The sequence below is a fragment of the Malus domestica genome, chromosome 04 (genome assembly GCF_042453785.1).
Source record: "Malus domestica chromosome 04, GDT2T_hap1".
NCBI lineage: Eukaryota > Viridiplantae > Streptophyta > Magnoliopsida > Rosales > Rosaceae > Malus > Malus domestica.
This window is the reverse complement of record NC_091664.1, coordinates 27,136,375-27,197,949: the sequence shown is the minus strand read 5'-3', so window position 1 is coordinate 27,197,949 and position 61,575 is coordinate 27,136,375. Positions and strand designations below refer to the sequence as shown.

The following is a 61,575-nucleotide window of genomic DNA, read 5'->3' as shown; positions in this document are numbered from 1 at the left end:
TTACGTGCCCTAGCCGGCCTCATTGGAACCCTCTCCGTCATATCTCTTTTCTAATTTTTTTAGTTTCAAGACTCAATCGACCCATTTTGAAGCCATGACATTGAACTACTGGCATCGTAATTGGTATTAATCTACATATGTTCTTCAAAATGGGGGTGGACTGAGTTTTGGAATTAATCTACATATGTTCTTCAATATATTTTTGAAGAAATAAAAATAATTAATTAACCTTAAAATATATACTGTTAAAATTAAAAAAAGTGGCCAAATTTTACAAAATAAAATTTTAGCAAAGTCATGAAATAATACACGTACGTATTTATTACATAATAAACCAGTTCCGATTTTACTTTGTATAGGGTTTCATGATTGCAATCATTTTGACAAGGTTAACCATTTATTATGAAATAGAAAACAGAGTATACGACGTCCGTTGATTAATGAGATATGTTTTTATTATATGTGAATGTGATTGTTTCCATGCACCAGTGTAAGACCGTAAGTGACGTCGATCTCTAAATTTAGTCAGCCACACGCAACCTGTGAAAGTGATTTATTTGTTTTGGTCTGATCGGATGATTGTGAAATTGCTCAGTACTATTCTACGTGTTTACATGCATTCATTGGCTCATATGTTTACACGCTCATATATTATTACATCAATATTAGGGTTTAGTTCTGAACTAGTTTTTGGCATTTTGTTTCCATTTCCATGCCGTGGATAAGGGCCAAGCACGACTTTTGACTTTGGAGTCCACCAAAAGGCCTTTTTGTAAATTCAAAAGTTAATAATTTTGTATAACCATGAATGTTAACATATTTGACCACTCCTACATATCATATGAATTGTTGCATATGCGCCATCACACATCACAAGGATTGTTTTTTTTTTTCTCTTTCCTCCAACCATTGCAAAAAAGCATGCACCTTTTGTCAACCATTTGGTCCATTGCTTAAGGTGTTTATGAAAATATATAGATTAAAGTTGAATTTGGGATTTTTCTTGGTTTTGATACAATAACAAAATTGGACTTGAAATTTTCCAACGAGGGAGAAATCTTGCTGGATGGTAATATTACAGTTACAAAATGTGAGTAGCTAGTTAATTGATGGTGTACAATATAATGAGTCAATTTACTAACTACTCACATTCCACAACTATTTCGTAAGATTTCTTACATTTTAGAAAACCCCTTATATACTCACATTAAGCATAAATTGGTGGCTTGTGTCCAACAAAAAGCCTTGAGCAGGAGGTGAACTTTTCTTTTGTCGTAATACAAAAGAAACATGATATCCAATGACACTACTACAAAATAAATTACCTATAACTGGCGGTTCTAAAATCGACAAGTAAACATAATTTATGTTGGATATTAGGTACAAATCCGACATAAACTCATGTAATGTCGGATAATAGAACTGACACCATTGCTAGCATCACGAAAAAGCTTTTGATGTCGGTTAGTCCCCTTATTCCACCACGAAGAAGGAAAGCAATAAAAAATAAAAAAAGGATACTAATGTCGCATAAAAGTGACATTGAAACTCACGTCAGATACAGGCAACATTAAAAAATGATAGTAGAGTTGTTCAATAAATAAAATAAACAACTCGACTATTGCCCATAAACGACACCACAAACCATTAATAAAAAATAAAAAATAAAAGTTTGTCTCAGTTCCTCGGTAGACGATTTCCACTACTATTCCTGGCCACCACTCAATTCTTCCTCCTCCATTTCGTGCTACCCACTGATCATCATGACTTAATTAGACCCACTCAACTCACTTCCACCCCATGACTTAATTACATACCATTTCAAAATTCCTAATACATTTCTATAGTTCAGGGTTCGAGTGCAGAAGGGTCCACATTGCTTAATCAGTTTGGTCCAAGAGTCCATTTCCATTTTTCTTTTACTGGGCACAGGCACATACATTAAGTCACTTTAGCTCAAAGTTCAAAAAAAAAAGGGAGACTTTGGATGCGGTCCCTAGTTATGAACAGTCTTTGACTGAAACCTTGTTAGTTTTCAATTTTTGATCCAAGTCCCTAAAATTAATTGATAATTTATTTCTATGTACGTTACTATATTTTTTAAATTAAAAATTAAAATTTATAGTTGTTTATAGTAATGAGATTTTAAATAAAAAACCATAATTTGTGGGATTAAAAATATTAAAATATAAATATACTATTGTGTGTGTGTGTGTGTGTGTAAACATGGGTACATTCATTAAAAAAAACCAAAAAATTATTGTATCAAAACATGGGTACATTCTTCAAAATGGGTACATTTAGCAAAAATAAAAATGGGTACAAATAAAAAAAATATATGGGTACAATACAAATAAAACTTTAAAAAATATGGGCACAAAAAGAAATTAATATATGGGTACAAATTAAAACTGAAAGGAAAATTGGTACAAATTAAAAAAGGGTTGCAAATTAAAAATGGGTACAAACTAAAAATAAAAATATATGATAAAAAATTTAGCCATAAATATAAATATACTAATTGTAACATTTTTAATATTAAATGAATATATTTAGAAATAAAAAATATTTTATTATTGAAATAATTAATGATATTATTAATACAAAGGACCTTGATCAAAAATTGAAAAGTAATAAGGTTTTAATCAATAGAGTAGTAAAAATAAGGATGAAAACCTAATTACTCCAAAAAAAAAATCACCAGCAGATTCATACATGTGCAAATGAGTTATTTACAGTGAAGGACATCGAAAATTTATTCCTTGCATGTAGTGGATCTGAGTCTCACAACTCAAGTTCGTTTGCCATTGATACATGCTAGATCTGAATATACAATGGGCTTGGAAACACAAATATGGTACATGAGATGCAAACTTCACAGATTCAATTTATTCAAGAATTCAACTGGGTCTTTAGGGCTCTATAGATTACATATTCAAAGAGGTTTTATACCTTTAAAAAATTATGGATCTACGATTTCCAGTGTCCTTACTTTTCAGATCCAAAATGAACATGCATGAATTTTTATATGGATTTTCAAACTGCTGATCTTACTGAACAAGAACATAAAATGGGAGCTCAGTGGGTTATACCTTTAAATGACGGATCTAGAACGGAGACAACTCCGTGGTGGTTTTTCCTTGAGATGCGATTTGGGGCTGTACCAGTGGTTCCATTTTTTTTTTTTACAGATCTCAGGTCCCTGCAAAAGAAACAACACAAGCATGAGGAGTTGAAGATTTTTTCTTGTATGGTATATTTCAATCCGTGAACCTGAGTGCATGAATAGGCAAGGAAGGGTGAGAAGTTTACCTTTAAGTGCGTCAGCACCAAGATCGGTGCTGCTACCCTTCTGGTGATGCAGTAAATCCATGGTTGCGAGGTCATATAGGTTGATGATGGAAGATTAAGGTTTGGTTTACAGAAACGGAGGTTAGGGTTTGAGAAAATGTGGAGAGATGAGTTGCGGTTTTAGGGTTTGCTTGGAAGAAGGTAGAAAGAAATGAGAGAGGTGAGCCTCTGGGCTTGAGGTGAAGACTCTTGAAAGAGGGAGACTGCGATATAACCGACATCCTCTTTTTCATCTAAAAAATGGTGGTAAATATCCTGCGCAATATTTCCGCCAAAAATTTTGTCACGCGAGATACGTATTTAAAAAAATAAAAACACCAATTTGTCGGCTACAACTGACAGGAAGTTTTAAAATATTTAAAAATAATTATTAGTGTCAGGTAAAAGCGACACGATTCTCTTTTTAACTGACACTAACTTTATATCGGTTGAAAGTGACATGGTTTTCTTTTTATACGACACCACCATTTAAAAAGATTAAAAGCTATGTCGGTTATAAGCGACATAGACAGTTTATGTCGCTTATACCTGACAGTAATTCCGACACTATGTAAGGAGGGTGTCGGAAATGACTTATCTGCCAATATTTTATACAAAACCGACACCAACCACTGACGCAATAAGCCACTTTTGTAGTAGTGTGAATTAGGGGTGGGTTCAAAAAACCGAAAACCAAACCGGACCGAGGCCGAAAAAAATCGAACCGAAACTGTCAAACCGAACCGAACCGAATCTGCCCAGTTCGGTTTCGATTTTTGAGGTTCGGAAACCGAACCGAACCGATATATATATATATATATTTAATTTTTTTTTCAATATTATAGATAGTTTAGTCATACAATCATAACAAAATATAACCTGTAGCCAAGTTGGTTTCTGTGAAGCTTTTCAAACTGCAGGGCATGGGTTCGAACCCTCATGCCTCCAAGATTTCAGAGAATTTTTTAAATTTTTTTTGAGAAATCAACAAAACCCTTTTAACCCTAGCCAGCCACAGCAGCCACACCTTTTATTTTTTTTCATTCTCCTCTTCTCTCTCGTGTTAAACTCTTTAACCCTAGGCAGCCACAGCCGCCGCAACACCCTTTAACCCAGTAACCCTCTCTCTCAGTCTTCAACTTCAATCACTCTCTGTGAGAAAATCTTCAAGACCAAGTGCGCTCAGTGCCATACCGTCGAGAAAGGCGCCGGTCACAAGCATGGTAATTTCATCTTCTCTCCCTTCACTGAACCTTGATTTTCCTTTTATTTTTTGGCTTGTGATTTCGATGATTTATTGATTTTTGTTTGGATCTGACAATTATAATCCCTTTTTTGCATTTGGTTTTTGGATTTGTGTATTTGGATATTTGTTTCGATTGTTATTTGGATTACTGATTCGATCTCTGCTGCGTGCCTCTTTCGAGGTCGTTCCCGTCATCTCACGTCGTCTCGCCCCCGGCTCCGTCTACCGCAGCCCCCAACTCTACGCCAAGCTCCGCCCCGAAATGGATGCCGATAACTCCTCCGCCGATGCGGTTCGTTTCATCTCTTCCTTCCTTCCTTCCTGGTTTGCAGTTTGACATCTTATTCAGAATACATGAATTTGAATTTCATTGAATCTGCTGTTTTGTTTATTATTCTACATAATTATTTAATGAGGAAATTTAAATCATTGATTACATTGGATATAGGATTGCTGGTCGTTCCAAATTGCTTAGTGATTAGTACTTAATCCGCCACACTGCTTATTATTTAGCCCAGGGATTTGCGTTCACAGCCTTCCTTTCTGATTTTTTTCCCTACTGGAGCATTAAAATTTGTTGTCTTTATGTTTTAGTTTGGCATTATATGTTTCTTTCCATCTTCCTATAAGTTCTGAACTTGTAATGGGTTTATGCTTGTAGGTTTGGCTGAGTCAAATGGTTATATATACATTGAGGCAAATGGTGGTCTAAATCAGCAGAGGACTTCAGTAAGTTTGACTCCCTTGTCTTGTTGATCAGTGGATGAATTTCTGTATGACACAGTTATACATACAAATGTCCTTAGCCTTTTGTTTAAGTTCTAAAAGGGTAGGTGGGGGTGAAGTTGGTCATGGGTTCAAATCTTGCTAAAGCATGTGTATATCTGTGTTGATTGGCTACTAGGTTTTGGTAATTTAATTGATGCTTCTATATTTTCTCTTCTTCAAGTTTCATTGTTTGAGCGTATTGAATCCATCAATTCTGGTTATGTCTTGTTAGCTGAGCCGGTTATTTTTGACGTGCAGTTCTAGAATGTTATACAAAGGTTACAGAGTCACAGTTTCCGGTAATTTTCTTTTCTTTTTCTGAATAATTATATATGAATATATGCTAAGTACATTCTTCTCCCTTAAAGATTGATATAGTTGCAGTACCTTTGTGAACTGTTATACAAAGGTTACAGAGTCAAAGTCTTTATTATTATTTTGTTTTTAAGTTTCAAATCTGTATGGTTTTATGCCTTTTCAGACTTGAAGTGTACTCCATGGACTCCTCATGATAAATTTGGGTTTTCCCGTGATGTTTCCTTTCAGCACCCAATAAAAATTTATTTTGGTATGCCCATGTTTTTAGTTTTATCATTTACTTTATGAATCTCTCATGTGGACCTACATGCTTTGTTGGTTGGTTCTATTATATGTTTCAGTCTGTTTGAACACTGGAAATAATGTTTTTATTGTCATAAAGGTGCAAAATTTGTGATTGTTAATTCATAAGCTGAAGGAAAATTATGTTTGTTTGTGCTCAGGGGTCGTCAAATGCAGGAAATCGTGATTGGATATCGTGATTCATGGTCTTCACCTCTGGTGTTTGTTGGATTGCTGGTTCATGGTCGCCGGAGCTTGCTTCGACGGCAGCAAAGGAACTAAGCAGCTAGGTTTTTAGTTTTTTTCTTTCTTTTTCGGGCTCAACCCTTGGGTTGGGTTGTTGTGCTGGCCCATTTTTTTGTTTGTGTTTAGTTGTGGCCTTTTGATATGTATGTAAGTTTAATGAAAGTTTACATTTTATAAAAATAAAATAAAATAAAAAATAATCGAACCGGGCCGAAACCGAATCGAAAAAAACCGAAAAAAAATTGAACCAAACCGAACCGAACCGAAATTTTGGTTCGGTTTCGGTTTTGGCAAAAAATCGAACCGTTTCAAACCGAACCCAGCCCTAGTGTGAATTAAGTTATTAAAGGTGCATTAAGACACTATGTTGATGCACAAAATCAGCGAGGACTTTGGTACAACAGAAAGTGTCAGGTTTGTGACCTTCGCTTGGTTGCTTCGATCACTAGTGAAGATAAGTATGTAAATGAATAGGGACAGGGAAGCAAACACAAGATGTACGTGGTTCACCCAGATCGGCTACGTCCACGGAGTAGAGGAGTTCTCATTAATTGTGAAGGGTTTACACAAATACATAGGTTCAAGCTTTCATTTTGTGAGTTCTAGTGAATAATTTAGTACAAAATGACATTAGAGATTATTATGGGAGAATGATCCTTATTTATAGAAGAGAGTTTCTAGTTTTGTTCTGACATTGACACGTGTCGTGTTGTGATTAGCTTCTGATGTTGACACGTGTCGCACTATGATTGGCTTTTGATGTCGACACGTGTCGCATTGTGATTGGCCTCCTGGTTGAAGGGAAGCTCTTCTGGGTCTTTGACGGTATAACGTTGACCGGTGCTCAGTAGTTTCGGGATTGGTCAAGTATGGTACAAACAGTGCTCCCCTAAGTTCCCGAGTGAGGGAAGCTCCTCAATTGGGGACTTGCAAGATCCAAGCCACTAAGTAATCACGAAACTTCTAAGTACCGAAGTGTGGTATCATTTTCACGTGCCTTATCTGTCTCATATGTAGATGTGGCATCTTCTCTGGAAGTACTTTTCATCCATCCAGGGGTGGTATCTTTAACCGATGAAGATGCACAAGGTAATGTATCAATTTCACTTAAAGCTTACTTGTAGTTTCGGGCTTGGTCAAGTGCGATACAAACCCTATAGTGGGAGTCCCCCAAGTCGCCGAGCTAGGAGATTTGTCGAATGAGGTAACAGACAAGGTAAGCAGTCAAACTTCCAAGCAAGCAACCCAGGATCGGAGGTTCGACTTCGGCTTCCGGTTGATTGTTCTCCTTCTCCTTGTCTCTCATTCAGCTGCCAGGATAAGGAGAAGCAAATGGAGAAGAGATGATATGAGATACTTTTGCTTTTGAAGAAGTAACTTTCCACAGGCTTATTCTTGAACTGTGTTGGAGGGTTTTTTGGTTCCCTTCAGAGTATAAGGCCGACTCAAGAATTTGAGGATCAAAACAAGTCCATCAAATCTAGAGTACGTTCGACCTTGATGATATGGGATACTTTTGCTGTTGACGGAATAGTGAATGTGGTATGGAAATGTGTCGTGCTGTAGTGATCTGTTTCAGCTCACCGTTGAACCTTCTGCTTCAATATTTTGCATGGCAGAAATGGTGTGCAACCTTTGCATTTAAATGGTCCTTCAGAACATTCCTTCATAGTGACTCATCCACGCTTGGCAGCTTCAGTGTAAAGAGCCAATATCTGATCAACTGTCATGAGGTATGTGCCGATGGAATTCATGACCTTGACAGCAGTTAAGCATGAGTTCTCGAGAGCAATGCTAAGTAAGCAACCAGGCAAAGGTCTCAGGCAGTCAGTTCCAGATTAGAGGTTTGATTTCAGGTTCCGACTGACTGCTCTCTTTCTCTTTGTCCTGCAGGTGTGGACAAGGACGAAGACAATGACAGGGAGAAAGCATGATATGGGATACTCTTGCTTTCGACCCTGATGATATGAGATACTCTTGTTCTTGGTGTGGCTTATTTGCTGAGGTATTATCGGGGGGAAATAAAGCTGAGTATTTCGAGAGGTTATGTTGAGGGTGCATTCTCGAATGCGAGAAAGGGTTGAACATTTTTGCAGGTTTGCCTGTCCGTTGAGGAGGGAGGTCGATATATATAGGGATTTCCCAATAACAAGTAGTAATGCTATTCCTTTACCCTTCTTGGTCACAGCAATGTAGTGGGAGCTGTCAGCTTCACGTGTTTTAACTTTGTCAGAGCACTTTGAAAAAGTGGTATGTGATATCTGGAAAGCTGATGTTGCGTGTAAAGATTACAGACAAGCTTTATCTAAGGAAATCTGGCTCTCGAAGTTCTGAGAGCTGTGCCTCTTCGGTTTTTGAACAAGCAATCTCGTCGGGGATCTGGCTCTCGAGATTCGGAAAGTGGTGCCGCTTCGGTTTTTGAGAAAGTAATTATGTTGGGAGTCTTTTCTCGAATGTGAGTAAAGGTTGGACGTTCTTGCCAGCCTGTCTTGCCACAGAACACGAAGGTCGACACACATATGGACTTTCCAGTTGTCAAGCAGTGGTGCTGTTTCTTTACCCTTGTGGGTAATAGTAGGGTAGCTGGAACTTCGAAATTCTCGTGCCTAAACTTTGTCAGAGAGCTTTGGCAAAGTTATATGTGGTACCCGAGGAGTTGATGGTGCATGTGGAGAGTGGTGATTGAACAGTAAGATTCACGTGCTTTCTACTTCACCAAAAATCTTCGACAGATTGCCCGTAATTTCCGCAAAGTTGAGTGTGCATGTGACAGGTGCTAACGAGGCTGAAAAAGCAGGTGATATCCACACACCTCTTTTTATCTCCCCCACATTCCTGTTAATTTCTGTCTTATTATCATCTTCAATTTATTTAATCTAACAGTTGAAAATTAAGAGTTGTGTAAAAACTAAAAAGGAATATGTGTATAGCATCACCCTTAAAAAATTATGAGAGTTAATATAATATAGGTTGGCTGGTCTACATATCCATAAACATCGAAAAAGAAACCCTAACAAAAAGTTAAAAACTAATTAAGTGAGAGTCTTTATCTCTGTGAGTGAGAGTTTTTCTCACCTTTTGTGTGAGGGTTTCCAGATCAATTTTCCGTTCAACTGCTGGCCTTAGCTATGGCTAGGCAGAGCCAGTGTTGGGGGAGTGCAACTGGTTCCAAGGCACATGCCCCAAAATTTTGGGGGCCTCGAAAAATATTTTTTAATGAATATAATAATATATATAAAATAATATTATATAGAAATAATATATAGAAATACTCATCAAATCAAAATATATACATGTAAAAATTTGATGGGCCAAAAACCATCAGACTACCACCTAAAAGCCATCATAGTCAGACTACTACCTAAAATGCTAAAAGCCATCAGACTACTAGTAGTACTACCTACAACTTGTACGAAAATATATAAAATAATAATTAACGAGGGGCAAATTAATCAATTAAAGTGGAAAACCTATTGACCGAGGCAAACAATTCAAAGATAGATTACTTCTCTCACGCCAAAATTCCATCGCTGCATTGCATTTTTCTTCTTTTGACACCAGGCTACCATCACTACCAAGGCAAACAATTCAGCACAAAGCACCATAACGTGTGCCAGTGTGAGTGTCCCAGACTCCCAGTGTAATTCCTTTGTCTTATTGTTATATTTCCCAGAAATTATTAAACCCTAATTTATAAATTTATGAAATTAAAGAGAAACTTCCAAATCATGATGACAATTCAACTTATCAGAGTGATGTAGACTTCAATCAAAATAAGATATTTACTAATTTAAGTATATTGACTCGAAATTTGAAGATTTGGGTATTTCTCATCTATAATGATTTTTTTTCTTTAGTTATTAGTACTATGGTTATTTTATAGCTTTCCTTACATTTAATAATATTTAGAAACAGATGGTTAGTTAGTTTTAAAGTTTATTTCGATATTGTTTTTTAACATCAATACGTTGTTCATTTTATTTTTATTTTTAAGATGTCTTATAAGAATGGCCGCTTTTATGAATTTCGCACATGCCTCTAAAATCTCATAGACGGCCCTGTGGCTAGGGTCGGTGGCAGTCTTTTCTTTCTGTGCTTTGCTGTCATCTTCCTTACCTTCTGCTACTGTTTTGCCTATGATATCATTTCCCTTCTGTTTGTTCTTTCCACCCCACATGATGTCAATCCTATTAGCCGATCTCCTCATAACCACTCTTTCCTTCTCCATTCTTTGCAATTTGTTTTGTTCTTTCTAATTTGGTTCCATCTTTCATCAATATCTTACCTTAGCCGATTTGCAATCGCTTTCAACCGCAATTTGTTGCGGTTTATCGAAAGGGTGTGTAGAGCTTCGGGGTTCCCACCGACTCGGGTGTTCGCACCACCTCCTTCTCTTGGTCTGTCTTTGTCGACAGTGTCGCAAATAGGTATCCCATTGGCTTCTTTCGTTTTCTCTACTTGGTGGCTGCAATCGGAGAGGTTTTCTTTGATGGATGATGGCATCTTCCTTCTTTCAACCTCTGAGGCGTTGGTTGGTCGAATCTATGGAATTTGTTGGGGTTCATTGAACGTGATGATCGAGAGGTGATGCGGCGGTGGGAGTTGTAAAAGACTAGGGTTTTCTGTTTCTTTTGGTCTGTTTATGTTTTTGGGCCTTATCTCTTGATTAGGCTTAGACTGAAGGCCCACCTTTTTGTTGTATATTATGTTTGGAGCCTTGGCTGTGTAAGTTCTAGTTTGTAACTTTCGTTTTATGTTGGCAATAAAATATGCCTTTCACTCAAAAAAAAAAAGAAGTTAAAAACTGATTTGAAAGATATCGTTGGTATCCTGAAATTGCAGGTTCATTTAATCATAACACTTATCTCAATTAGTATTTTTAAAGGAAATAATTAGACATCTTGTGCCCTACCTACGCCATATTATTCAATTTAAATAGAATTGAGTAGGGTTTTATGATATAGTTAGCTAGCATGGGTGGTTAGCTGGTACCACATGCTGAAATTCTTATAATATAGATATATAACAGCACATATGAATCGTACAATGGATGTGAACTGAAATCAAACAAGGGATAAAATTATTAGACGAGTTAAATTACTCATGTACATACAAAGGCTTGGTCTTTGAGCTACTTTTAGCCTTACTCTTTTAATTTAATCTCAAAGCGTTCGGAATCAAAGAATTAGGACTCCGTAATTTAGTCATCAATTTTAAATGTAGGTTACTTTCTTTCTGATTAGAGCGATTATAGAGGATTAACTCCCCAAGACTATATTAAAATAATGACAAGCATACCAAACGAATCGAGCCTAATTGAATAAATACTGATAAATTAGGCGAGTCAAATTACACATAAAAACATTAATAGTGGTTCAAAATACAGCATTATTCAATACCCATATATCGAGCCAAACAACACATAAGAAAACTGATAGGAAAAAACCCTTGATCTTTTTTACTATTTCATGTCCTCTTCATTGTTTGTCCTACTGCTTAAAATTTCATATCTCCATGACTTAAATGATTATATATATTAAGCACCATACAATCAAACTTAGAAGAAAATAACCAAACAAGAGTGAGAATGGGTAAAAAAACAATATCAACAGATAAGTGAATAAGTAGTGGCGGGAGACAATGTGCTCTACAATCGGATATATATTCTCTTGTATTTATGTGACACATAATAAATGTTGTCGATACAAAAGAATTTATTATGGTGACACTATAAATTATTCTATGAAATTATTGAATTATGTTTAACAACAAACGCAAGGCACACAAGATGCCCCTTGAGGGTAGCTAGCACTAATGGATAAAATTTAAGAAACAAAAAACAGAACAAAGAAATAAGTGAACAAGTAGAGCGAGATATATATGGCGCAGAAGATATATCTTTTTGGATAGAATGTGCTCCAATACCAAAAGATATATCCTCTTATCTGCAACACTCATTATGTGACACGTGATGAGTGTTGTAGACACAGGAAGATATATTCCAGCGACATAATAGATTATCTTGTGAAATTGTTAAACAATGTTAAACAACAAATGACAAGACGAAAGCACACATGGCGAGAGTAGCTAACATTAATGGGTGGTTAGTTTATATGATAGAATTTATTTTCCTAACAAAGTGAGTAGTTTGTTCCTAGTACCATTACTACCACAAGGAGAAGTGATAAATGGATTATTGGGCTTCTCCAATATTAAAGCCCATTGAATAGCTAAAAGACAACACCAAACGAGGATATTTATGTTGGGCCTTAGGAAAATGGCTCTCCTTTATGGGTCAACAATAAGGACGATAAACGCACCGTTTTATCCATCTCTCTCCCCTGTCTCTCTCTGTTTCCCTCCCAAAAGACCAAGCATTCAAATCTCTCTCTCTCTCTCTCTCTCTCTCTCTCTCTCTCTCTCTCTCTCCCCCCCCTCCCTCTCTCTCTCTCATGGACTTCACTACAGGTACTCAGAGAAAACCCTAATTTCTTCCTTCAATTTTTCTCCATTTCCCTATTTAATTTCCATTACTAAAGCAATACATTTCAGGTGATGCAGTCGCCGATCGAGAGCAACAAGGTGAAGCGATTTATCGGAGAAGAAAGCCCCAAAAAACACTTCCAGATTTAGAACCCTCGTAAGTTCAAATCCAATCTCTTTTGGTTTTCGAAATCGAAAAGTTTCTAAATTTGTGCTCTTAATGTGTTTGTGATGTTGTCTGATCACAGGAAGCAGGCGTGCTCGACTCGCTATGTGGGAGGAAGGGCGAGTGTGGCATCTGATGCTGCCGTCGGAGCTCTGGTCAGGAAAACCAGTTGGTCTCGATCCCTTTCGACAAGGTTCGTTTCGAATTCCCCACCTTCTCTCTTCGATTCTCGGCTCAATTCTCTGGTTCGATTCATCCTGAATTGCAATTGAACTTCTTGTGTGTATTGTCTTAGACTTTTGAGCTCTTGGGGTTTGTGTGTATTATGAATTTATGGTTATCTAGTTGAATTTCAGCCCGATTTGAATGTTTCTGGTATTTGAGACTCGAGCCATCTTTTACAGAATGTTGATACTGGTTATCTGGTATTTTGGGCTCAAGACCTGTGTGACAGAAAGTGATCAATGGCTGTTAATTGGCCACATCACTCAAGGCTTGGTGGGATGATTTTAGCCACTTGTTTCCATGTCTCCATTACATCTGGTATTTGAGATTTTGTGTACGAGGGGTAATCTCTCGTCGTTGGTTCGTTGCACAGCAGCTCCACTTTTGGGTTGGTTCTCCTCTTTGGTCCGTTCTGTTTGCTAGTATCGATCTCTATGTAATAGCTCTCTTTTGATCACTTTTCTGTATTTGTCTGTGAGCAAGAATCTGAGCATTGTTCTTGGGTCATCTGTGTGAGAGTGGATTTGGGACCTTAGTGGAATTTCTCCGCGGTCTTAGAACTGGTTCCTTGCTTTATTGATCTCATATCTTCCGCTTTCGGGTGACATACCTTTTCTTTTGCTTCTGGGTTATGTGATTTGGGGTTGCTTAGTATGTGACTAGTGGTGATAGGATGTCTTGGCTGGCACCCATTTGCTGGATTTCTAACAAGCTTGTAATTTTTGCTTAAGTAATATAACTACTATGTCATCCCAGATTTTGATTTATTTTTTCCATTTTTTTTTTTTTTGTCATGGTAGAGGGAGGACAAGTATTGCTGTTGGTGCTTTCTTTGAATATCATCCTCCACAGAAGGAGCCCAAAAGAAGAGGAAAAAGAAAGGGAAAAGCTCCTCTTCCCAAAGTATTGACTCTTTTCCTCCTTAAGGAAAATTTGTGTTTTTAGTATTACATGCTGTTGTTGGTACTGCAATGTCTCAATCGTATCTACTCTATCAGTGCATTTACACGTTGATTTGTTTATGCTGTTTTTAATGTTTCGAATGTCTAGGGAAAGTACAAATTCGAAGAGGAGAAGGTGTACTTTCAAGAGGTTGATGCCTTTGATTTGTTGGTGGAGAGCCCCTCTCCCAAACCTACTACATGGGTTGCCGGCAACCCAGCAGATGATGCTGCATTACCCAAATTGTGCTCACCATTAGATAAATGGTTATTCAAGAAGTTCAATTTCACATTTGTCCCTTCTAGAACATTGTCTAAGATACTACAAACTTCAGCCATTCGGCCTATGCCTTTGGAAACTGTTGGTGGTAGGAATTTCACATCTTCAAGTTTGAAAACCCCACAAAACTATACTAAATTCAGTTCTCGCTTGCCCTGTACCCAAAGCATATTGGACTTCAGTTTGGCTGAATTTAGTTTGCGTGAGAGTGGAAGCATAGAATCAATGGCCGATGCAGGCAATGATGGCTGTGAAGATATAGAAGCTTCTGTAAAGAAACTCTCTCTAGCATCTTCTTCATCCGATAGTGAACAGTTAGATCCCTTTGGTGCCCTATTAAGATTATGTGGCCAGTCGGCTCCCTTAAAATTTGGGGACGTGTTCTCTACATACTGGTAAGTTCCTTATTTGGAATCTGTATGCATTTACAAGTTGAATATTTGTTAATAACGTTTAATTTGATCCTGCTTTCATAAGTTGACAAAAGATGATCATTTCTTGAAACAGTGACCTAGAAAAGATTAACAAAATTGGTGAAGGAACATTTGGAGAAGCTTTCATGGCTGGTAGCTATGTTTGCAAAATAGTCCCAATTGATGGCAACTTACTTGTGAACGGGGAAGTGCAAAAGGTACTTAGTTCAATAATATGCCTTCTAGTGAAGGGATTTGTCGCTTGGTTGAATGATACTGTAATGTGGTTACTGTGCTCCAGACATCTAAAGAAATGCTAGAAGAGGTTATCCTTTCCCGTACACTTAACTGCTTAAAAGGACATGATAGTAATGCTCCAAACGCTTGCACCACATTTATCGGAACAATAGAGTACGTATTTACTCTAAAATTCTCTCTTTTCACAACTGCTTAAGACTTCATAGAATTGATATTATGCAGTAATCTCGATTTGGTTAGTTTGCATGTCAGGGTTAGAAACTGAGAACATATACTTCTTTTGAAACAACAAACATATGAACACATTGAACACTGCAATTTGGTTTGAAATTTTGAAATGTATATTATTAGATTACTTCAATGATCCATCAGTTGCAAGGTTTTTATTTTGTTGTCTTTCTGAGATCTAAATCCCCTACAGTTTGAGAGTGTGCCAAGGTACTTACGATGCTGCCTTGATCAAAGCATGGGAGGATTGGGATGAAAAGTGTGGTTCAGAAAACGATCACCCCAAGGCATTTCCAGATAACCAGGTTTTTCCTTCTCTACTTTGATTTGTCTAATATATACAATCTCTTCACTTCCAGTTCCCACATATGCCGCACACATGTCATGTAAACATGATTATCTAATCAAAAGATTCCATTTTGGTATAATCGATAAGTTGTCTGAGTAATTTTTCATAAGATTTAGTGATCTTCTTGAGTAAAAATCATTTTTGTATTATGAGGTTAATGTTACTAACGTAGGTTTATATTGCAACTCACAATTTTGCGTACAGTGCTATGTTGTGTTTGTTTTAGATAATGGGGGCGAAGATCTTGAAAGCTTTGTGCTCATGAACATTGATGAAGCACGGAGTTTATTGGTCCAGGTAAATTATATGTTAAAACAGGATCCTAGAGGTGATTCCTGAAGCTTTGATTTGTTATTAAATGATTGCATTACCGTTCCAGGTTACAGCTTCCCTTGCCGTGGCTGAAGCTGCATATGAGTTTGAACACCGTGATCTTCACTGGTATGGTTATTTTTGTGTCTATACTCTATCATAGTGACACTGGAATTGCTGACTGGGGAATATGCATTTGTTGCAGGGGAAACATCCTTTTAAGTCGAAATGATTCTGTTACAATGCAGTTGACTCTTGAGAGAAAACAGATGTTTATTCAAACATTTGGATTGGTGGTATCAATAATAGATTTCAGTCTTTCAAGAATCAGTAATGGTAAATTATTCGATTACTATGTAATGTGTTTGATACGGTAGAGGATACGTTTACTGTTGATGTAACATGCTTAAGAAACATCAAAATATGCGTAGGTGAAGACGTACTCTTTCTAGACCTATCTTCAGATCCTGAACTCTTTAAAGGTCCAAAGGGAGATAGACAAGTAAGGATTGAAAGTAAAGTTGCATCAGTAAATATATCTTTTCTTGTATAAAATAATTGATCGTTAATCATTTGCAGTCAGAAACATACCGGAAGATGAAGGAGGTAACAAATGACTGCTGGGAGGGAAGGTATGGTTGATATATTATCACATATAGCAGCAAGAACATGGTGAAAATTGAAAACCGAATTAGAGTATTTTGATATCCGCGTGAATATCTTCTTGTGAAGATTGAAATTTGAAAATTCTGTTCTAAAAAGAAAAACAAAATCATACCGTGGAAAGCGGAGAACCACATTTGATCTTCAAAATGTTCTGTAATTTTGACAGACTGCTACCTGAGGTAAGAAAACTTGTTTGCTTAAGCGTTTTACTAATGCTGAATCATTGTTAATTGGCTTTTTACAGCTTCCCCAGAACAAATGTACTGTGGTTGATATACCTGGTGGATATATTACTGCTAAAGAAATCATTTGTAAGTTTCTCTCAATCACTTTCAGGAAACTTCTTACCACTATAGTCAATTTGAATCGTTCCAAAAAACTACGTATCCTGAAAAGAAATGACTTCGGTTTGAATGATTCATCCCGTGATAGGAACGTTCATCAAAGGACGAGAGAGACCTGCGCTCGTTGAAGAAGCGTCTTGACCAGTGTCAGTCAGCCAGAGAAGCACTTCTTGATCCCTCTTTCAGTGATTTGTTTGTTGATTCTCCTGGCATTTAAGTTACAATTGGGAATGACAAGATGCTGTAGTTTAGATTAGAAACTGAATGTTTATGCTTCTAGTGAGTAGAACTGTTGTGAATATGTAGTGAAGCCGTAGGGTTCAGATAAGAGTAATGCGATAGTTTTTGCAGATGTGGGTGTAGCCGCATTATTTACAACGGATGTGCTCCGTTTTGCATCCGAGTTCAAATCGCTCACTTTGTGGTTTAGATTGAATTAAATGTAGAACATCTTCCTTTCAAATTGAGATTGTATTGAGCCAACTTTATGAGCAACAAGACAAGCCCACAAAGCAAATATTCTATATAAACTCCTTTTTCCCTTGAAATCAATACAGGTGTGATTGTATGACTCTCTCTCTCTCTCTCTCCCCCTGCTTTCGGCTGATGATCTAGTCACAGAAGCTGCTTTTTGATTCACTACTTTTGAGAATTTAAGTGCTGCCAAGAGAAGCACAATAGAGTATTCCACATGGGTGTTTGTCCCCACTCAGATTGCATATCCATCTTAAATCCGCAGAAAGATGGCTCAAATGGCATATGTTGAATTCAAAACCCTAATTAGCAGCAGCAGAATCATCATATCATAAAGGCTGTGGCCACTTTTTTACGCTGTACTACTTCGTATGTGTTCTTTAGTTAGTTTTTTTTTATTCCAAAATAATCTTTGAGATTGACATAACTTTTTATTTTGATCTCTGATAATGAAAATCGATAAAGGTGGTTCCTGAGTTTGTCTACTGTAAATAATTTTGGCCATTCCGTGAAAAACCTATCAATATTCTCATTAAATTGTCACGTGAATACATTTTAAAGGTTATTTTGTCAAATCAACCTGTCCACTTAACGCGGACACTTGACATATTTTTCCCAGAAGAACCGAATTGATTTATGATGAACAAATTCAAAACCACTTCTATCGATTTTCATTGTCACATGTTAAAGTGAGAAATATCAATTCCAAAAACCATTTTGGCTAAAACAACCTCTTTAGTTTGGTGAAACGTCATAATGATCCAAGTAATTTATCACAATGGTCACTTTAGGCACTGTGGTTTAATTATGTAACAAATTTTAGAGCAAATATTTGATTTTTCGTCATTTTTGTACAGTTTAACGGTCCACGTCTCCTTTTTGCCATAAATGTTTCCGAGTTTTTACAAAGAGTAAATGATATTAATTGTCTCTCAATTTTAATTAAATTGGAGCAATAATCCCTCAACTAAAAATTCATTACCATTAGTCCCTCAACTCATCAAAACGTGTAGCTACGGTTATTATCGTCAACTCATGGACCATTACTCTAATTGAGTTAAAGTTGAGGTATCATTTCTCGAGTTGGATTAAAGTTGAGGGACTATTGATACAATTTTTCTTATTTGATTTTCCATATTTGCTTCTTGATTCAACCTCATGTGTCATGCACGTGACTTTTTTTAATGGAAGTTCTAACGAAGTTGACGAAAATGACTAGAGCTGCACGTTTTGCTGAGTTAAGGATCATTGGTAATGAATTTTTAGTTGATGGATTGTTGATTCGATTAAGTTAAAGTTGAAGAACCATTAATACAATTCTCTTTTACTAAAGCAGTCTAATTGTCATTAGGGCAAGCTGTTTGACAAGAGTTATGTGAAATGATTAAGGTGCGTGCTTGGGCTACATTTTGCCCCCGATTGGAAAATTACCTACTTACCTAGACCCACCAGGCGCAAGGTAAAAATATAACGACTAGGGCTATTTTTTGTGATTTTTACCTAATTCCTAATCATAAAAGTTTTAACGAAACATTCTTGGTACTATTTACTTTTAATGAAAAATCACATTTTTACCATTCCCTGATACAATTCACTACATCTTTATTTGTCATTTTTCATTAAAACTACAGTTATTTTGGACTTTTCATTAGTTTTCCTAATTATTCTATATGCAGTGCAGTGCATGACCAATAAAAAATAGGGAACTTTAACGAAAAGCACCCGATACTGTTTACTTTAACGAAAAACCACATTTTTACACTAAAAAGTCAATCCTGGTACTATTCACTTTACCCTTTATTTTGTCCTTATCATTAAAACTCAAAGTTTTCAAACCCTTTTCATTAGTTTTCCTTAAAAAATAATCTTTGCAGTGCATTCTTGTGTCTCTATCTTGCATTTGAGAATATGGTACCCTGCATCTTCTTGGTAACTTTCACTTACCGTGAACATGCTGTTACATGCACAACTAGAATTGTGGTCCTGTTGCACCAAACCATACACATTTCTTGACGTCCTGATGTGGAACCGCTAAGTTCTCTGTTAAGAGGAATTCTACCATGTAAGTTGTAACCGGTGATTTATCACATATTTTTATGATGTGAGAGATAAACAAAGACTTGTGAACACCGACTCCAACCAAGATTTTGGTCTATGGCATGCTCTATAAACAAATACAAGATCACATGCAAGAAAGCCACATACGCTTATTCGAGAAGAAAATGCCAACACCTAAAAGTGGATTTCTATGCCTAATCTCTGGAAGACTTTGTTTATGCATTAATTTTTGGTTGTTTAATTTAATTTATGGGTTTCACTTATCAAAGCACGATAGCTACTTTAACATGATCCAGTCAAAACAAATCTAAATGCTTTTACATTCCTTTAGTATAGGCCAGATGTTCATGCTGATCTAGTATTAGTGTTTTCTTTAATTCATAAAATCACATCTTTCAAATTTAGGTACAAATTCCAAATCTAAATTTTACACAACAAGTCATGAGTTCGATTTCTGGCCCTAATAAATCACACGATGATAGCCAAGGGAAGACTTTAATGCCTTTGTGAGTCCTCTCGGCTCCTGAAAGAATAGATTATCGTGGCAAAGCCACTACTAGTTTCCTTTTTAATAGGAAAAAAAAAACAATATCAAGATGTAGATACTTTATTCAGGTCATACCAAGACAATTTGGGATTATTTGTTGTTAACATAACGAGACAATATTCGAGATAAAATCAATACAATGAGACCACTTACTAACACTAATAAAATGTTATTTGATAAGAAAAAGGGTAAATTGCTATTTGACCCCTTAAACTATTACTCTAATTGAAATTAACCTCCTGAACTATTTTTTTGGTAAATTAACTCCATGAACTATTTGAAATTAGCCAATTAACCCATTGCCGGTAGATTCCATCCACTATTTCGTCAAATTCAAGGGCAAATTAATTTTTCCATCATCAATTCTTACTTGTCAACTATAACCACCAATAAATTTATGACATATGAACAGAAAATAATGTGTAATGACAATGTAAAATAGTCCTTTAAGTAAACGTTCGGGTTTTTTCTGTTTTCTTATTATGATATATGTTTAACGCATTATTTTGTGTTCATGTATCATAATTTTATTCGTAGTTATCATTGACAAGTAAGAATTGATAATAAAATGACTAATTTTCCCTTGAATTTGACGGAGTGGTGGACGGAATCTAAAAGCAATGGGTTAATTAGCTGATTTAAATAATTCAAGGGGTTAATTTACCAAAAAATTAATTCAAGTGGTCAATTTCAACTGTGATAATAGTTTAAGGGGTTAAACCTCGTTTTACCCTAAGAAAATAATTTTTACATCCCTATTCTCTTCCCCCGTAAACCCCTCTATACTTTTGTACCCTTTTTTTCTTTGATTTTATTCAATTTAAAGATCATAAATTAGGGGATGTACAGAAATAACTTTGCGGAAATAATTTCTTTATTAGTAACACTGCCGACAGCCTTAATCATCATGGTGATCTGAATTAATCTTAATACTTTTTAGCGCCAACTTTAAATCTTCATCGGCTCCTCATCTCTCTTCTTTCTTTTTTTTTTTTTTTTTTTTTTTTTAAAGACTCATCTCTCTCTTTAGGAAAGATAAAGAAGCACAAAAGCATCATGGTTTGATTCTTTCCAATGTTTCTCATGAACCTTAGTCACAAAGGAAACTTATTTTCTTCATCATTCGACTCACTTTTGTCACTTTTTCTTTTTTGCCACCTTTGTCTTCATACACTTTGCGCTCTCCACTGGTTTAAATTCACTCCATTTCTACGTGCAATGTTTTTAAAAGCATCCCCGTTCGCTGTTGCTCGTTAGCGCTTCAGTAAGGACGCTTATGAATCGCATTTAAAATCCGGCCTAGTCTTTCCTTGGAATCCCAGAAACACCTCACAAAATCATGGCCAATGCAGCTTCTAAGTGCCTATTCTTGTTCTTCCTCTCTCTCCTCTCTTGCTGTTCATCAGGTAAGTAATAAGTTTTTACTTTTTGACTCGTTCGTTATTTTGTTGAATCATTTCTTCGGACTGGAGAAGATTGTGTGCACACTTACTCGAAACGTCAGTTATGTCAGATTCCATTTCGATGAACACACTGATCAATTTGAAGTTGGATATGCATTTTTCATTTTCTGATCAGTTCTTGTTTGTATAAATTTGGGTTATAACTGGTTACAGCTAGAACTATCAGTTAAAGTAATTTGAAGTTTCTGTCATTTTTTCCTCTTTTTTTTCACATCCAACAGGAACCCTGGTGGGTTTCTCATATCATGCAAGTGGAAACACTGCAGTTTCATCACCTGGAAGGACATTATCATTCCTGAAGCAAAACAAGATCAACCCGTCTCAGATTCGAGTCTTTGTCGAAGATCCTAGGGCCTTAAGTACTCTGTCCAAAACCGGTGTAGCTGTTGATCTCTACTTGAATGAGAGGCAGGTCGAAAACATAATCAGCTCCGAATCTTCCTCAAAATCATGGTTGAAAACGCACATAATGCCTTTTATCTCGCAAGTAGACATCAAAAGCATCGTAGCAATTAAAGGCAATGATTATACAAGAAAATCTAGTCTGCCTAGGGTTTTATCCAGCCTCAAAACCCTACACGCTGTCCTCACTAGTCCTCCCTTCGACCGAAGAATTAAGGTGTCAGTAGCATTTTCTTTGTCATTTCTTGAGAATTTGAGAAGCGGAAATGAAAGAGACCTGCATAGTATCTGTAGTTTTATCAATGAAGTGAGATCCGTCGTTATAGAAGCAAATATCGACAAAGAATTGAGCATGGGCGACAAATTTGTTCGGTCAATGATCGAAAAAGCCGGCCTTGCTCATTCCGTTCTGACTTGTAGTGAAGTCCCAATGGTTTTGACAATCAAAAGTCCAGCAGTTCCCAATACAACTGAAGTGGCTCAATTCGCCGACAAGGTTTCAAAAGCTCTAGAAAACGAGACTCAGATTGCAAGTAGGTTAGTAGGGTTATATGCAGAAGTAGATTGCATGGAAAATTTTGGACAGAAAGAGCTCAAAAGAGAAGAGGAACAGATATTTCCTTCTTCCAGCAGGGAACTCCTGAGCGATCTCCACCCGAAAACAACTTCACATGATGTGTATGGCTCACCAACAATCTTCCCTACAAATTCAACACCACTACTACCAACAACTTCTCCATACAACTCCTCCCCAAACAATGTCAGTACTGTCCCCGCTACAAACCCAGTAACAATAACTCCGGTTAACCCTGCCACCCCCGTGGAAGTTTCCTCCGCCACACCTCCTCCCTCAAACCCTGTGAGTCCACCATTGCCAGTTACCAATCCAGCCACAGCCCCACCAACTACTAACCCTGCGACAACTTACCCACCGCCACCTGGAGGTGTTCCCTCCACAACACCACCCGTCACGAATCCGGTCACACCTCCCGCAACTTCTAATGCTCCTGCAGTTCCAGGGCAGAGCTGGTGTGTGGCAAAGAGTGGAGCACCACAAGCAGCACTTCAGGCAGCTTTGGATTATGCATGTGGAATGGGAGGTGTAGATTGCTCACAGATCCAGCAGGGTGGGAGCTGTTACGATCCAAATTCTCTACAGAATCATGCCTCTTATGCATTCAACAGCTACTATCAGAAGCATCCTGTGTCAACTAGCTGTGACTTTGGTGGGGTTGCCACAACGGTTTCTGCTAATCCAAGTAAGAAAAATATTTCATTCATCAGTACTTTTTGTTTCTTCCATATGATTTATACTATACATCAATTGAAGGCTGGTTGGAGATTTTGTTTAGGAGAGATTTTTCCAGTGCCAGGCATCCAAGTGGTACTCCACATGTCATATTACAAGTGGAGGAACGATATATTTTTTCGTGTCTCTCCACTTGAATTATGACATGTGAGGTACTTGCTTGAATACCGGCACTTTGAATTTTTTTCCTCCTTGTAAAGAATGCAGTTCCATGACTAAGAATCGCTTTTAAGTTTTTTGTGCCAAACATGGTAAGGCTTGGTTTTGGTCATTAGAAGCAAGCTCAAAGAGGACTTAGACTTTGGGTTAGGCTAATTGGTCCAGGCAGTGCGTCCGATCTCTTGCACCCTAGTTCGAATTTCCCTCCTGTGTAGTTTAGAATATGTACATCTGAGGCCAATGTATTTCTTGAACAGGCACTGGTTCCTGCATTTATGCATCATCATCATCCTCAACCCCAACAACACCAACTTCGAATCAGACAACAACGAATCCACCACCACCATCAACAATTCCGCCACCACCATCGACAATTCCACCACCAACGTCACCAACTCCGAATCAAACAACAACGAATCCACCACCACCATCAACAATTCCGCCACCACCATCGACAATTCCACCACCAACGTCACCAACTCCGAATCAGACAACTACGAATCCACCACCACCATCAACAATTCCACCACCAACATCGACAATTCCACCACCATCGTCACCAACTACGAATCCACCACCACCATCAACAATTCCACCACCAACATCGACAATTCCACCACCAACGTCAACAACTCCGCCACCAACACCAACTCGTAATCAGACAACAACCAATCCACCGCCAACGTCAACAACTCCACCACCAACATCGACAATTCCACCACCAACGTCGGCTCCAACGCCAGCAATCACATCATTTCCACCACCAGGAGAAGGTGTATTTGGGTATGTAGGTGTATTTGGGTATGTATAGTGTTGTATCTCATGACTTTCAAACTCCAACTACATTTCCAAGTCTATCACTAATATCATCTCTACTTGCAGCTCCGGTACTCCGCCTTCGGGTTTGAACTCAAGCAACCCGACTCCTTCAGGAACCATGCCAGAATTTGAGCCCGACAGCCCTCCCGGTTTCAACACATCAATATCCACTTCAGCAAGCTTGCAACCGTCTTTTGGTTGCATCTTTTTCGGAACAGCCTTAGTTACAAGAAATATGTTTCTCAACATGTGAAAACTGAATTTCTCCATGTAACTCAATGAGTGATCAGATTCCTCACAAACTCGTTTTCTCATCAAAATCGCGGTTGTACGTAACTACATATGCAAGAAACGAAGGTAGAGGACACATGATAGGTACTGTCTTGCGCTAGGTTGGGGATGCAGAGATGGTTCTGGGTGAAGTGGAGGTAAGCTTTTCGACGTCTAAACCCAAGCTGCTATAGAAACAACAATTTTACTCTTGAGGTGGGGAGTTGCAATGGAGATTTGTGATCTTGTATATCTTTTAGTTGGGTATTCTAGTTCTTTGTACTGAGTTGTTACTAATAGAATTGAAGATTGCTTCATATATTTAGTAAACTAGCGCGGGAAATTCTGCTATTTATCGAAGTAAATTTCAATAATTTACCTGAATCTTGATCGTAACGTCACGGAAAGCTCTGAAGTTTTCGCCTCAAAGATGAATTAAGTGAGAGGGCAGCAACCAAACTGCTATGAACACCAGAGCACCTGTTGGACTTAGAAGAGGAGGAAAACTTGAGGTACTAAAATTCACAGAACCTACCTGCAAATTCGATATTCATACGCTAATGTGGTTTTAACGAGAACAACAACATTGCATTATCTGCTAATGCTACATAACGAGAACCTTTACAACTGTGGTCTGTGCAGCAATTCCTAATTCCTTGACTAAAACTGAAGTTTCATGCCCTTTATACACGACACTCGACAGTACAATGATTTCATCGCTTTGAGAACACCACCAAGATCAACATGGACATAGACATCATGATTTTGAAACCGGAGGTTTCCCAAAAGTTTTGTCTTTCAGCAGCTGCAGCTCCACCACCACCCCGCTGTAACTGATCTTTGAGCTCTTTCAGAGCCTTGTCTCTCCGCTCACCCATCTGTCGCAATGAATATGTTTCCAAGGTCATGTTAGTCCCAAATATAATGGCAAGAACAATTTAATAAGGACTGAGAATTTTATTTGAAGTTGACAAAAACAGTGAAAAGAAAACTAATGATTACCCTTTGAAGCTTTCGTGTTTGAGCACGAGCTTCCTGGAGACAAAACTCTAATTTCAAGACCCTCTTTTTCAGTTCCTGATCAACGCGTCGTTGTTTCTCCAACTGTTCCAGAAAATTGTTGAACTTCATTACAGATCTATTAACGAGGACCTTATAAAAAAAACTGCAGGAAAAGAAAGCATGTGATGAATGTACCTGTGATTCAAACTCCTTAGTTTTGAGCTTCCAATGAGCAGACATTACCCTGATTTCATCTTTCAGTTTTGCTATTTCTTCATCCTTCACAACTAAAAGCTTATTGATCTTCTCAATATTCTTCGGAGATACCTCATCCAATATTTTCCGCAGCTCACAGTCCTTGTTCACCCCCGCTTTTGCGATAGCTTGCTTAATGTCATTCTCAATTCTCAAAACTTCATCTTTCAGTTGCTTCTGGGAACACTCTCTAGCCTTAAGATCCTTCTGCAGATTATCTAATTGCTCTCCTAGCCTAATTACACGATCATCTTGCTCTTTTAACGAGCAGTTCTTTTCATCTAATTCCTTCAAAAGTGCTAAACACTGAAGCTGTGCCGATTGAGCTGATGCAGCACTAATATCCGCAGTTGCTTGGGTGGCTGAAAGTTGCGATCTCAGACCATCCAATTCCGTGAGGAACTGCATTCCGTTAATAACATTATAGTCAGGGAAATGTGCGCACCAATAAAGTTCACAACCTTAACTACCAAAAACTATGATATGAAAGTAGTTATCTTGGTAGCTAATAAATTGATGCACTGTTCAGAGACAATAGCCAAGGGATGTTCCAAGATACAAATATGTCGGCTATCGGTTACACAATCATCAAGGTAAACTCATAAATTTTCAAAATCCAACTATTTTCCAAATCTGTTTGACAAAGCTCTTTATAGCTAATAAACAATGGTGACAAGCCAACTCAAAACTTCACAATACGAAGACATGCAAAACAAGCTTCAAACAGACAGTTATTTACTTGAGTTATTTAACTTCCACACATCTTAGGTTGGTACTCTCTACTTCTTAATGTCTAGTTATACATAAAAAGTATGTTATACCTCAGTCAGAAATTAACTAAATAAAGTTGAATTTGGATTTCTGCTTTCGGGGCAACAGTTACATGTTATGTCGATGTGTTCTGTTTATAAATGCAAGTATTATGAGCCCGCCTACATGTATATACGCAGAGACTCGAAAAATAAATTAGCCAATTTACTAATTAGTTACCAAACGCAATTGTAATGATTTTACGCAGGCTGAATTATTTAACGTGTTGATATGGAAACTGAAACTAATTTGGCTTCTTTAAATTTGAACTTATTAAGACTTTGTCCATTTACAAAGCAAAAATAAAAGACACCGTGTGTGCGTGAGTGTTCAGGGAAGTAGATGCTTATGAGCGCAATTTTAATCCCATTGGTTTCTCATTTGTAATTTATCACCGAAGGAAAAACAAATGCAGGCTTCTACTGGAAAACAGTAACGAAACCAGCTAGAGAAAACTAAAATCTAAAAACAAAATGGCCACCATACATGCTATAAACAAACCATAAGTTTGTACAGTTTCAAAAAGTAAATTATTAGGAGGGCGAACAACCGTTAAGTCCTATATTCTAACACTACCTCACTTTCCTAGCATACTAAGAAAACCTACCTGAATTGTTAAAGCTACCAAAAAAGGGGAAGCAAATTATACAAAAACATGAAGCCAAGGTCACCTTTTCTCCAATGGGCTCCGCCAAAAACAAAGAGGCAAAGCCAAAAGGCATCCTCAACAACAAGTCCGGCTTATTTGACAACTTCAAAACAATAAGATGCAATGCAAACAAAAATAATCAACTCGGGAAAGAAAATCTAACCACCTTAGTTAGTTAATCATGTCCTTAATTAGCCAAGCAATTAAAAAACTAAATGCAAAGTTATACATAATCAAGAAGCAGGAAGCGAGTGGAACCTTCTCAGCCGCAGATGCTGAGACCTCAAGCTGCTGATTTCTTTGTTCCAATCTCTTCTGCATTATGCTAATCTCCACTTCCAAGTGTTTGGCTTTTGTCTCTGCTTCCTGTAATTAGTACAAACAAACCCAAATGACCCCACAATTCAAAAACTCCTAAAGAAAAAGGGAAATGATTTCCGCGCTCTCCTTTTCTCTTTCTGATCTTGAATCAATTCAACGACAGCCAATAAATAAGGGCGAGCAGAAGAGAAAAATGATGTGTGAAAATCACTTCCCAAGACTCATTTGGATTTGGATGTGCTTTTAAAATGACTGAAAACGCTTGTAGAGAAAATGTTTTTTGGTTCCAAAAGCACTTAAAATGCTTCACATGAAGCACTTTTTAAGTGCTTTTGGAACCAAAAAACATTTTCACCAAAAACACTTTCAGTCATTTTAAAAGCACATCCAAACGAGTCCAATGATTTCAAGGCTTAAACCATGTCATATAAAACACAAAAAGAATATTGAAATTAACAACAACCACATGCCTGTCTTGTGAGGGTTTCTTTAACAAATGATTGCTCCTGAGACGCTAACCGGCTCCGAACATCTTTCAACTCCGATGCCAACGACACCACATTCCGGCGAAAACTCTGCTTCCTCTCATTCAAATCTTTCAGCAACGGATCAAAATCGTGGACCGACATCGGTGACAGTGATGAGGAAGATGAGGAAGCTGAGCACGGCCTTGATTTCTCCGAAATTGACATCGTAAATTCGAAATCTTTTCAGCTCAGGTCAGATTAACCGTGAAGATCCGTGTTGCTTGAAGGACAGAAGATCAGAGGTTTAAGGTCTTTGCAGTGAAAGAAGCTTATCCTCTTCATAGCTGCATGTGAAGAAGTCGTTGTGCATTAAATTTTTATGGCCTCCAGGAAATTTAAATTTTAAAAAAAAATGAATAAGATAAAAGAAGTTGTAGCTTTGAAAGAATGGTTTCACGGATTTAACCTCAAAAAGCTGAAAATATAAATAAAAAATAAATAAATAAGAAAGTTCTACAAGCATCGTTTACTTGAGAAAATCCAGTCCAAGAAAACTGCACATATTTTTCTAAAAAAAACAAATAATCATGCAAATAATACACCTCCTCTCACTATCAACCAAATTAATCATACAAAAGATGTGTCAACTTCAACTAATAAATATTTTTGAATTTAAGAGAGAGAAAGAGAGGAGAGAGAGAGAGAGATGGAGGCATCAACTGGGTCTACTGAATTTAGAGAAATCTGACCTCAAAGTCTCCAATTTGAATACCTTCATCTCTAAATTTCTTCAGAAAAAAAAAAATTTTAAATAATTTATTAAAAAAATGAACCCAACATCAAAAGGTAGAAGCAAGTTTAAATTTATGGCTGACCCACAAATTCAATTTCCCAAAAAAATCAACTTTAAATAAAAACCATGAAAAAGTTCTAATCTTTTTATAATTACCTAATAATTTGACAACTTCCTAACCTCTGCATGCAAATGGATCCCCAAAAACATCCTAAAAATCCCATAAAACAGATCCAACAACCTCAGCTAAAAATCAACAACACCAACATAAGACCACAAAGAACATGTTTTTCTAGAGAGAGACACAGAGAGAGAGGGGTACCAGGTGTTGAGCCAGACCAAATACGAGTGAAGAGAGCTGCTGAGCCAAAAACCCACTTGGAAATCTCTGTCTTCTTCCCAAACAAATGACACAGACACAGAGAGACAAGACCTGAGTGCTCCGTTAAATCCAATGAACAGAGTAGATCCAATGGACGGTCACGATTCAGTTCTCGGATACCATCCGACGGTTGTAAATGGAAGCCTAATTAGGCACCAATAATCCCGTAAAATTAGCGTTTCTTAATTATAATTTTTTTTGTCTTTATCCAGCGGGAGTTGCCGCGTTTTGAGCGAAACGACAGAGGCTGATTTGGTTCGGAGTGTCCGAACCTCGGATTCGTAAATATGACGATTCCCGAAGCCCTCGCTTGGTCCTCGTAGGTTTTGAGTTTTGACCCACTACGCGGCAAATCCGAATTTTCGCCACGGCGAATGGGTTCTCGCCACGTGGGGAATCTAGGAACCCTTTGGATCTTGCTGTTGGTTTTAAATAATTACATAAGTCTTTTTAATATAAAAAAATTGCTTTTGAAAAATCTAATTTGCTTAGATAAATTGATCCTCATAACACGTATACCGTGGTTAGAACTATAGCTCTAGTAAATTAAATTATCTTGGTTAGGGAAGAGAACCAAGTTGATGGCAGATAATAAAGTTAGATGTTGACATAAATAAAAGGAATCCGGATCCATTTTTTTTGTGAGAATCTCGGGGATCTATAAATTATATTCGTTCATCGTATATCATGCCGTCAGAAATTATTTTAAATATTTTTATTTAAAATTAAATATAAACATTACCTGACAAAAACTGACCGCACACCGTACAATGAATGGACACAATTTATGGATCCCCAAGATCCTCACTAAAAAAATCCGATAAGCACAAATCTCAAAATTCAAATTCATCTAACGGTGATAAATAAGTTGGTGAGCATACACCACACTAAAGGGTGGAGAGCAAAATGCACTCATAAATACATGCAAGGTCAACATTTAACATGGAATTATAGGGATCATGAAAATGAAGCATACTCTATATATATCTGAAATCATATCAATTCAATTCATGCTTCACATAATCATATTCATAGGTATATATGCCATGCCAAGATATAATAGAGTAAACAATTCAGGTAAGAATAATTTCATAGAAATGTGATATGTTAGCCAGAACTCCTGTGGTAGTCTGTACGGCTGAATTCATAGCTCAAACTCAATCTAGCCGGAGTCACTACTATGACCTATATGGCAATATACTGCACATAAGTCGGAACCACTGAAAGGGTTATGTACGACAAGATTGGGTGAAATATAATTATGCTCAATTCTATTCTCTCATAATAGTCGGGCGATAAATCGCTAGTTACCTACGAGTCGAAACCATAATAAGGTTTGTACGACAAGACTGTGCACATAAGTTGGATCCAATATAAGCATATAGTGCGGGAGGTGATGTAAATAAACAGACATGTACTTCATATCTTTGGCTAATTCACAATCACCCTAGGTGCAGCTTTACGAGCTCAACATTACTTAATCACATATCACATATCACATCATCGATGATTCACACAACCAAACATAACTTACCTGAACTCACATGTGCCTCCACAACACCACATTTATATATATATATGCAACCATGCAATGCATATTCAAAATATAGAAGCATTTGGCATATTATTTCAAAGCATACTTTCCTTAAAAATGAATTTCTGGGAAATATATCAAGTATATAAATATATACTGAAAACAAAAGTCCACTCACTGGTATGTCGAAGGGTCGTAGCCACCGAGTCACCCGTGGATACACTCGTCCTCGGGATAGACCTCACCTATATGCGAATTAACTATAAAAACGTTATTTTAAAGCACATGTACAAAACTAGCTAATAACTTCTCATACATTGCTTAATTTGGGTATATGAATATACCACAGTGATCTACACAACCTCACAAACATTGTGATATTTTTAGAAAAAAATTTCTATGGCTCACACGCCCTCACGCGCATCGTCTTCAACCTCCAGACGCTGGAATTGTGTCACCGGCACCAGATTCTGGGCAAACCTGCAACTGCCCATTTCTCACTCGTTTTTGCACCATTTTTCACGTATTTTATACCAAAATGAAGCTCTTAACTTGTAGAACACAATCATACTAATTTAAAGTTCTAAAAGTCACGAAATCTCATCGGATAATTCCAAGAAAACCGGCCAAACTTCGTCCACACGATCCCGACGTCCAAAACCTTCAAACAAAGCATTCTGAGCTTCCTTGGGACCTCACTAAGCTTCCTACAAGTTTCAAATTCCCAAAAACATCCATAATTACGTGATGAACAGTGCACAAATCGGGGGTTATGAAAAACTAGGGTTTTCAAAGGTATCCTTACCTGAAATGGGTACCAATCAACTCGTCTGGGCTTCACGAATACAATGGTACCATTTTCTTCCTTGATCAGTGAGGTTTGAGAGGTCCTTGGTGTTTGTCTGTACAAGAAGAATGAGAGAGAGAGAGAACACGAGAGGGAAGAGAGAGATAAAGTAATGTGGATGTGTGTGTGTGGTCCAATCTACAAACCATTCACAACTAACCAAGGTTTAGTTCTCATTGGCCCCAAAAACTTAGGAAAATAATTATATTGGTCCACTTCTAAAACCATGTCACATACGACTCATCTCAACACCCAAGGGCATTCTAGTCTTTCACACTTTCGATAAAAGTATTTTGGAACGGGTTGTGACAATACTTGTGTTAGGTCAACAAGAATTTGATTTTGTTGCACTCAAGTTTGATATCTTTATTTGAAAGTGTTTCTAAAATAATTAAAAACGTTTTTAGATTAGTAAAGGACTTCTAATCGTGTTTGACGAAAAAAGTGTTTGTACCTTAAAAGAAAACCCTCGAAGTGCAATATCGCTTCTTTCAAAAAGCATATCCAAGTTTTTGTGTTCAAAATTTTTAGTTCTAATAATAATTCTGGCAAAAGCAACTTTCTAACATAAGTGCTTTTTTTATTATTTATTTATAAACAACTTGATATTGGATTAACAATAATAATGTGGTTCAAATTCACCTAAGACGATAATTGAACCTAAGACTTCTCATTTACAAGTGAAGAAGAATACTACTAGACCGTAGTATTAAGTCGCACTAGAAGTGCTTTCTAAAGAAGTATTTTCAATTGACACTAAACGAGTGACTTCTTGAAAAAGAAATTCATAAAATAAAGTTGGGCCTATTCTTTTGGTCGATGTAGGCCCAAGTCAAGTTGTAATTTGTCTGGCGGAGGAAGAAGAACATAGCAAAATGTCTATTTGACCTAATTCTGGTCCATCTTTTTGAAATATGGGTTTTCTTTTCCACCTGTTTCTTTGGAGGACTTTTTCTTTTTGGTCTCAATCTAATCTTGACTGTCCAATTGAATCAAACGGGCAATAAGTGAACGTAGAGTGAGAAAACGGTGGGATGAGGGGATTTGATGGATGGTTACAAAAAGAGTCGGGAGAGAAAGAGGAAAAGAAAAGGGGATGGAAATGGATGGAACAAAGCAATCAACGATGATTGACGTGTGGGCACCCTTTCATTGTGGAAAAACGGTGGCAATTTCATAAATAAATCGTAATTTCCAATCTGAAAGTCAGTGAAGAGGCGGTGGCAATTTTGTAAATAACTCAAAACACTATTCATTTGAACAATGCAATTGAAAACCTTACTTTAGACTAAAGTAATTAGATATCTGATAACAAAAAAAAGAAAGAAAAAAAAGGAAGAATAGATAAGTCTTTTTAATATAAAAAATTGCTTTTGACAAATCTAATTTGATTAGATAAATTGATCCTCATAACACGTATACTGTGGTTAGAATTATAGTTGTAGTAAATTAAATTATCTTGGTTAGGGAGGAGAACCAAGTTGATGGCAACTAATAAAGTTAGATGTTAATATAAACAAGGTATGAAATATCGATATTATCGGCGAAATATCGCCGATAATATCGTTTTTTTGAGAGGGGATATTTTTACACTAATACACTTAATTATCGTCATAATATCGCGATATTACCGATAATATCGATAATATCGCCAAGGCTCCGTCGTCGGCGTTGCAACTGCAGCCGAGACTCCGTCGTTGCAGCTGCCAAGATCTGTGCCTCTCTCTGCAATCCACGCTCAGATGCTCAGACCCATCAAAATGAGCGATCCATGCTCAGACGCTCAGACCCATCAAGATATGCGCCTCCCCTTGCCTGATGGTGCTCGCCGGGAGGTGAGAAAGGGAGGAGGAACGGTCCACATGTGGTGATGGTGCTCGCCGGAGTGTGTGCCACTGTGGTGGAGGTCACGGTGGGGTGTGATAAAGGGCACTGGGCTTGAGGTTGGAGAGATAAGAGCATTTTCGGAGATTACAAAGAGAGAAGGCTGAGAACCTCTCTATTATTTTAGAGAGAGACATAGTGGTTGAAGGTTTGAATGAGCAATAGACATGGGGACTTGTTATGGGGACTTCTTCACGGTATGGTTTGAAATGATGGTTTGATGAGAGGTAGAGAGCCTTTCTCCTTTTTCTAAAAGGCTGTACAGTTTTGGTTTCTACAAAACAATAAAAAAAAGCAAACAACCGTTGGCTCAGCTCTGGGCTCGAGGCAGAAGGATGCAGAGCATCCCATGTGAATTCATATCCAAACCATAGCTAAGGTTGTGCACATGTGTGGCATGCGTGTGCAGCAGGTGGGCTTGCTTTTTTAGTCAAACTTTACAAGCCCAAACAACTTCTCTAAATTCAAAGTACCAAGTCGTTGTTAGTTTAGTGATGTTTTGTTTGTTTGATCTTGCTTTGTCTCTTTGTATACATGCGTGTCATACATATACACAACAATACGATACATGCAAAATTATACTTTGAAAATTTGCATTATATATAAATGATTATGGTGTGTTTAAACTTCTTTAATTAATTACTACATATTTTCTACACTCACAATGTTTGCCAGCTCGCTATATAATTAATTTAAATCAGTTAAATCCATCATGCAATGCATTTCCTTCCAATTTTTTGTGATAAACTAATAGATAATTGACTAGATAAACATCCTGCAAAGTTTCAATAAAAATTTCCAAGTTTTTCTTACAATTTTCGTGGTTTTTATTCAATTTTTATCGATATCGATAATATCCCGATATTTCCATCCATATTTCCATGTTTTTGGACTACCGATATTTCCGATATCATCGATATTTTATGAAGGGATTATTTTGAAAAACATGTTCATTTGAATAACATCTATAGCATGCAATTAACAAATTAAAGGCAGAATCATGCTTGTATGCATTCAAAAACAAAACATTACCCATGAAATTCAAAGCCTAGTAGATTGGTGAACCAATAATCAACTCAAAACAAAGTGAGTTGAAATTAATACCTTTGTAGATTCCTCTTTGCATAAGCAAAGGCTAATCACCCAAAGAGATAGGGGCCTTCATTCCTTGCTTCTTAGATCCATGGATTTGGATGGAAGAATAGGTTTCTCCAAGTTCCCAAAATAGGGAACCTCTAAGTCTCTTCACCAAGGTTTGATTGTAGAAGAAATGAGTGACCTTGGAGTAGTAGGATTGCTAGATGTACCCTCCAAGGTGTTAGCTTCTTTAGAGAGAAAATGGAGAGACAATTCTCACCAATTTTCCCCCAAAATAAACCCTTAATAATCTTAATGAATATTTGGCTATAAAGTCCTTTATATAGTCACTTCTTTAAGTGACCTAAACAACCAAAACCCTAATTCATCACCATATGGCCGGCCACCTAAGGAATTTTGGGCTTTTGGGCTTTAATGAATCTTTATTCATTAAATTGTCATACAACTTAAGTTAATGGGCTTGACGTTCGAAGCCCATTGGGCCTTAAGGTCCAAAACTATCCCGAGGTCTTTAACGAACTTATTCGTTTGATTAATTAACATATTAATTAATCCTTGCCATAAATAAATGATTAAACCATTTAATCATTCTTACTCATCTCCGTTTAATCTTCAATCTCCACCTTTTATGGTGTGCGATCCATTAGGTTCCTTTTAGCGAGGTAGTGGGCGATTAAAACCATTTTACATCGATTGTGAATTGAAACTATTTTCAATTCTCCCTTTAGTGATTACACACGTTTAGGGCTTCCACAAACCATGAGTGACACCTAGCAGCATATCATGGTTACCCAAGCTAATCAGAAGAGGATAGAGAACCTATTCAGTTTGGGATTACAAATGCAATACGGTCCTTCTCTAATCTAATACTCTTGACCACATTGTTTGGTATGATAGTTTATTTATTCATGTCTACTATCCAATGTGATTCGTGTGCTTATATGATTTCCTTGAATGTGATTTGGAACGCATTCCCTAATCTCATTCATACTCTGGCCAGAGATTCCAAATCATATCATAGAGTATTCTCCCTCAACTGTTTGAAGGTTAGAGATCCCTTGTTGCGCATTCACTTGTCTCCATAGCTAAGTGGCTTAACCCCAACGATGCCGTGGACACCCCGAGGGGGTGACTTTGACATAATCAAAGATCAAGGACTTAACCACAAGACAACTGTGATGCCTCAGGTCAAAGGACTACTTTGCATTATCCCAACCATGAGTTCTCATGTGACATGGAATATAAGAACTCTTCGTTGATCACGTTCAGTGAACTCATTCTCTATTGAGCACCTACGTACTTGTCTTGATGTCACACACACCAATGACTCGAGACTAATCACTCTCCCTGAGAGAAGACATAATACGTACTGATCTTAACGGACTGTTAACGCCCAATTGACAATCCTATGATCAGGAACGTTTAGGATGTGTCTACGAAAGAATGGTCTCATGAATCTAACTTCATTAGATTACATTCTCCCAATCACATATTCCTTGGACTTTATCGTTTAAGCATATAACATTTATATGAGACGGCTCAAACAATAATGTATGCCCTTTATATGTAAAACTAGATTAGTTTAACATGTGAAATGTCCGTAAAGTATCATCACATGATTGGCTTTAGGGCACATTTCCAACATTTTATACCTTGGATATAAATAAAAGGGTTAATCTTTGTTTACTACCCTGAAGTTTCATGGTTTTCTACATTTAGTATATGAAGTTTTTTTCATCTCAAAGTCATACCTCAAGTCTTAATTTTGGGATAGTTTCATACATCCGTTAAGTTTTCCGTTAGAAATTCTGTTAACTGATGACGTGGTGCCCATGTGGACAATAATTGAGCGCCACGTGTCAACATGGGCCCACTTCAATATTAAAAAATTTCCTACCCATCATTCACCCCTCTCACTGTTTTCTCTCTTCTGCAACCCTCACCCATTCCCTCCCTTCTCCCTTCTCCCTTCTTTCTTCTCCAATTCCACGCCTCTGTTATCCTCGCCCACAACACCCCCATCGTCTTCCTCATCACACTCTTCATCTTCCTCACATGCCGCTGAGTGGCCTCGCACAGCCCATCCGCCATTCTCTCCCTCTTGATTCTCGCTGAGGTTACCAACTTCTGCCAGAACTTGTGGACGTGCCAACGCTACCGTCTGCAAGTCCAAACCTCAAGCTTTTTTCTGCGATAGCTTGATTGTGAACGGATCTGAGCTTTGCATTGTGCAAATACCAAGATCTTGTTCTATATGCAATGGTGAATAAGATTGCAGAGATTTTAATGCTTTCGTAAAGCTTCAATCCAATTGGGTATTTTGCAGAGATTTTGAATTCGCTTAATTTATGCAAAACCAAAACCAAAACCCAATGGCGATGTCCAATTCAATCATGCGAGTATCTGCAAAACCCTTATTTTCCAACACATTTCTCCAAAACCCTAAACCCCTTTTGCCCCAAATCTCACCCCAACCTATCCGTTCTCAATCTTCAACAACCCGCTGCAGTTTACATAAGCTCTGAGTCTGAATCGATTCCATAAAAAATACCCAAAAAATCATATAAGCCATTAAGCTCATGGCAGCTTCCAGGGTTCAAAGGGCCCATAAAGCAGTCATCAATGGCCGACCTTTTGCTGAGACACTTGTGAAGGTCTTGTACGACATCAGTGACCTGGCCTGGCCTGACCTTCCAAGAAACCGAATCAGAAGCACATCTTCCTCACCGGCAACCATGACCTGGCCTTCGCAGCCTTCATGCATGTCCTGCCGCCGCCTCCCAACGGGTCGGAGTTTTCCGAATGGTGGTTTAAGGGAGATGGGATTTGGGTGAGGTGCTGGGATTTGCAGAAGAGAGAAGGGAAGGAGAGGGTGCAAGGGTGATGGAAGGTTGGGTTTTTTTGTTTTTTTTTTTGTGTTTTTGTATTTTTTTTTAATATTGAATTGGGCCATATTGACACGTGGCACTCAGTTATTGTCCACGTGGACGCCACGTCATTAGTTAACAGAATTTCTAACAGAAAACTTAACGAATGTATGAAACTGTCCCAAAATTCAGACTTTAATTATGACTCTGGGATAAAAAAAATTCATGTACCAAATGCAGAAAACCACGAAACTTCAGGGTAGTAAACAAAGTTTAACCCTAAATAAAAGCAAGGTCAACATTTAACATGGAATGATAGGGATCATGAAGATGAAGCATATTTGTGTTAGGTTAACTAAATTTTGATTTCGTTGCACTCAAGTTTGATATTTTTATTTGAAAGTGTTTTTAAAATAACTAAAAATATCTTTAGATTAGTAAAGTACTTCTAATCGTGTTTAACCAAAAAAAGTGTTTGTGCGTTCAAAAAAGCCCTCGAAGTGAAATATCGCTTATTTCAAGAAGCACTTTAAGTGCTTATAAAAGTGCTTCAAGTTTTTGTGCTCAAAATTTTTACCTCTAATAGAAATTATGGCAGAAGCGGCTTCTAACAGAAGTGCTTTTTTTTTTTTTTAAATTTTATGAACAAACGATATTATCTATGTTAAGGCGGTGGGGGAGGCTAAACCTCACATTGGGTTAGCAATAATAATGTGGTTCAAATTCACCTTTGACGAGAATCAAACCTAAATCCTCTCACTTACAAGTAAAGAAGAATACTATTAGACCGTAGTACTAAGTCGCGCTAGAAGTGCTTTCTAAAAAAGTATTTTCAACCGACTCTAACCAGTGCCTTCTTGAAAAGAAATTCATAAAATAAAGTTGGGCCTATTCTTTTGGCCGATGTAGCCCAAGTCAAGTTGTATTTATCTGCCGGAGGAAGAAGAACAGAGCTTGACCTGATTCGGGTCCATCTTTTTGAAATATGGGTTTTCTTTTCCACCCGTTTCTTCGGAGGACTCTTTCTTTTTGGTCTCAATCTAATCTTGACCGTCCAATCGAATCCAACGGTTAAAAAGTGAACGCAGCGAGAGAACTAACCTCTCTGCATTTCTTCACGGCAGAACACAAACATTCACATTGGATACAATCTCTGCTTCCTAGTCTTCTCCGAAATCCTCAGGTGTTAATCTACTTCATGTCGCTCTTTCCCCTCAGGTCAGTGATCAATCTTTCCTGAATTTTCGTTTACCATTCGAACAATTTTTACTTTTTTACCGGAGTAAATAGTAAAAACTGTTTCATGAACTCTTGCAATGTTCATAAAGCTCCATCCTTTAACATTTTCCAAGAGAATCCCCAGCTGGGTCTGCTCGAATGCATATTTTTCTGCATCTTCCTGCGCAAAAACAATCGAAATTTTCTCGGGAAACAATCAGGACCCAGAATATTCATCCGACGTTGAACAAAATATCCAGTCTTTGAGGAATAAGCTTGTCCCGGATAACTTAATCCGGGTTCTGGATAACACTGATGATTTGAGCTCAGCAGTGAAGGTGTTCAAATGGGCTTCCCTGCAAAAACGGTTTAATCACACCGCCGATACGTATTTTCGGATTGTTTTGAAACTGGGTTTGGCTGGAAATGTTGAGGAGATGGAGGGGTTTTGTCAAAATATGGTGAAAGATCGGTGTCCGGGTGCCGAAGAGGCGCTTTTGGCCCTGATTGATGTGTTTGTTAGTCATTGCAGGTTAAGTGAGGCAATTAGGGTGCTTGTGAATTTGAAAGCAGGTGGCTTTAGGCCTTCAATAGAGATATTTAATGGTCTGTTGGGTGCTCTTGTGAAAGATAAGAGAGATTTTCGAGATATCTTGTTTGTGTATAAGGAGATTGTGACGGCAGGAATCGTGCCAACAGTTGATACTTTGAATTATTTGTTAGAGGCATTGGTGGAGGCCAACCGCATTGAGTCTGCTCTGGATCAGTATAGAAGAATGAAGAAGAAAAGGTGTAGTCCTAATAGTAGGAGTTTTGAGATTCTATTAAAAGCCCTTATAGCGGAAGACCGAGTGGATGAGGCTGTTATTGTTTTGAATGAAATGGTTGATCTTGGTTGTCAGCCTGATTTGAGTTTTTATTCCTTCATAATACCTTTGTTTTGTCAGGAAAATAAACCGGATGAGGGAATTAGATTGTTCGAAATGATGAGAGCTTCAAATTTTACGCCGGATTCATTGGTTTATGAGGTTCTGTTGCAGTCTTTACGCAAGAACCTTAGATTAGATGATGCGATAAAGGTTTTAGAAGAAATGATGGAAACTGGATTGACACCACCAAATAATGTCTTTGTGGATGTAGTATATGTGTTTTGTAAATTAGGGAAGGTAGACAACGCAATGAAATTCTTGGAGGATAAGAAAATCATGGAAACTTCTGCCTGCAATGTCCTGCTTGAAGGTTTCTGCAGTGTTGGTAAATTTCTTGTGGCGGAAGATCTACTAGTGGAAATGTCCGAAAGGAATGTGGCTAGTTGTAATTCTTGGAATATTGTTATCAGATGGCTGAGCAAGAATGGAAGGATTAGGGAAGTGATGGAACTTCTAGGTAGAATGGTGGTTTCTTCTTTTCTTCCGGACTGTGACACATACTCCGCTCTGGTCGTTTGCCACTGCAAAATGAGCAACTATAGAAATGCTCTGGATATATTTCATCAGGCTCGTGCCAAAAGTTGGGTTTTGGATCGTACATCTTACTCTGAGCTTGTCAAAGGCCTTTGCCTAGAAGAAATGACTCATGAGGCTACTGAAGTGTTCTGTTACATGTCTAGTAATAGATGTTTCATCGAGCCTTCCTCATTCAATATGTTGATCAAGGGTTTGTGTGAGACGGGAAAGGTTGATGAAGCAATAAGGATGCAACAATTGGCCTATTATTCCGGTACTTCTTCTACCAGTTCAACGTACTCAACTATTATGCTTGGATTGTCAAAATTAGACAAGGTAAAAGATCTGTTGGTAGTTTTCTCAAAAATGCTGGTGGAAGGTTGCAATCTTGATTTGGATGCATTCTACTTGCTCATACAAACCATGAGCTTGCAGAATCGAGTAAAAGAATGCGTATTGCTTTTTGATATGATGGTCGATGGGGGTCTTATACCTGATTCAGAGAGACTATTAAATCTACTCTCCTGCATAGCCAACCATTCTCAGTTGCACATGATTTCAGGTTCAATAAATAAACTTATTTCTGATAGTGAAGTTCTAAATTCAGCAATTTACAATGTACTGATTAACGGATTCTGGAAAGAGGGTTATAAACACGAGGCCTGTCAATTTTTGGATTTAATGTTGGAAAAGGGTTGGGTCCCAGATGCTAGGACTCATGGATTGCTGATTGGGTCTGTTGTTGGCGAAGTAGATAGGAACAGGTTGGACTATGATAATTGCACTGTCCAAGATAGTGTTAGCAACATCCTTGCAGAGGGATTAGATGATGTAACATGATAGAAACTTCCATCACAATAATCGTTTTATGACCCGTTGGCTGCTCAGCTACTTTGGTGAACTGATCTTTTTGCCTCCGATGATCTCTGTTGAAGGTTTTGTCTCCATAATCACTCACACCGAGCCGTTTGTAGCTGTGGTGCTTGCATATATTGTGCAATGGATAAGGGGATATGATTGTTGCCTACTATGTTCGATGGTTTTGTTCACCTTCACCGGGGTTCATGGATCTCTTCTACATATTCAAACCCTTTACCACTCCAAGAAAGGTACTTTCTTACACCATTATGTTTCTATAGATTCAAACAAAATTGTTTCTTATGAAAATTCTGTGGCGGTTATATTCTGTATGCTCAGAATTAATTTTAAAAGTGACATGTTTCAGCCAAATTGTTCGAGCAAGAGGAAAGACAGAAGGTAGAGCAGTGATGTCCTATTTGAACTAACCCCTGGGGAAGTTCTGTGTAATCAGAAGTTGAAGCCAGTTTAAATTTAGAAGAATCCCAAGTCAGAACCAGACACCAGTACTGAAGTTTTTCCCCGAGACATCTTCGGACTTGACTTCTGCAGTACTTTTCTTGCGGGAAAACTGTACAAGGATGTAATGAGAGGCAGAGGGGTGAAGGCTTGGATCGAAGTGGTTGTAGGTACTTTTCCTCCTTGTTTTCCTTTCTGTACTACAAATTCAAACTGATGATTTAGCCGGCGGTGTGGAAACTTCTAGCGGCAGGGACATGTTTGAAGAGCCTCTGCCCAGTATAGAGTGCCTCGAAATCTCAGGGAAAGCTTTTCCGGGACAAGAACTTGTAGTGTGCAGATACGGTGTTAATGGAACAACCGTATGCTTTTTTGATTTGGGATGCTATGTTGACGACGGATCTGTTTCTTATATTGATGGCGCAAAGAGTCCAAATTATATTGTTTCTGCTGCTGATGTTGATACGTACCTTGGTGTTGAAGTCCAGCCTATGGATGATAGGGATCGCCGGGAAAAGGTTGTTACTGCGGCCTTAGCTAATGACTACAAGGTCACTTATGAAAAGAAGGGTAAAACAAGATTATCCTTCTCTCTTTTTTTCTTTCTTTTAAAGTAGAATATCGCTTGTTTCAAAGAGACAAAAGTCGGCTCAATGATTTAAGGGTCAAATATGTGTTTCATCCGTGCTCTTCGTTGGTTTAGTTGGATGAATTTTGATTAGTTGTTCCCAATAATACCAGTCTTACCAGAGTTTGCTTAGAAATAGCTGACAGGGGAAAGAAGGTTAACACCAAACCAAATGCAGTGAAGTTCACTTATTTTTCTCTTCTTTGTTGTTGAATTGAAAAGAAGAGGAAACCCTAAACAAGACTAGGAAACAAGTTGTAATATCTAATGGAATCCGATGACGAGAGGGATGAAGTCCTCCGCAACATGATAGTGATCGGAGTCTCCCTTGTGGTTATTGCCGCGGTTGTGGTGATTGTTGTGGGTGGTGTAAAGAACCCCGATGAGGCCACAGCGCTTGATCCAAAGCCAAGGAACAACTCTGGCATCGATCTTAGTCTTGACACCGTCTGTGGCAAAACTGATCACGGCCGGGACTTTGCCAGTCTACTCTCGGTCCCATTGGCAACGATTCAGACTCGGGTGCTGTAAACTATTTTACGGCCTCCATCGACGCAACCCTAACGGTAATGAAAAATGTACAAAAGGGTGCGGTTGAAGAGTGCATGGGGTTGATAGACTTGGGTATCAAGCAACTTGAGTTTTTGCTAGCCGTTCGATCAGAAAACTACTTGTTGGGAAGCACGTCAGGTAATGTTAGGAATGGTCTGGATGCTGTGATCTCGTACCAACAAAAATGCCTTGAGCAGTTGCCTTCTAAAAAATTCAGATGATGGGTTGTTAAGCAAGCTTTGGAGAAGGCCATTGAGGTTGCAAGAAATGCCTGGGGCATAATCTATGAGTACCCTGCAAGGCATAATAGGGCTTCCATCTAACCTCTAGGTTAGACTCTCTAGGTTAGACTACATACGTACCCGAAGACGGGATCCCCCCACCAAGGCACCAACCACTCCACCACCACCACCACCACCACCAATGCCGCTCATCCCCAAGGGTTGGCACGTTTACGAGCTAAAGGCGGTCTCTGGGACCGATGCTCAGCTTCGACCTGTGCTCCTGTAATGGCTTTGGACATGGAGGGAGGCGGCGATCTTGGCCGTGCAAAGGCAAGTAAAAGGGAATATCTTCAAACTAAACACTCAACGTCTTCGTATAAATGAATTAAACATTGGCCCAGCTGACCAAAAGGATAATTTACAAGACAAAAAGTCCAAACCTACAAAATGATTGGATGCCAAATTCCAATTCCAACTTCCATGGTACCTTCAACTTCAAGTAACTCTAACAACATCCGCCTCCTAATACCTTAGTAAAAGGTCGTACCCAGTGCACAAGGCTCCCGCTTTACGCAGGGTCTGGGAGAGGTGAATGTCGGCTAGCCTTACCCCCATTTATGGAGAGGCTACTCCTAATACCTTAGTAAATTAACGTAAATCACACTCATTTACCAAAGTTAAACTACCAAATATCCCGGTTAGCAATACAACTATGAAAACGAAGAATAATTTACATAAGCATGTCTACTAACACATACATTCGGGAACACATCCCACTATCTATTTGAGCTGCTTCTAGTACAGATGATGCCCTTGCCATCGCCCTATCGGATGCAATCCTATTCACAGAACCAATATAAAAAGTCCGTCAATTATTAAGGTATGCTCGAAAAAATAACGCAACACGTCTGCCAAAAATACATTGACGAAACAAATAAAAAGATGCAAAATCTCATAGGCATCGGGGGAACTCTATTTTATAGAATCTAAATGTGCTGCTAGCGCAAGTTCATACAGATGACAAGACTATACAATGAAGCCACACCTAACTTACAATGCACTTGAACTTGAATACCAATCCACAGGTATACTCATCAATAAACCAGTGAAAACATGGATGAAATGAAACAACGGGGGTTTCTACTAAAGGTTTATACTTACCCGGCATCTAATACTCTACAATCACTCTTTGCAAGTGGACTTGTTGTGCCCAAGACCCTTGCATCTGCTGCACTGGAGTTGACGCTTAGCCATATCTTGTGATCCATATTTCTTAGTAGTAGGCCTGCCTGGTGGACGCCGGGTGGGTGGAGGCGTTACAGTCACTAGTACTTGAGAAGAAGCCTTCGTTACAGGCATGTCTACATTTGGAACAGGATATATTGGTTCTGAGTATGTCAATCTATAGCTCTCAGTGGTAAAGTATCTTGAACAATAATCATATGGGCTCCTGCCCATGCAACGAATGACAGCAATTGCATGACAGCATGGTAAACCAGTTATCTGCCACCCTCTACAACTACAGTCCCAGCGATCAACATCTACAACTTCAGTGGTGTCACCATGAACCTCAAATCTGCTACCAGTCAACAATAGCACTTGGAGGTTTCCGATGTTCTGAGTTTCCTTTTCTAGCTTTTCCTCCATGGTTGGAGTAAGCCTCGCCAACCATTCATTAGATCCTTCCCTTCTTGTGTAGATCAACTCCATAATCTTACCCCTGATCACATCAACCATCTGTGTTATTGGTAACTCGTGTGCATCTGATGCCCAACTATAGAACAGCTCACCAAAGTTGGATGTCATATGGTTATATCTAGCACCTTGAAAGAATGAATTCGCCCACTTCTGGGGCTCACTTTGTATGATCCAATTGTAAGCCTCCAATGAGATGCTTTTTATGCTTTCAAGACAACTTTGGAAGTTTTCAGGCCTATGTGCATAAGCAGCACCATAAAAATCCTCAATCATCAGCCGCTTGACCTCATGAGAAAACTGCCCTTTCAAGTCCCTGATAAGTTGCTCGGTCAAATATCGCAGGCAATAGCCATGATATGAGTCTTTAAATATTTCCGCAATTGATTCCTTCAATCCCTTCTGTCTGTCTGCCACAAATGTCACAGGACAAGATATTGACAATGCAGATTTTAACTGTAGTAAAAACCAATGCCAATTATCATCAGTTTCTGCATCCACCACAGTGAAAGCAACAGGGAATACCCCATCATCCCCGTCAGCAGCTGTTGCAGCCAACAATGTGCCTTGATATTTTGATTTTAAGGGAATGCTATCCAGGAAAAGGAGAGGCCTGCAACCTTGCTGGAAACCATACAATGAGGCATGGAATGCGACAAAGAGGCGATGGAAACTGGAGTCTTCCTTGGTGGTAAAAGTAGCAAGACTACCAGGGTTTGTCTCCATTATCCTGTCACAGAAAAATGGTAATTGATTATATGCCTCTTTGTACGAACCCTGAAGCTGCTCCTTTGCTATTTCTTTCCCACGCCAGGCCTGGAAGTAGTTTAGCTGTATACCATATTCCTGCTTGATATCATTCACAATATCCTTGGGCTTATAGTTGGGCATATATTTTAACTTCTCCTTGATAATACTGGCCACCCAACTCCTCGTCGCCTGATGCCCTGTAGTTGCAACAGCACCTTCACAGGAATGTGTTGGATTCATTTTCTTGATACATATTAACTGAGTTGTCGACAACCTTGATGCATGAATTCTCCAAGGGCAGCCTTCAGCCTTGCACTTCACAGTCACACGATGACTATCATTCTTCTTATACCTAAAGGCGAACTGATGCGCAATGGCATATTTGCGCAATGATTCACGAAATTCATGAACGCTGCTGAATCTTTGGCCCACACCTGTAATAGCATTCTGCCACTGGTGTGCACCTTTAGCATGCTTCTCACCACTAGGGCCAACAAGAGGAAAAATGGGTGATATTTCGGTGGGTATATCAATATGTGCATCAATAGGGCAGGCACCATCGACAACATCAAGAGAAGCATCAAGTGGGATATCAGGCTGAGTGGTATCACCCACAAAGTCCACGACATCAAGAGATGCATCAACTGGAACCACAGTTTCTGACAGAGTTGTTCTGCTCGACCTGAAAAATCCATGAAATTCATAAGTCTCACAAAAAGAGAAATTTTTTTTGAAGTGGTATCTAAACTACTAGCTTACATATCAAGAGAACTACCTACTGGGAGGCATGTTCGAGACATCAGGAGGAGCTACTTCCTCCATGACATAAATATCAATGGTTGCAAAATCACCATGGAATTTGATCATGCGCTGGAGATCCTTGTCATTGGAAACAGTAATCAGGGTCTTCTTGTTGCCAGGGAGGAAGTACTTGATGACCATGTTATTGTAGCTGCAACCAAACATTTCTGTGACCTCCAATTTAAACTCATCAAACTTCATCTGGTCATCAATGTCAATAGCATGAGCATCTTTGCCCCTATATGACAATGTACCATCTTTCTCTGTAAAGAATTCACCCCCCGACTGACAAATTGCTATGACTCTCTTCACCTCCATGATCTGCCCCAGTCATAGCAAATCGGTAAGCGACATATGTTATATACAGTACATTTTATCAGTCAACTGTACACAAATTTCATAAACAGCATAGACCCTCTCTCACCAGACCTCATTTCACTTCACATTACAGCAATCCGTGGGAATTTACCAGCGTAAACTCAAGATTTCACTGCAATGCAATTTCGTTGAGCTTAAAATCAATACACACTAAACATAAGCTCTCGGACTTTAACTTCTAGTTAGATTTTTCAAACTGATTATGTCATATTTATTTCTCAAGAAAACCACAGAGTAAATTAGTCGAACCCACAAAGGGCTTGTGGCTAAGTTGGTTAAAAGCATTCACCACTGCACCAAAGCTCCCAAGTTCCATTTCCCCCCTCCCCCAAAATCACTCGTATCAAAACTAGTCGAACCCAACTGCTCCAAATGCAAGCAATATTTTCAATACAAATACATTATTTACTCTAGTCTCTGAGGTCCCAAGCAGCAAAGGATTAAGCTTAAGCTTTGTTGCAAGAGCAAACTCACTCAGCAACTTTCAGACACCCTCAAAGGGGTTCAACAATAAACGAAAAAAAAAAAAAGCAAATGGGTACCAAAATTTCGATCAAAACAAACGAAAATAACACCAAAAATTCAGACTTTTAAGTAAAAAATTCAATCCTGCAAAAGGTTACTCTGAAAACCCTAATTTCCCCAATACCAACACATCAAATCGCGGAAAAACAATCGGAAATTGAGATGATTACCTTTCGGAACTGAGATTGTTGTCTGAGTCTCCAATGCCCAATTCGAAGTTGGGATTTTGACCGTGGAATTTGGCTCGCAGCTCTGAAATTTGGGGATATTCACGCATACGTAACCTACACAATTCAACCCCAAGAGAGAGAAGAGAGGGGTAGCTATTCGGTTTCCCACCAGTTCACCGTACTTATTTTACTTCACAATCGCAACCCATCCCAGTTTTTTTATTTTATTTCCCTTTTTTCAAAAGAAAAAAAAATAGAAAACTAATTAATTACTATTTATTTTATTTCCATCCAATGGCTCAGGTTGGGACACGTGTTGAAGCCGTTGGGATTTAATTTCATTTTTTTTACCGTTGAAAATCCAACAGCCCAAAAATATAATCGTTGGAAATTCAACGGTCCAGAACGTCCCTTGTCAAATGTTGTTATCAATCCATAAAGAGTCAATTTTAAGAGAGTCTCATTTGCATTTCTCATTACAAATTTTCATTAGTGTTGAGGATTATTTTTGGGAGTTTAAGTTGTATGATAAGCTTTGTGCATGCATACCATAAATAGAAAGCAAGAGAAATAGTTTTTGTGCCGGACGTTAATTTCATGCAACTCGTAATTTTTTTTAATGAAATGATACTTTGTAATAAATTATTCAAATATACAGAGAAAAGAATTCAAACTCAAGATTACAAAGGCAAACAAATTACTTTGGCCGACTGATCTAACCAACATTTGCAAGTTGACCTATGTTCAAATGTCACAATCTTGAATCTCAACTGTTTTTTTTTTTTTTTAATATATATATATATACACTACAATTGATGCCATATTTGCACATATGAAGTTTGTAAAGTCATGTGCCATTTATGCCTATCAACGCACACATACAACCCAACCTTTTCAAATTACTAATGTCTTCATGCACAAGCAAACAATACAGTCACATCGTTACACAATATTATAACTAAATGTTAATATTAATGGACGATAAGATTGATAAAAATGAGTGGTATGCTAAAAGCACTTCAAACACAAACATTTGTGAGCATAAGTACTTCCCACGCCGCCTCATTCTGATCTTGATGAATTGGGCTATTTGCGTGGTCGTGTTGTACTGAAGTAAATAGTTTGTACTCAGCCGCTTCTTATTCTCAACATGGTTATACAAAAATCTTAAATGCTCCAATGTACTTAGTATTACGGATGTTTGAACCGTTAAATCTTAGTTTTTATATTTTTAAATAAAGCACTCTCTGTATTTTATCCGGTACTCCGGAGCACCCTATTGTGTAGATTCCTGCGGCTGAGCTCATGATGTCTCAATGGTTGTCAAGATTCTCATGACAGAGACCAACGACCAAACTCGCTTATTTTACCGGCATGTGTACTAAACTTGTGTGTTTTGTTTTAAAATTTTGGACCTTGGTAGGTTTAAAAAAATATAAAACTAACATATTCTTACATTGACTTTTGACAAGCAACAACAACAACAACAACAAAGCCTTTTCCCACTAAGTGGGGTCGGCTATATGAATCCTAGAACGCCATTGCGCTCGGTTTTGTGTCATGTCCTCCGTTAGATCCAAGTACTCTAAGTCTTTTCTTAGAGTCTCTTCCAAAGTTGTCCTAGGTCTTCCTCTACCCCTTCGGCCCTGAACCTCTGTCCCGTAGTCACATCTTCGAACCGGAGCGTCAGTCGGCCTTCTTTGCACATGTTCAAAATCACCGGAGCCGATTTTCTCTCATATTTCCTACAATTTCGGCTACTCCTACTTTACCTCGGATATCCTCATTCCCAATCTTATCCTTTCTCGTGTGCCCACACATCCCACGAAGCACCCTCATCTCCGCTACACCCATTTTGTGTACGTGTTGATGCTTCACCACCCAACATTCTGTGCCATACAACATCGCTAGCCTTATTGCCGTCCTATAAAATTTTCCCTTGAGCTTCAGTGGCCTACGACGGTCACACAACACGCCGGATGCACTCTTTCCATCCAGCTCGTATTCTATGGTTGAGATCTCCATCTAATTCTCCGTTCTCTTGCAAGATAGATCCTAGGTAGCGAAAACGATCGCTTTTTGTGATCTTCGCTAGATTGCTCCGGTCATTAGTGTGGATAAGTATATAAATGGATAGAGATAGGAAAGCAAACACAAGATGTACGTGGTTCACCCAGATTGGCTACGTCCACGGAATAGAAGAGTTCTCATTAATTGTGAAGGGTTTACACAAGTACATAGGTTCAAGCTCTCATTTAGTGAGTACAAGTGAATGATTTAGTACAAATGACATTAGGAAATATTGTGGGAGAATGATCTCGTAATCACGAAACTTCTAAGTATCGGAGTGTGGTGTCGTCTTGACTTGCCTTATCTGTCTCATAGGTAGATGTGGCATCTTCTCTGGAAGTACTCTTCCTCCATCCAGGGGTGGTATCTTTAACTGGTGGAGATGCACAAGGTAATGTATCAATTTCACTTGAAGCTTACTTGTAGTTTCAGGCTTGGTCAAGCGCGATACAAACCATGTAGTAGGAGTCCCCCAAGTCGCCGAGCTAGGGGGTCTGCTGAAAGAGGTGACAGACAAGGTAAGCAATCAGAGCTCCGACTGATTGTTCACCTTCTCCCCATCTTGCAGCAGCATGAAGGATAAAGAGAAGAAAAATGAGAAGAGATGATATGAGATACTTTTGCTTTTGAAGAAGTAACTTTCCACAGGCTTATTCTTGAACTGAGCTGGAGGGTTTTCTGGTTTCCTCCAGAGTATAAGGCCGACTGAAGAATTTGAGGGTCAAAACAAGTCCATCAAATCTAGAGTACGTTCCACCCTGCTGATATGGGATACTTTTGCTTTTGACAGAGTAATGAATGTATCGGCACGTGTGCTGTTACGCTTGTCTCCACATGCTTCCTTGTATCCTTCGCACTTGCCCTATCTGTTCCTCAAGCAGATGCGGAATCTTCCCTGGAAACATAAGATGTTGAAGATGAGTACTCGAGAGCAATGCCAGGTAAGTAATCAGGTAAGGGGTTCCAGGCAGTCAGTTCCTGGCTGGAAGCTTGATTCCAAGTGCTGACTGATTGCTCTCTTTCTCCTTGTCTTGCAGGTAAAAACAAGGCCAAAAGAAAAGACAGGGAAAAAGCATGATATGGGATACTCTTGCTTTTAACCCTGATGATATGAGATATTCTTGCTCTAGTATAGCTTGTTTGCAGAGGTATTATCGGGGGGAAAGAAAGCTGAATATTTCGAAAGGCTTCGTTGGGAGTGCCCTCTCAGATATGATGAAGGGTTGAGCATTTTTGCAGGTCTGCCTGTCCGTTGGGGATGAAGGTCGACATATATAGGAGTCTCCCTAACAACAAGTAGTAATGCTATTCCTTTACCCTACTTGGTCATAGCACGGTAGTGGGAGCTGCCAGTTTCACATGTTTTAACTCTGTCAGAGCACTTTGAAAAAGTGGTATGTGGTATCTGGCTCTCGAGATTCGGAGAACGATGCCTCTTCGATTTTTGAGAAAGCAATCATGCTGGGGGTATGACTCTCGAGATTCGGAGAGCAGTGTCTCTTCGATTTTTGAGGAAGTAATCATGTTGGGAGTCTGGCTCTCGAGATTCGGAGGGCGGTGCCTCTTCGATTTTGGAGCAAGCAATCTTGTTGGGAGTGTTGTCTCGAATGTGAGTAAAGGTTGGGCATGTTTGCTAGTCTACCTTGCCACGAAGCACAAAGGTTGACACATAGGGACTTTCCAATTATCCAGTAATGGTACTGTTCCTTTACCCTCTCTTCGATTTTGAGAAAGTAGTCATGTTGGGAGTCTGGCTCTCGAGATTCGGAGGACGGTGCCTCTTCGATTTTGGAGCAAGCAATCTTATTGGGAGTGTTTTCTCGAATGTGAGTAAAGGTTGGGCATGTTTGCTAGTCTACCTTGCCACGAAGCACAGAGGTTGACACACAGGGACTTTCCAATTATCCAGCAGTGGTACTGTTCCTTTACAGTTGTGGGTAATAATATGGTAGCTAGACCTTCAAAATTTATGTGTCTAAACTTTTGTTAGTGCTGTTTCTTTACTATTCTTTTACCTTTCTTGGTCAGAGCGATGTAGTGGGAGCTGCAAGCTTCACGTGCTCAACTTTGGCAGAGAACTTTGGCAAAGTTATTTGTGGTACCCATGAGCTATTGTTGCGTGTGGGAAGTAGGTGATTGAACAGTAAGATTCATGTGCTTTCTACTTCACTAGAAGTCTTCGACAGAATGCCCATAATTTCTGCAAAGCTGAGTGTGCGTGTGACAGGTGCTGACAAGGCTAGAAAAGTAGGTGCCTCTTCGATTTCTGAGATCGGCCCTCGTGGTCTCTGAGCAGCCCAGCTTTTGAGAAAGCGAGCGCCTCTTCGATTGATTCGGAGAACGATGCCTCATCGATTTTTGAGAAAGCAATCATGCTGGGGGTCTGGCTCTCGAGATTCGGGGAGCAGTGTCTCTTCGATTTTTGAGAAAGTAATCATGTTGGGAGTCTGGCTCTCGAGATTCGGAGGGCGGTGCCTCTTCGATTTTGGAGCAAGCAATCTTGTTGGGAGTGTTTTCTCGAATGTGAGTAAAGGTTGGGCATGTTTGCTAGTCTACCTTGCCACGAAGCACAGAGGTTGACACACAGGGACTTTCCAATTATCCAGCAATGGTACTGTTCCTTTACCCTCTCTTCGATTTTTAAGAAAGTAGTCATGTTGGGAGTCTGGCTCTCGAGATTCAGAGGACGGTGCCTCTTCGATTTTGGAGCAAGCAATCTTATTGGGAGTGTTTTCTCGAATGTGAGTAAAGGTTGGGCATGTTTGCTAGTCTACCTTGCCACGAAACACAGAGGTTGACACACAGGGACTTTCCAATTATCCAACAGTGGTACTGTTCCTTTACCCTTGTGGGTAATAATATGGTAGCTAGACCTTCAAAATTTATGGGTCTAAACTTTGTTAGTGCTGTTTCTTTGCTATTCTTTTACCCTTCTTGGTCAGAGCGATGTAGTGGGAGCTGCAAGCTTCACGTGCTCAACTTTGGCAGAGAACTTTGGCAAAGTTATCTGTGGTACCCATGAGCTATTGTTGCGTGTGGGAAGTGGGTGATTGAACAGTAAGATTCATGTGTTTTCTACTTCCCCAGAAGTCTTTGACAGAATGCCCATAATTTCCGCAAAACTGAGTGTGCGTGTGACAGGTGCTGACAAGGCTGGAAAAGGCTGGAAAAGTAGGTGCCTCTTCGATTTCTGAGATCGGCCCTCGTGGTCTCTGGGGAGCCCAGCTTTTAAGAAAGCGAGCGCCTCTTCGATTTTTGAGATCGGCCTTCGTGGTCTTTGAGCAGCCCAACTTTTGAGAAAGCAAACGCCTCTTCGATTTCTGAGATCAACCCTCGTGATCTCTAAGCAGCCCAGCTTTTGAGAAAGCAAACGCCTCTTCGATTTCTGAGCAGGCGCCTCTTCGATTTCTGAAGCTTCGTCGAGTGCAGATTTTTATAGGGGCTGGCATTAAGTTCCAAAGCACACTTGAATCTCCACCAGTAGAAGCTTCATTCTTGCACTTCTAAGATCTTGATTTGTCCGACCTCTTCTCTCTTCAACACCTTTGAAAATGTCTGGCCCCTCCGACCGTCGTTTTGACTTGAACCTTGTTGAAGAGGCAGCCCCGCCTTCTCCAGACAACATATGGCGCCCATCCTTCGTCTCCCATACTGGTCCTCTTACCGTTGGGGATTCCGTGATGAAGAATGATATGACCGTTGCGGTGGTGGCCAGGAACCTTCTCACTCCCAAAGATAACAGACTACTTTCCAAACGGTCTGATGAGTTAGCTGTTAAGGATTCGCTGGCTCTCAGTGTTCAGTGTGCAGGTTCTGTGTCTAATATGGCCCAACGCCTATTTGCTCGAACCCGCCAAGTTGAATCATTGGCGGCTGAAGTGATGAGTCTCAAACAGGAGATTAGAGGGCTCAAGCATGAGAATAAACAGTTTCACCGGCTCGCACATGACTATGCTACAAACATGAAGAGGAAGCTTGACCAGATGAAGGAAACTGATGGTCAGGTTTTACTTGATCATCAGAGATTTGTGGGTTTGTTCCAAAGGCATTTATTGCCTTCGTCTTCTGGGGCTGTACCGCGTAATGAAGCTCCAAATGATCAACCTCTGATGCCTCCTCCTTCTAGGGTTCTGTCCAGTACTGAGGCTCCAAATAATCCCCCTCCGGTGCCTTCTCTTTCTGGGGCTCTACCGACTGCTGAGACTTCTCCTAAGCAACCTTTGTGAAGGCTCCCTCTTGTGTGCTTATTTTGACTCATGTATATGTACATATTTGTAGCTTATCGGGGATATCAATAAATAAGCTTTCCTTCATTTCAACGTATTGTGTTAAATACACCAAAGCCTTCTTCGCTAAGTTCTTTGAATTTTCTGACTTTTGACAAGCAATGTTCTAAAATGCTTTTAGTACAAAGAGGAAGATTCGGATCTCGATACAGAAAGATGAGTACGCTATTCTAACCAACCACAACAATATTGCACTAAATTGTAAATAAACTCAGTGACTCAAACAAAACTACCAACCGTGGACGTAGCCCAACTCGGTTTTAACATTGTAGATGGAAAATTGACATCGACTGGTGACGGTGTCAACAGTATATGTTTAACATTTGAGAACATGTGTGCGGAATATATGTCACAAGAATGTCAACCACAAACACGTACTACTTCACCAATTAAAAGTGACTAATACAACATGTTAGATCATGATCAAAGAATAAATATACATTAGTAATACATGATCAAGGAATAAATATACATTAGTAATATGACAGGTGAAAGGAATCCTAAAATAATTACAATAAAGAATTACATTCCTATAATTACGGAGAAGGTTTCAGATTAACTAAATCTATTACAAATTACAATCACCTGTAAGTCATCGTGATTGTGATCATACCTAACAATGATCCTATATTTCAAATGACGTATCAAAATAAGTAAATACTTTTAACCATTTAAGTTATACGTCAAAGAGCGCACAACTCTACTAATCTAAACTACGCAAAAAGGAATTCAAACTTATGTGCAAATAAGAAAGTACACAGCTCTAGCCAACTTGATTATGCCCGAGCTTGCGTCAAAAGTTGTTTCTACAAAGTATTCGTACTTCAAATTCAAGAACAGAGGGCAAATTTTTTGAAAAAACATAGGAGTAACTGCGCCAGCCGCCAATTGGTGTAGGAGAAAATGAAATGTGGGAGAACAAGAATAAAATTTCAAGCTCAAACCCCTTTTAGAGAATAAGAATATGAAGAAGAAGAATCCAGAGGAATATGAATATGATCAGAAGAAAATCAGCATAACCCAAAAACAGAAAGTAAAATAGTGGAGAATTTGGACACACAATCTTTTTTTTGGCCTTGCCTTCTAATATTTCAACATTCTAAGACAAGTTACCTTCCAGATCCACAGCAGTGGGGCCCACAAGGAAACCCTCCATCCAAGACTTGTTTAGTTCTTTCTCAAGAAATTTCACTACATACAGCATGCCCTAACTAAGTCATGGTCAGGCTCAATCGTTTCTAGAAAGTTTTATTTCAATTTAAGTTTTCTGTTTTAAGTTTTATGAGTTAATTAAGCATGCAAATGTCGAAACATTCATTAAACATTTACAACAACAACAATTCCGGCAACGCTCAACAACAGTTAACATGACCAGGAAACCAAAAACCATGAAGAAATTTGTTTCTGCTTCGATACATGCACTTAGCAGTTTGTTTCTCTACTAGTTTTAGGGATTAATGATACCAAAACCATTTGCAACTGCTGAGACATGCAGGCGATGCAGATATAGCCATGGATGTTATTCATCAGAAGAGCTTCTTCGGTGCTTCATTGGACTACAATATGCAGACAGTTACATGTCAAAAAACAACTTATTAATAATTAAAACTTGGTAATAAATAATAGAAACAAGGCCCCTCCTTGCATATCATAAGCTGCAGATACATCAGGCAAGATGTTTATACACAGCAGAACTATTAATCTATAAGATTCTTACTACATTGAGTTTTTCCATGGACGTAAACATGTGCTACCTATATCACCACATTCTAAATGGGACAGGTGGGAGGAGTAACCTACTTCCATGGCCACTACAAGTTGAAACAAATAACCTGACCACCCAATCAAGAAACGCCAGCTAACCATAATTAAACTTCTGGAAATGGTTGTAAGAGCACTTGGATTCATCACAAGATTTAACTAGCATTTCAATCACAGTATGAGAAGACAAGAAAACCTGATTACCATACACTTCTAACTTAAAAACCATAAGAATGGATGGAAGCAGAGCATACCTCGTCAGTTAGAAAGTTGAGCACAAGTAAACCCCTCAGAAACAAGTTGATTAATTGCGTCTCTGAACTTGTAATAGTCATCAACTTTGTTGTACACTTGATGAGAAATTCGACAATACCCATTTACTGACTCAACCTCCCCGTTCTTGGGTGGTCGGAAATAAATCGGAACTTCAACACCAAACTTCTCCCTCAAATGTATCCTTAACTCCTCAGTATCCTTCTCACTCAAGATCCCCAAGCAAGCAGGCAACCCAATCATGATCATACTGGCGCACATCTCTGAAGGGCACCCGAGATGCGTTCCCCATGCATTGGCCAACATCTGCCCCATCTCAACAACAGTCTCATGATTCCTCTTCTTGATCCCCTCAATACCTCCTTCGAACCTATTGATGAATTCCAAAACTGAAGGCACTACCAATTGCGGGCTATAATCCCTATTCCCAACCGAAGCACTTTCTATAGCCAACCCATTACCATACTCATGGGAAACAACAGGATGGTGCAACTCTGGGCACTTGGGAGACTTCCTACAGTACAAAAACGCAATAGACGGGGGGCAAAAGAACCACTTATGCAAATTACTAGTATAATAATCCGCCCCAATTCGCTTCATATCGACATCAGTACACCCGATACCATGAGCAGCATCTACAAAAATCTGGTCAACATCCTCTTCCCTACAAATCTTAACTAATTCTTCAACAGGTATAACAACACAGGGCATTGAAGTAATATGATCAATCACAGCTAACCTAACCCTCCTACCATTAGCCTTCCCTATGACCAAAGCTTTCTTAAATTCAGAGATAATTTCATCATTTGATTTCAAAGGAAAAGGCAAAGGGACTTCAATCACATACCCGCCGGCACGCGTCACGTACGCCTCAATCGACTTCTTCACGGCGCCATAAGCGTAATGAAGCATCACCACAGCATCACCTTTGCCGAATTTGCTCTCCGAAAACCCCCAGGCCGTCTGCTGAAGCACGATGGCGGCGGCGGTGGTGGCGTTGTCGACGAGTGAGACCTCGTCGACATGGTCCGCATTGATGAGCTCCTTGATAATGGTTCTGGAACGGTGGATTCCCTTCTTGAGCTCGTTGACGTAGAAATGGTCGGGCTGGGCGAGGTTTTTGAGCTGCCACCGCCGCTGGGCTTCGATCAAGGAGGCGGGGCAGGAGCCGAAGCTGCCGTTGTTGATCCGGGCGACGTTCGGGTCGTGGTGGGAGAATTCGGCGGCGATTTCGGCGGCAGTGATGAAATTTGGGGAAAGTTTAGGTTTTTTGGAGATGTGGGTTTTGGTGTCGCCGTTGATGTGGTGGTCCGGCGAGGAGGCCATTTGGGAATTTAGGGTTCGGAGGTTGATGAAGCTGAGGAAGAGCGTGAAACGTTCAAGAGTGAGAGCGTGAGAGAGAGAGAGAGTGAGGGGAGTGAATAGTCTGAGCCTTCGGGAGCGCGAAAGGGGACAGAGAGAAATTAATCAAGACTTTGGTGGTTAAATTATAAATTAATTTGGGGGTGAAATTAGAAATTAGGAAAATTGTAGGTGGCGCCAAATAAGACGCACTCGCTCGATGACTCGACTGACCATTTCCATTTTGTTTGTTTTAGCTCACGTGACACGCACGTGATTTTCCAACCTCCGGTTTAGTAGTTCCTTTCTTTGCACAGTTACTTCTTTCTTGATTTTCTTGTGATTAGACTAATTGCGTTTCCCTTTTAGTCTAAATCAAGAGAAATGCTCACGAGATTTTTTCAAAGCAGAATTTTTGATAAAATCTCTGACACCTCATAGTCTAAAGTTAATCACTATGTCAATATTATAAAATATTATGTAAAACAATGAGGTGGCAGACAATTAAAAAAATAATCATAGAGTCACACTTCTGAGAAAATCTCCTTAACGTTTCTCTTAAATCGATTAGGTATATTGCTACTTACTTTTTCAACTTTATGGAAAGTATAGTTGTGGCCCTGTGGATTAGTGAGTTGTGTTTGCGTTGGTTGCACGCATAGATCGATAATATGTATCAACAACTGAAAGTCGTTAATTCTGCACCTCATAATGCAAAATTGAAAAATGTGGAAAAAGTATAATAATCACGACTCTTGAGTAAAGGAGAGGACACATACTATCATACTATCAATCTATGAACATGGCTATGAGGATTGGCTTTACGGGTCTGCATATAAGTTATAATCAAGGTATAAAATATCGATGATATCGGAAATATCGGTAGTTTAAAAATACGGAAATTTCGATGAAAATAGCGGGATATTATCGATATCGATAAAAATTGAATAAAACCAATTGTAAGAAAAACTTGGAAATTTTTATTGAAACTTTGCAGGATATTTATTTAGTTAATTATCTATTAGTTTATCACAAAAAAATTGGAAGGAAATGCATTGCATGATGAATTTAACTGATTTAAGTTGATTATATAGCGAGCTGGCAAACAATGTGAGTGTAGAAAATATGTAGTAATTAATTAAAGAAGTTTAAACAAACCATAATCATTTATATATAATGAATTAATACAATATTTTACACTTTATACATTGCATGATAAGATACATGAGTGACTTAGTACCACATAGAGTTCCTATCAAGGTCTAAAATATTGATGATATCGGAAATATCGGTAGTCCAAAAACACGAAAATTTTGATGGAAATATAGGAATAATATCGATATTTTAGACCTTGGTTATAATATAGGATGAACTGTCAATTTAGTCTCTGAATTATCACCTGAGTGAAAATTAGGTCCCTCAACTATTTTTTCAGAAAAATCAGTCTTTGAATTATAAAATTATGCCAATTACATCTCTAATATTAGATTCGAAACTATTATATTTAATTTTTCGTCTATTTAAGTCACGTTACTTGCATGTGATACACATTAGAGGGTATATTGGTAATTTTATATAAAGAAATAATGTATGAAGTTAACTTTGGAGGGTAAATTAAATGTCAAATTCGCAACCTATATGAAATGTTAAGGGCTTATAGATGATAAAATGATGGTATTACATTCTAAAGTGTCTCAAGTGACTTAAGTTGACGAAAAATTAGATAAAATAGCTTTGAATAAAATAGTTGGGATGAAATTAGCAATTTTTAATGAATTTCGGGACTTATTTTACTGAAAAAATAATTCAGAGACCTAATTTTCACTAAGGTGATAGTTCAATGACTAAATCGGCACTTCACCCTATAATATATGTTCTAAATGCCATGTATTTAGGACTAAAACTTACATTATATCTTTCGACAAATAAAAAAACAACAACTTGGGTTACGTTATATCTTCAATTGATTAGGATAGCTTCTCATACTAAGCGTTACAAGGTCAAATACGACCAAAATTTATAATATCTCATATATTTTTTTTTATAGATGAGACCGAATTACTTTAAAAAAATAATAATAAAAAAAAGATATGCATATGTTGAAGTCTCTTACCTAAGTTTTTCTCATGTCTTCGAATACGAATTATATATATGTATCTCATTCAATTGCCAGTGTGCATGTTGCTATAAAGTTCAATTAAATTGTTATTTTTTGGATAGATTTTTCAGTATGTCAAGAACACGACCATTCACTTATATAATAACATATAACGTACTGCAACGTGTTCCGGACACATTAAAAATCTCTCAATTTTTATGGGTCATGAGGTTCTAAATCAACAACTATTTAGCTTAGTCAGCATAGAGAGAGAGAGAGAGAGAGAGAGAGAGAGAGAGAGAGAGAGATAAAGGTATCTATTACAAGAAACAAAAATTCGTTACATTAATATATTTTTGTTTGATTACTACCATCAATAGCTAATAACGTTGTCATGTCAAATAATTTGACATTATCTTATCTTAATTTTCATTACATACATTCAGCTTTAGTCAATGACTTAGACCAACATGTCAAATCGTAATTAATTATACAAATACGAGTTTCAAGCGTATTTCGTGTTTGCTCACTTCAACTCATCCGCACATCTAAAACCACATTTAAATGACATAATCCACACAAAGCAACTAATTAGTAAATGATTAGTACTAATTTTAGGACAATTGGGATTAACATTTCTGTGGAGTTCGTCGTATTATTTTTGCCATATTGTTTTTGCAGCTGAAATTCCGATGTCAATTTGCCAAAACTTGAAAGGAAACAATGTCCTTATTCGTCTTTACACTTTAGTGGGGGATCTGCAATTCTGCATCGCAAGTGGGACATGTAAATGGGGTTGCATAACGCATTTGGTTCGGGTTGGGTCCCAAATCTCTTTCAAAACTCAGAGAAAATTTTCATTACAACGGGAACAATAGGGTATATTACATGTTTTTATACAAGTAGTGATAAATTTTATTTTTAAAATTATTAAATTTTTACACTATTTATATAGTGACAACTGGTGTACCATCTCGTGTTTCAGTCACAGGAAAAATCTCTTCCAAAACTGACAGTTTATTTATGGATGGTGGAACAACGGCAGCTTTGTGTACCACGTGTCACATTCTTACTATCTCCAATAATATGGGCTACTGACCCAAAATTAAAATTTATGGGCTGCAGGCAATCCATCTCTTTTTCTTCACGTGGAGACTGAGACATGTGTTGTAATTCTTTTGGGCTCATTTTTTGGTCATGAGTATAACTTCTTTATCAGTATAACCATCACTGTATGATACCATTTGGAGATAGGACTTGGATTGTCTGAACTCCCATTTCGGTGCCCTTCCCGTGCCCTCCTATTTTGTGTGGTCACGGTTAAGCCATGTTAACATTTTATATTGTTTTTTATATAAAAATAATAAAACAAAAAGAAATAGTAATATAAAACGTTGACGTGACTTAACCGTGACCACACAAACAGAAGGGCACGAGGAGGGCACCGAAATGAGAGGGTAGACAATCCAAGTGCTTGGAGATAAAGTACTATTCGGCACGTCAATTTCATTGTACATTTATGAAGAGCAACTTAGATATGTCGAGTACACCGTTACCCTATGCTGTTTCGGTATAATAATACAATATTATTTGTTAATTTCGCTTCACATGACGTCGTGTTCGGACACCACCACGATGGTGTACCATGTCCATCTACGCCCTTCTTCAATTTCTGTGTCGATTCCCCACATCAGACCTAAAAGTTAAGCAATTTACTATTGTAATAAGTCGAACAAAGTTAAACTATAAAACTAATCGACAATATGAGAAGTAGCTCCATTACTCATATAAGATTCATCATTTTTCTGATATATAAATTCATACTCTCAATAGTGTGCAATTTGACTCTTAATCCTTTAATTTGTTTGTTGTATTTCTCACCAAATTTTTTAGTTGTAGTTTGGAAATTGAAGATTGGTTGTTGAGTGTTATTTGCAAAAGGACAAGGATTTCAATTTTGATTCCCACACCCCCACCACCCTCCTTCTTGTCCACGTCTCGTTATCTATGAAACTTCTCGGTAGCTTCTCATCAGAAACAACTGCATGGCCATGCCCGTAGAAACGTACGTACTACCTTTCCTTCCACCCAAACTCTTTACTCGTCCTTTGAAATCCAGTTTTTTCACTTAATTTTTCACTTAATTTTTCTGCCTCTTTTTGTTTCAATCAGGTTATGATTAAAGGATTGCTGACAACTTTCTTGCTTTAACTTTCATTTTCATTCGTCTCATTCTTTTTTTCACCTTGCAATGTTGCATGAGCACATTTATCAGTTATCTAATAAATAAACCAATGATGTCTTTTTTCGTTAAATATTGAAATTATGACATCGGTAGTCGAACGATCTTGAAATTGCTTTTAGTCCATGCCAAGGGAGAAAACATTGTTTGCAGAGCTAACCTGACCACATAATTGGCTGTTTGGATCCCTCACAAAATCATAAAATCCCTTATATTTTGGTCCTTTTCAACGCGCGCAAACTTATCCAGTGTGAGAGTTGCCATAATTCCGTAGCCCTCCCCTACCAAATTTATTTCTCCAAATTACAAATTAGCAGGATACTGTTGATTTTCACGAGCATGGAAATGCGCGTGGCCTTGCGAGTAACCAATGGTGTTGTCTCTGTATGGACCACTATAAGAAGGAAAGTGATCTCCTACCATTGTGGATTACATTTTCATCTTCTGGATGCTTCTTCTTCTTCTTGGCTCATCATCCACCATCATAGCAGCTCCACTTCCTCCAAGCTAATTGCTAATCAAGGTTTGAGCACTAA

At 38.4% G+C, this 61,575-nt stretch overlaps 7 protein-coding genes and 1 long non-coding RNA gene across 25 annotated transcripts in view; 5 read left to right on the top strand and 3 right to left on the bottom strand.

The window, feature by feature from the left end:
• The first annotated feature begins 4,368 nt into the window (after positions 1-4,368).
• On the top strand, positions 4,369-6,390 carry LOC139195196 (uncharacterized). Of its 3 annotated transcripts, XR_011579835.1 has the most exons (4): positions 4,369-4,868; positions 5,238-5,405; positions 5,826-5,912; positions 6,106-6,390. It is a non-coding gene; the product is annotated as an uncharacterized lncRNA (long non-coding RNA). The 3 variants fall into 3 exon arrangements; XR_011579834.1 differs by lacking the exon at positions 5,238-5,405; XR_011579833.1 differs by lacking the exons at positions 4,369-4,868; positions 5,238-5,405 and adding an exon at positions 5,415-5,643.
• A 6,136-nt stretch (positions 6,391-12,526) lies between these two features.
• LOC103427672 (serine/threonine-protein kinase haspin homolog) lies at positions 12,527-17,403 on the top strand. The gene is made up of 15 exons (XM_029101384.2): positions 12,527-12,658; positions 12,743-12,830; positions 12,922-13,032; positions 13,865-13,967; positions 14,115-14,680; positions 14,793-14,916; positions 15,000-15,109; positions 15,378-15,489; positions 15,738-15,830; positions 15,913-15,974; positions 16,051-16,181; positions 16,277-16,347; positions 16,425-16,477; positions 16,756-16,822; positions 16,944-17,403. The coding sequence occupies exons 1-15, from the start codon at positions 12,643-12,645 to the stop codon at positions 17,070-17,072; spliced, it is 1,836 nt and encodes a 611-aa protein (XP_028957217.2). The 5' UTR covers positions 12,527-12,642; the 3' UTR covers positions 17,073-17,403.
• Positions 17,404-20,947: 3,544 nt separating this feature from the next.
• Positions 20,948-24,673, top strand: LOC103427671 (glucan endo-1,3-beta-glucosidase 3-like). Of its 2 annotated transcripts, none has more exons than XM_008365740.4 (4): positions 20,948-21,340; positions 21,619-23,058; positions 23,525-24,050; positions 24,150-24,673. In XM_008365740.4, the coding sequence occupies exons 1-4, from the start codon at positions 21,274-21,276 to the stop codon at positions 24,337-24,339; spliced, it is 2,223 nt and encodes a 740-aa protein (XP_008363962.3). In that variant the 5' UTR covers positions 20,948-21,273; the 3' UTR covers positions 24,340-24,673. The 2 variants fall into 2 exon arrangements, with proteins under 2 accessions (XP_008363962.3, XP_008363961.3); XM_008365739.4 differs by having other exon boundaries at positions 23,525-24,068.
• A 196-nt stretch (positions 24,674-24,869) lies between these two features.
• LOC103433834 (nuclear envelope-associated protein 2-like) lies at positions 24,870-29,341 on the bottom strand. Of its 12 annotated transcripts, none has more exons than XM_070820763.1 (7): positions 28,976-29,192; positions 27,860-28,204; positions 27,331-27,434; positions 27,095-27,175; positions 25,554-26,015; positions 25,359-25,460; positions 24,870-25,234 (listed from the first exon to the last, which is right to left on the bottom strand). In XM_070820763.1, the coding sequence occupies exons 2-7, from the start codon at positions 28,083-28,085 to the stop codon at positions 25,070-25,072; spliced, it is 1,140 nt and encodes a 379-aa protein (XP_070676864.1). In that variant the 5' UTR covers positions 28,086-28,204; positions 28,976-29,192; the 3' UTR covers positions 24,870-25,069. The 12 variants fall into 12 exon arrangements, with proteins under 12 accessions (XP_070676864.1, XP_070676873.1, XP_028957216.2 ...); XM_070820772.1 differs by having other exon boundaries at positions 27,302-27,438; positions 27,864-28,204; XM_029101383.2 differs by having other exon boundaries at positions 27,331-27,438; positions 27,864-28,204.
• A 9,025-nt stretch (positions 29,342-38,366) lies between these two features.
• On the top strand, positions 38,367-41,934 carry LOC103427668 (pentatricopeptide repeat-containing protein At1g63330-like). The gene is made up of 2 exons (XM_008365735.4): positions 38,367-41,037; positions 41,154-41,934. The coding sequence occupies exon 1, from the start codon at positions 38,582-38,584 to the stop codon at positions 40,766-40,768; it is 2,187 nt and encodes a 728-aa protein (XP_008363957.3). The 5' UTR covers positions 38,367-38,581; the 3' UTR covers positions 40,769-41,037; positions 41,154-41,934.
• A 1,064-nt stretch (positions 41,935-42,998) lies between these two features.
• LOC103433831 (uncharacterized) lies at positions 42,999-47,175 on the bottom strand. Of its 4 annotated transcripts, none has more exons than XR_011580198.1 (5): positions 46,969-47,175; positions 45,870-46,216; positions 43,811-45,776; positions 43,289-43,488; positions 42,999-43,178 (listed from the first exon to the last, which is right to left on the bottom strand). XR_011580198.1 is itself a non-coding variant. In XM_008372120.4 (5 exons), the coding sequence occupies exons 3-4, from the start codon at positions 46,211-46,213 to the stop codon at positions 43,832-43,834; spliced, it is 2,289 nt and encodes a 762-aa protein (XP_008370342.3). In that variant the 5' UTR covers positions 46,214-46,216; positions 46,325-46,385; positions 46,969-47,145; the 3' UTR covers positions 42,999-43,488; positions 43,811-43,831. The 4 variants fall into 4 exon arrangements, 3 of the variants coding, with proteins under 3 accessions (XP_008370342.3, XP_008370341.3, XP_017187184.3); XM_008372120.4 differs by adding an exon at positions 46,325-46,385 and having other exon boundaries at positions 42,999-43,488; positions 46,969-47,145; XM_008372119.4 differs by having other exon boundaries at positions 42,999-43,488; positions 46,969-47,168.
• A 7,439-nt stretch (positions 47,176-54,614) lies between these two features.
• On the bottom strand, positions 54,615-56,814 carry LOC103419434 (probable L-cysteine desulfhydrase, chloroplastic). The gene is made up of 2 exons (XM_008357536.4): positions 55,340-56,814; positions 54,615-54,880 (listed from the first exon to the last, which is right to left on the bottom strand). The coding sequence occupies exon 1, from the start codon at positions 56,682-56,684 to the stop codon at positions 55,344-55,346; it is 1,341 nt and encodes a 446-aa protein (XP_008355758.3). The 5' UTR covers positions 56,685-56,814; the 3' UTR covers positions 54,615-54,880; positions 55,340-55,343.
• A 4,466-nt stretch (positions 56,815-61,280) lies between these two features.
• LOC103433833 (aspartic proteinase-like) overlaps positions 61,281-61,575 on the top strand; it is a 4,032-nt gene continuing 3,737 nt past the window's right edge. Inside the window, exon 1 of the mRNA XM_008372122.4 lies at positions 61,281-61,562. The gene's annotated coding sequence lies outside the window, so the exon portion shown is untranslated. The remainder of the gene's footprint in view (positions 61,563-61,575) is intronic.

Bases quoted from the DNA above. Each gene is read 5' to 3' on its own strand.
- LOC103433834 (XM_070820763.1), bottom strand. From the start codon at position 28,085: ATGTCAATTTCGGAGAAATCAAGGCCGTGCTCAGCTTCCTCATCTTCC. The intron at 27,176-27,330 runs GTTCCACTCGCT...ATTGTTTTGAAG, and splicing joins CAGCATCTGCGGCTGAGAAG to TTGTCAAATAAGCCGGACTT. The intron at 25,461-25,553 runs GTACATTCATCA...TTTCTGGAACAG, and splicing joins CTAAGGAGTTTGAATCACAG to TTGGAGAAACAACGACGCGT.
- LOC103427671 (XM_008365739.4), top strand. From the start codon at position 21,274: ATGGCCAATGCAGCTTCTAAGTGCCTATTCTTGTTCTTCCTCTCTCTC. The intron at 23,059-23,524 runs GTAAGAAAAATA...TTTCTTGAACAG, and splicing joins AACGGTTTCTGCTAATCCAA to GCACTGGTTCCTGCATTTAT. The intron at 24,069-24,149 runs GTATGTATAGTG...CTCTACTTGCAG, and splicing joins GGGTATGTAGGTGTATTTGG to CTCCGGTACTCCGCCTTCGG.
- LOC103427672 (XM_029101384.2), top strand. The intron at 12,831-12,921 runs GTAAGTTCAAAT...GTCTGATCACAG, and splicing joins CTTCCAGATTTAGAACCCTC to GAAGCAGGCGTGCTCGACTC. The intron at 15,975-16,050 runs GTATGGTTATTT...CATTTGTTGCAG, and splicing joins GAACACCGTGATCTTCACTG to GGGAAACATCCTTTTAAGTC.
- LOC103427668 (XM_008365735.4), top strand. From the start codon at position 38,582: ATGTTCATAAAGCTCCATCCTTTAACATTTTCCAAGAGAATCCCCAGC.
- LOC103419434 (XM_008357536.4), bottom strand. From the start codon at position 56,684: ATGGCCTCCTCGCCGGACCACCACATCAACGGCGACACCAAAACCCAC.
- LOC103433831 (XM_008372119.4), bottom strand. From the start codon at position 46,213: ATGGAGGTGAAGAGAGTCATAGCAATTTGTCAGTCGGGGGGTGAATTC. The intron at 45,777-45,869 runs GTAGTTCTCTTG...TGGATTTTTCAG, and splicing joins TCGAACATGCCTCCCAGTAG to GTCGAGCAGAACAACTCTGT.